The sequence below is a fragment of the Lissotriton helveticus genome, chromosome 2_1, assembly GCF_964261635.1.
Source record: "Lissotriton helveticus chromosome 2_1, aLisHel1.1, whole genome shotgun sequence".
NCBI lineage: Eukaryota > Metazoa > Chordata > Amphibia > Caudata > Salamandridae > Lissotriton > Lissotriton helveticus.
Genome location: NC_136059.1, coordinates 320,472,545 through 320,544,633, shown reverse-complemented (window position 1 = coordinate 320,544,633; position 72,089 = coordinate 320,472,545).

Below are 72,089 nucleotides of genomic sequence, written 5' to 3'. Positions count from 1 at the left end.
ACGAGTCCTGCTCATATTATCATATCAATCCAGTTCAAAACATAAAGGGCCCGATTCACAGAACTAACTTAAGACAAAATCCTAAACTTACTACCATTTTGGTATTCACAGAAGGCACTTACTCATTTTGGTATTCACAGAAGGCACTTACTCATTTCGGTATTCACAGAAGTTAGGACTCCTAACTTTAGGACTCCTAAATGCCTTCTGTGAATACCGAAAGTTTTAAAATTAGGATTTTTCTCAATTTAGTAGTAGTAAAGTTAGGACTCCTAACTTTCAGACTCCTAAATGCCTTCTGTGAATACCCAAAGTCTTAAAATTAGGATTTTTCTCAGTTTAGTAGTAGTAAAGTTGAGAAAAATCCAAATTGTGAGACTTTCGGTATTCACAGAAGGCATTTAGGAGTCTGAAAGTTAGGAGTCCTAACTTTACTACTACTAAATTGAAAAAAATCCTAATTTTAAGACTTCCGGTATTCGTAGAAGGCATTTAGGAGTCCTAAAGTTAGGAGTCCTAACTTTACTACTACTAAACTGAGAAAAATCCAAATTGCAAGACTTTCAGTATTCACAGAAGGCATTTAGGAGTCTGAAAGTTAGGAGTCCTAACTTTACTACTACTAAATTGAGAAAAATCCTAATTTTAAGACTTTCGGTATTCACAGAAGGCATTTAGGAGTCCTAAAGTTAGGAGTCCTAACTTTACTACTACTAAACTGAGAAAAATCCTAATTTTAAGACTTTCGGTATTCACAGAAGGCATTTAGGAGTCTGAAAGTTAGGAGTCCTAACTTTACTACTACTAAATTGAGAAAAATCCTAATTTTAAGACTTTCAGTATTCACAGGAGGCATTTAGGAGACCTAAAGTTAGGAGTCCTAACTTTACTACTACTAAATTGAGAAAAATTCTAACTTTAAGACTTTCGGTATTCACAGAAGGCATTTAGGAGTCCTAAAGTTAGGACTCCTAACTTCTGTGAATACCAAAATGAGTAAGTGCCTTCTGTGAATACCAAAATGAGTAAGTGCCTTCTGTGAATACCAAAATGGTAGTAAGTTTAGGATTTTGTCTTAAGTTAGTTCTGTGAATCGGGCCCAAAGTTTTGGTACAGTATGAAAAACAGACGACAAGATCCAAGTTGGCTCATAGAGAACTAACAAGCAAACTCTCTCTTTGGGGATAATGCCCATTAAAAGTCAGTCAGCGAAGAGATGGAGGAATAACCATCCAGTCCAAAACATAACGTGCTGGTGCATGTTGTATAAGCGGCATCAGAAGTCGTGATCGTCCCACATTTTAGATTTGCTGAAGGATTAAAGTGCTTCAAATTGGACTTACTCAGTCGGTGGGATGCTAGTACAGTGTGATTAGATGGTTGGGGCACATTTGTCCCTAATGGGAGCCGGACCCACCTACTAAGTATCCTAGCTGAGGAACAGCTCTTCCTGCAGTTTACCAAACATTGATCGAATCGATGGTCAGTTCCTGGACATGTTGGTAGCCAAGTCATTACAATATGCATGCGTAGAGAGAAATTTTAAAGCCAGATGATAAAATCCCTCTATCTGAAAAGTAGTGGAGAAATATTAAAGCCAGATGAGTGGAGAAATGTTAAAGCCAGATGAGTGGAGAAATGTTAAAGCCAGATGATAAAATCCCTCTATCTGAAAAGTTAAAGCCAGATGAGTGGAGAAATGTTAAAAGCCAGATGAGTGGAGAAATGTTAAAGCCAGATGATAAAATCCCTCTATCTGAAAAGTAGTGGAGAATAGACAGTTCGAACCAAAGACTAAAGTGCTGGTGCAGCGTCTGAAGTCCTTGGCATTGGCATTGGCTTACTCCTTGGTAAAAAGCCAGGCCTTCCCACTGAACGTCCTGAGTGGGAAGTGGCCCTACTTACATAAACTCCAAGTTGGGTGGATCATTTGACTATCCTAGGATGTGGTAATGGCTGCAACATGTCTCTGGTTGGTTAGCAGGGCAGTTGATGTGAGAGATGTATAAAATCGAGTGATGGAGAAGTTTAGTTTCTGAACCATTTGTTCCATCACTATTCCAGCTGCTTAGATGCATGAGTTAGGAACACAACTGCCTTGTAGGTCGATTGGAATGATTTCCCATTTCGAAGTGCCATCACAGCTGGAAGGCAGGACCTGACTTGATAAGCTCTTAAAACTAGCTATAAGAGTTTTAGGGCCAGATGCATCAAAAAATGTTTTGCAATTCCCTAATTGCAAATCTGTGTGATTTGCAATTAGGAAATCGCAAAACGGCATGCATGAAAGTGTGCAATACACTTTCTGCGATTCCTAAGGGGTCACAAATAGCCTACCTCATGAACATTAATGAGGTAGGTCGCAATTTGCAACCCCCTACGAATCGCAAAAATCACAGGGATGGTGGCCTGCTGAGATCAGCAGACCACCATGTCTGTGATTGATTTTAAATAAAGCAATCATTTTTTTTTTGTAAAGCAGACCGTTTTCCTTAAAGGAAAACAAGATGATTTCACAAAAATAAAAATGAAAAGTTTTCTTTTCATTTTTTAGACAGCAGGCAGTGGGCCGTGAGACCACTACGTGCTCTTAAAAATGCTTTTAGAAACATTCACGAAGGGGAAGGGGTCTATGGCGGCCCGTTCCCATTTGCGAATGTCTGACCACCTACTTGAAGCAGGTGGTAATATGCAAACGTTTTGCCAGTGCATTCACGGTCACAAAACAATCATGCATACTGTTAAGATTCGCTATTTGGAAGGGACATGCTAAACACGCCCCTTCCAAATAGCGAATTGCAAACCCATTTTGCGATTCGGTAACAGGTTTGATGCATCACAAAAACAGTGTTTGCAAGGAGAAAAATGCTTGATGAATCTGGCCCTAAGTGTTGATGGACAGCAAACTCAACAGGTGTTAAAAAGCCAGAACTTTTAGGCCTTGTAGTACCTTGTAATATATAGGTAGCTAGAGAATATAAATCACTTGATTTGTAATTGTGCCATGGCCATAATTAATTGCATGATTATAATACATTTGTTTGGACAAATAGTGTGTGACTACAGGGGAGGTACCCCCTCTGTTCTTGACCAGGAGGCCCAAAAAACGATCCGATTGGGTGAGTATCTCATCCAGCAGGTGTGATACTTAGCACACGCACTTTGTAGCCTTACAATGTCCACCAGTGGTGGTGAGGGTTTTGAGAATAAGATGGAAGTTATGACCCGGTTTTTACAAATCTTCATCTGGCCGAGGTTTCTCCTCCCAGACCTATGGGTTGGAGCGACCACCACCTCATTGAGCTTTTTGTCACAATGGTAACACGTTCTACTGGGAAGCCCGATAAAACATCTTTCAGGCGACCCTAGAAAAAGCTCAAACTGGAGGACTTCCATCGTCTGTTGGCCATTACACCTCTGGTTCTTACGGATGACGTCGCAACGGGGTATAACGCCCTGTGCGACTGGATCGTTCAAGCGCTTGATGCACTAATCCCGGCCAGCTGGAGTAGAAATCGTTCTTCTCAGCCTACTCCCTGGTATTCGGAGGCACTTAGGAGGGCTAAAGCCATCTGTCGTCGAGCCGAAAGAGCATGGAGGAAGAGCTATGACGGTGACCTGAAAGCGCGCTACCTTGCTGAGGTAAAGGTGTATCACAGAGCTGTCTGCCGGGCTCGAGCTGACTATTATGCTATGGAATTCCAAGCGAGTTCCAATCCATCCAAACTGGTTTTTAAAGTCTTGAAGGAGCTCACAGTGAACAGACTTCCAAGTACGGAGATTTGCTCCCTTGCTCACTGTGAGTCGTTAGCCAGCTTCTTTGTGGAAAAAGTAAATGCCATCTATCGCTCTTTTCCCAAAGTCGATCCTGACAGTACGTCTTTTATACTGCGTACCTCACAGTGTCTGGCCTCGTTTCTCTTACCATCAGAACAGGAGTTTAGTCTCCTCGCGGCCAAGGTTAAGTCTGGCTCACCAGATGACCCTCTGAGACCAGCCCAGTTTTTGGACTCTGCGTCTGTTTGCCTTCCTCCTATTCAACATCTCGTGGATCAATCCCTTACCACCGGGTTGTTCCCCCCCAGTTGGAAGGCCGCCTGTGTCATGCCCATTATAAAGAAGCCTGGTTTGGATCCGCTGAAGCCGGAGAGTTATAGACCTATCTCCCTCCTTCCATGGGTGACAAAGATCACAGAGGCTCACGTGAATAACATCCTAACAAAACATCTGACCTCTGCACACCTATTGGATCCTACACAGAATGGTTTTAGATCTGGGCATAGTACAGAGACGGCACTCCTATATATGGTTGAACATCTCCGCTCTGTACTAGATGCAGGTCAAACGGCGGCACTGGTCTTGTTAGACCTTAGTGCCGCCTTCGACACTGTATCCCATGCCATTCTTATTCAAAGGCTTGGTGAGGCAGGCATATCTGGCAAGGTGCTGGATTGGTTCCAATCGTTCCTTTCGGATCGATCCTTTCAGGTAGTGGTGCCACCTTTCAGATCTAAGTCTCATGCCATCACCCAAGGAGTTCCGCAGGGTTCGGCGTTGAGCCCCACTCTCTTCAATTTATATGTACAACCTTTGGCGATGGTTGCGAAGAGTTGGGGTCTCACAATGGTATCATACGCCGATGATACCCAGTTGGCGGTGGTCCTCAATGGGGACCCTGACCCACTGGCTTCAAACTTTGCGGATGGTCTGAGGGCTGTTGCTAGTTGGCTTACAGCCAATTGTTTACAGCTCAACGCCCTCAAAACCGAAGTGATGGTAATGGGGAACCATCCTGATCTGTGGGGTGCGAGTTGGTGGCCCAACGAACTGGGTCCCCCGCCAAAACCTGTTGCCGAACTAAAAAACCTTGGCGTGTGGCTATATTCCAAACTAACCTTCGCATGTCATACTAAGAAGGTAGCATCTATGTGCTTCGGCATCCTGCGGGGTTTGAGGCCTATCCTCAAATTTTTTGATGCCCCCACACGCCAGATGGTGATTCAAGCTAGCGTCTTATCGAGGCTTGATTATGCTAGCTCGCTGTTTTTAGGCGCTAACCAGGCGGAGGTCATGCGACTCCAACGGGTACAGAATGCGGCCGCCAGGGTTCTGGTAGGCCTACCTTGCTTCTGTTCAGCCCGCAGTACAATCTCTAAACTGCACTGGCTACCTGTAATTAGACGCATAGAGTTTAAGACCCTTTGTTTTGCGTTTAAAATTCTTATCACTGAGACCCCCACTATCCTCCAACATCTCCTGACTCTGTACACTCCTTCACGCAGTCTTCGCTCTGCGGGTCAAAAACTAGCACTTGTCCCACGTTTCCAAAAATGTAGATTAGGTGGTCGATCATTCACGGTGCTGGCTTCCAAGCTCTGGAACGCGCTTCCTATCCACATTCGATCTCTAGAGGATCTTTTTTCTTTCAGGAAAGCAGTTAAAACCCATCTTTTCCCCTTGCCTTATTAAAATTCAGTTACTCTTCTGGTTTCTGTCTGTTGTGTTACCTGTCAGATATAGCGCCGGGACGCCCCTTCGCTGGGGCAGCTGTGCGCTCAAAAAATTGATTAACATAACATAACATTACATGTAATTGGTGCAGTTGTATTATTAATATTATGCTTCTTATTTTTCCTCCCAAATGGTGAACTATTTGGTTATGATGTCTGAAGGTATTCAAAACAAATCCAAAATACAGGTATGAGAGCATTACATCTTATTAGTGTGCATGGGTGAGTGGCACATAGGCAGGAAGTCAAGAGTCTAAGGGCCAGATGTAGGTGGCCAATTACCGGTCGGTAACGGCCGAATTCGGCCGTTACCGACCGGTAATTGGAATTTGAGATGTAGGGCACTCTATTTTACAGAATCGGTAAATTTACCGATCGGTAAATTTACCGATTCTGTAAAATACCGATTCGGTATATTTACCGATTCGGTAAATTTGATATGTAGGTGGGACTCTTCTGAGTCCCACAAGCCTTACCGAATCGGTATTTTACCATCAAATCCATTTGATGGTAAAATACCGATTCCGGTGTGCATGCACATGTGTGCATGCACAACTATGGCATATGACAGGCAGACCTGCCCTTAGGGCATGTATGCCTGCCACATGGCACCCGAGCCTCTTTTGGGGGTGCCAGAGGGTGTCAAAGTGACACCCCCTGCACCCTTGTGACAGTCGGTATTTACCGATTCGGTAAATACCGAATCGGTAATGCCCATTCATTCCTATGGGCTTCAAAGCCCATAGGAATGAATGGGCATTACCGGTCGGTATTTACCGAATCGGTAAATACCGAATTTTTCCGATTCGGAAAAAAAACATCTGGATTGTCCTACATGTCCCCCCTTCATATTTACCGACTCTTAAATACCGAATCGGTAAAATTCGGTATTTAAGAGTCGGTAAATATGATTTACCTACATCTGGGCCTAAATGCCCTGAAGTAGACTGTTGACCTGTATAGACTTACTCATTGGTCAAAGCATGGTGACCTGGATTAGTGGAAAAATGAACCATTGTATCTGAGTACTTTTAACTGCATTGAGGATACCAAATAAAGGATATTCCAGGGTACACCCTGCGATTTCTTTAGATTTCATCTGGACCCTTGGACACCTGGACATTTTAATTAAGAACTCCCACAAGTAGCAGCTCCTCCACAATGACAGAGGACTGTCACCTCATTGCCTAGCAGAGAGCCAGCAAGCAAAAAATAAAACAATGCTCTAGCATCATTTTATTTTTCATTTGCCAGCTCTGATCCAGCTTGAACATGGAGGGGTGGGGCATGGGAGGGGGAGGAGAAGTGTGTGTACACTCCCTAAATGCTCATGTGTGTTTGGCCTGCGTCGCAGGCTGACCAAAACACACGTGCACGCTTAGGTTTTCTCCAGCCCAGCTACATTGAGCAGCCAGGCTGGAGAAACCCCATAGACTCCCAGGCCTGAGCGGGCATCAATCATGCCCGCTCAGGCCAATCATGGAGATTGGCTAGGAGTCTGTCCTGAAGGCTGCTGGGACCCAGGAAGGGGCTAGCAGAAGAGATGCGATGCAGGACGCGGACGGCAGCATCAGGTTTTTTTTTCATTATTATTATTAACCCATGTCCCGCCTGCGCTGTCCCTTGCGCTCCCCCCTCCCACCCACCACCCTTTGTTAGATTTTGGCCACTACTGACTCTTACATCACTTGAGTCCGCCAGAGTGTGATTTACTTACCCTGGTGTAAGTAGTTCGCCGATTATAATGCATGCCACAGTAAGATGTGGGTGAGGCAATCTTTCCAATATCTTTGGGATCCCTTCAAGACTAGCACAGGAAGGAAGGAAAAAACAAGAGGATTCTTGTTGTAGGCAGTTGCTGGAAATTGCCTTTTTGCATGGTTATTCCCAAGTTTTTTTGCTTCTTCCTCTTATTTGTACTGACCTTTTTTTGTTGGCTTCAGGACTCTCGGCAATTCACCACTGCTGATCAGTGCTAAAGTGCATATGCTCTCTGTGTAAATTGTGATTCCGATTGGTTATCCATGATTGGCATATTTGATTTGCCCTTGACCCCACCAGGTAGGTCGCTCCCCCTCCACACAGCACCGCCTGTGTGTCCCTGCCCCAGCTGCCGCTGCTGAGGAAGTTTGAGGACCTCCACCACCCACAGGCTATCACCTTCACCTCATCTCTGGTGGCCAGTGGTAGGCCGTAGGTTTGTTCATCTTCCGCTTTATTGCTTTATTGTTTTGCCTGTATTTCATTGTTGTGTCTGTGACTGCTGTTGTTCTGTCTTCCCCCACTGCCAGTTCATGGTCCGTGCCCATTTTCCTCCCTCTGTTCCCCTCCCTGTCCCCATGTCTCGCAGCCCAGTTTTTCCTTCTGTACACCTCGCTGCACCCGTGTCTCTGCCCGGTTTTTCCTTCTGTATCCCTCGCTGCTCCCGTGTCTCTCAACCCGTTTTCCCTTCTGTTCCCCTCGCTGCCCCTGTGCCTCCCTGCCCGTTTTTGTTTCTCAGCTGCCCCTTTATACTCGTTTTTCCTGTATTTCTGTGCCCTTTTTGCCTTCTCTGCCATTCATTTTTCCCTGTATTTCAGTGTCCTCTTGTCTTCTGTGTCACGCGTTTTCCCTTGTTTTTTGTGCATTTTTACTTTCTGTTCCCTTCATCGTCCCTCACCGCCCCGCCGCTGCGTCCCCTGCGCCCCGCCGCCCTGACAGCCCACTTGGTGCCCCCCGCCTCCCGCCTCCCAGCTGATCCTCCCTCCCACCTCCCCATAAAGGTGCGCCTAAGGCAAGCCCACCTGCGCTCGTCCGCGTCCAGTGCCCGAACCCCTAACACCCGCACCCTCCACGACAACCACCGCCCCTACGATGCCAGCACGCTCTCAACTCCGGACGGACCCACATCTGCTTAAAGGCCGCCCGAAACGTACACACGGTCCCTTCACCTGCCAGAACTGCAGCTACACCAGCCTCAGAGCCGACGAACCACCCGCCATGAAAGACCTCAATCACCTCCGATACATACTACTGAACACCTGCTCTGCATGCAAACACGCCGTCGAGCTCTTGGACCTGCTCAACACAACATCCCCGGACGTCGCCTTCCTGACAGAGACATGGTTGAACGACTCCTCCGCACCGACATCACCATAGCCAGTCCAGACGGATACAAGATCACCCACAGAGACCGCATCAGCTGGTTCACCCCAGAACTTCTTGCCTCCAAGCAAGCCTGCCGGAAACTAGAGGAGGAATGGCACAATGAACAAACTCCGGACAGCCACGCAGCACACAAGGACGCCATCCGCAACAACCACCACCTCATCAGGGCGGCTAAGAAGACCTCCTTCAAAGACAACCTCAACAACAACACACACAATAGCAAGGAGCTCTTCAACATCATGAAGGAACTCTCCAACCCCAGCTCCAACACCAACGACATGCCACCGTCGCAAGCCCTGTGTGACTCCCTTGCCACCTTCTTCCACTGCAATATAGCAGACATCCAAAACAGCTTCAACACCCAGACAGCTCCAACAGACAAGTACACAACAGACCCTCCGCACACCATCGACCACGACACCCTGCTAGCCTGGGCCAGCGTGAGCGTCGATGACACCATCAAGACCATGAGCACAATCAACTCCGGCTCTCCGTCAGACCCATTCCCGCACCACGTCTTAAACAAAGCAAGCAGCTCCATCGCACCCCACCTGCACAACATCATCAATCTTTCCCTCGAGACCGCGACCTTCCCAGTGAGCTGGAAACATACCGAGATCAACGCCCTACTCAAAAAACCTAAGGCAGACCCAAGAGACCTCAAGAACTTCCGGCCCATCTCTCTGCTCCTCTTCCCAGCCAAGGTCATCAAGAAAATCGTCAACAGACAGCTAACCCGATACCTCGAAGAAAACAGAATCCTGGACCCTTCCCAGCCAGGGTTCCGCAGCAACCACAGCACCGAGACGGCCCTCATCGCTGCCACCGACAACATCAGGACCCTGCTGGACAACGGTGAGACTGCAGCACTCATCCTCCTAGACCTCTCCGCCGCCTTCGACACCGTCTGTCAGGAAATTCCAGGTTGCGCCTGCAGTGCTGAACACTCAAGGGTGCAAGCGCCAGGGGGAAAGACATTTAAATGGAATGGGAATTAAAGACTACATTACCCAGACTCCCCAGGAAAGGGGAGTATTTGTACAACCCAAACACGCTTCCTGTTGCGTGTAATTCGTTTTGGTTCCGGGTTCCGGGAACCGGTTGGAGACGCCTCGTAGCCGCCGTGTCGGCTACTATGGACTGAGCAAGGTCGGTGTCTCCGTGTCCTTTGATCCAGGTAGGATCGGAACAGCGGGGAACTCCTTGATTGTTTTCCGGGTTAGCCTTCGCTACACCGGAGTCCTGTTTTTCTTCTTTGTGAGCGGAGCGCGGTGGTTAACAGCCACGCGTTACCATTCTATCCTCTGCTGAAGTGAGTTAACTTCTAGGAGTGCTTCGAAGGGTTCTTCCCTTTATTCTGGTTACTGAACTATTGTGTGGCTATCAGTCCGCGGAGTGCTGTGGTGGTCGAATCTACACGCTACCGTGCACTGACTGTTTTCCTGACTTTCACTCCTTCTGTTGTCATTCAAGAGCGGGGAGGATTTCTCGCTATCCGGAGTTACCTTGTATACTTTGCTTTTTCTGATTCTTTCTGGGGAAGGTCGCAGCTCATGTTTGTTTTGCCCTTATGACAAGCAGAGCGGAGTGTGGTGGTTCTTGCATCCCACGCACTGCCGTTTCTGCAAATAAGGAGTTTATACTTACAAGGATTTAATCCTAAAGGATCTTTGTTTCCAGTTCCATCCCAGCAAGGAGCTGCAAGCATCTCAGAACCCAGTTACTCACCTCTGTTGCCTTCTGTCATGGTATGATGGATATAGGGGTATGAATTATGTGGTTTATGTGTGCAAGAGGGTGTGTTTTTTCTCTTACCTGAGTTTGTATTCCACTAGGTTTCACAGAGTGGCAGATGGTGACTGAGGAGTTTCGTCAAGGCTGTTTACTTTCTTACCATAAGGTACTTAGGAGTTGATTAGTGAGACCATTTGAGAGTAGACTGTTTTCACTGGAGTAATTCTAAGGTTCTGTTTTGTCGTTTCAGGTATATCCCTTTCCCAGCTGACCCTTCCCTTCCCTGTTCTTTTTATCCCTCACCTAATGGCTCAAAACCTCTGTGTGATTGTACAAGAGGGTTTGTGACATTTGGAGGTGGACCCTTATAAGCATCAATCGGATTCCGTGGAGCAGACCCGAACAGAATTACACGCCCACGAATATAGCTCCACCCGATCCGGTTGTGTTTATAATGGCTACTTTGGAGGACGTACTCCAAGCCTTAGTGTTGGTTCAGCAAGAGTTAGCCGCTTCCAAGACAGAAGCGGCATCCTTGAGGGATAAGGTAGACAGACTGAGTAGAAACCCTTTTGATGCATCCACTTCGCAAGTGCAGGTCACTGTTCCACCACCCATTCCTTTGGCTAGTCCAGAGCGTTATTCTGGCGATCCAACTAAGACACAGGTGTTTTTGACGCAGATCATGCTTCATTTCTCCTGCAAACCGGCCTCTTTTCCGAACCATCACTCGAGAGTGGCTTTTGCCATTTCCTATTTGATCGGGGATGCTGCCAATTGGGCAGTTCCCCTGGTGAGAAATAACAACGCCATATTATCAGACTGGACCGCCTTCCGTGCTGAATTTGAGAGGGTTTTTGATAGACACGCTACTACGTTTAGCGCAGACAGAGAATTGCTCACCCTTAGACAGGGTAGGAGGGATTTAGTGTCATATTTGACTGACTTCAACAGGCTAGTGGCGGAGACATCATGGCCAGAGGAAAAGAGGATGTCGCTTTTTTACCAAGGGCTGAGAGACGGGCTAAAAGACATTATTGCACAGATAGACCCTCAACCAGTTACCTGCACAGATATGATAAATCTAACCTTGCGATTAGATGGCAGACAAAGCGAGAGAGGAGGAGAAAGAAGAAGATGGGACAGGGTTTCCGGTGGGTCCGAATTTGCTCCTCGGAGGACTTTGCCTTCTTCGGAATCAAGTTCGGACCCCATGGAGATCGGAGTAGTAAGAGCACCCTTGTCTAGGGAAGAAAAGGAAAGCCGTAGAGCCCTGGGGTTGTGTCTATACTGTGGAAAAAAGGGGCATTACGTTAAAGAATGCCCCACCAAACCAAAGACATCTGGGGTATGGAACAAAAGCAAAAGAATAGTGGTCTCGCTTTTTGGGGCATCTGAGACAGTAACCGAGAGCCCTCAGGAAACACATAGGGAGTCCCAGCCTCTGAAGATTCCTTCGTTAACAGTCCTGGCTTTGCAGGATACAGAGACACATATCGTTCTTCCAATGAGCCTAAAGAGTCAGGGGCGAACACATCAGGTCAAGGTCATGATTGACTCAGGGGCCACGGGGAATTTTATAGATAGCAGCTTAGTAACCTCTTTGTCCTTGGACAGAGTAGCCAGAGAGACCCCGAGGAGGTATTGGCCGTGGACGGGAAACCTCTGATATCTGGCCTCATAACTGAGCAGACTGACATGGTGGGGTTGTCGTTCAAGGGACCGGAGGGAAGGCATAGTGAGGAACTAACACTAAACATTATAGAAGCCCCTCAATATGAGGTCATTCTGGGAATGCCGTGGCTAAGCTACCACAACCCGTTGATTGATTGGAAAACAAAAGAGGTCCGGTTCTTGTCGGAGGAATGTAAGGAACATCTGAATGCTTTCAAAACTCAAACAGCGGCTGCCTTCTTTCTTCCTGTGGTATTGGCTACTGCAGCAAAGTGTGGTAAATAAATAAATAATACCTCTATTTTTGACTAGATATACAATAACAGATAGCTCAATAAATAAGAGTCAAGATTCGAGGTAGTAGGAGTTTGCAGGTTTAATACAGCATAAAGGACAGGAACAGGACAACCTGCACGGGAATAGAATGGCAGCGCTGCACGGGGCAGGGACAAAGGAAGGGGTAACTTTTAATAACAGTGCACAAGTATATATACTTAAACAAAATACATGATGTTCAATACAATAGGCGTAGCAGTGGGCAGGGCCTGTAGCAGTCGCGAAAGATAAGGCAGAAAGTAGGTGTAACAAGAGGCGTGAACAGGGCGTATACATAGACATGTGATGTAAACGTAACGGAATATGTCACAAATGGGGCGGAAACATGGAGGGGGCTACCTAAGGAGCCGGGACCTCTAACCTAGTGGTGCGCGCAAGCTGGCAATGACGTGTTACTAGGGAGAAGCTGGGGGCTATGACTTCTGAGCTAGAAGGAGAGACGAAAGTCTGGAGAGTCAGAGCGACATGTACCTAAACACTATCTAGTATCTGATGTTTAGAGAACATGTTGATAGAATCCAAAAGTTATCAGGGAAAAGGCTAACAGACACTAAGACTGGTGCATGCATTATTCTACATGTAGTGTGTGTTGAGGAATATTAAATGACCATAAATACAGTATTTCTCTTACATGGAGACGTAAAGGCTAGACGATGACTGAAACTATTGATGCGATTCAGTAGCTTAGGAATGCAGAGAAGGAGAGCTGGACTGATAACTAGAATCATAACATACTCTTGGCAGACTGGCAGGCAGAGCCAGGCCGAGCCGGGCACTGTGAGGCAGGAAGTAAGTGAAGGGTCAGGGATACAGGTGGGGGCTGTATCGCTCCTCGGAGAGGGTTCAGGAGACTGGAGCTGAATCTGAGTCCGGGCCCTTTTGAGGCCTAGAAACGGGGACTTTCAATGAAATAACGTGCACACTGAGAAACGTGGCAATGTAGCTTTACATAGGCCTAATACTCGTAGCTTTCACGAGAACTGGAAACTGGCATACTAGAGATGGACACAACTGTAATTGCGTCTTTAATCGATCATGGGGAATACATATGCATATTAATCATGCACATATAACATAAGATGGGGAACACGTAGGGACACAGAACATGGCAAAATTTACTTTTCCACATTCCCTCCTTGTCACTACGTTTCCATCAGGAAACCTCAATATTCATGATACCATCTATCATTTCATACAGTATCATTTGCTCGTCTCGAAATTTCTTGGAACGAGATCTAGGACGGGACTTGGGACTAGGAATACAAGAGGTAGCGCAAATGCCGCAAATCGCAGGGCCACATTGTATACAGAGGCAGCAACTGAATATAATCGCTACTGCAATACCTAGAAATGACAATACTTTCCATCCCCAGGCAGAAATTATACTCCAAAACCAACCGGACCATGTCCAGGTGCCTGGATTCTGGTGTAACTGATGGGCAATTTTATGAAGTCTGGTTATAGCTGAATAAACAGACGGCGCGTTATTAGGAATGAAAATGCAGCAACTAGATCCGATGACTCTACATGCTCCTCCTCTATCGGCCAGTATGACGTCAAGAACGAGACGATTTTGGAGCACGACAAATCTCATAGCAGATTGCTCTTCGGTTAAGTTACCTAGAGCAGAGGCAGTCTCATTCACTACTGCCTCAAGGGTTCTGGTTAATCTACGGTTTAACTTACTATTCTGGATAGGTCCTATAAAAAAGAAGAATCCTCTATTGAAATCTGTATACTGTTCTAGAGCAGTTTCAGTTTGATCGACAATCGGGGACTCGATCTCCCTTCTATGTCTAATGTGTACTAGATGTGTGTTTCTGTGATAATCGGACGGGGCTAGGAAAACTGGTGGCAGTAGGAAGGCAATGTAACAGGTTCCATCCCAATCGAGGGGCAGACGAACATATGCGGTCTGACCACAAACAAAATAAGAATGACGTGAAGCTTTGAAAATAGATTTCCCACTGTCACTATACTCGACAATAGTAGTACAATCACTATGTCCTACATGTACGGAACCATTATTTCGGACACATAATTCGCCTTTGACTGGTAATACTGAAATAGCAGGTAAGTCTGGAGTAGGATCAGACTGAACATTCAGAACCATGAAATTCGAAGAATAATTACCCAAATTATAAACTTCATTTTCTAGATCTAACCCTGTTCTGTGGGGAAGACCTTGCTTGTCTGGAAAACATGTACTGTTCAGAAGGGACTTATCAGTTGAGGATGACGTTAACGTGGACCATGCTCCACATGAACCATTATGTGAAAACGGATAAGGAAAGAGTGGCAGAACTCCCTTCGGTGTCTGGAAAGGGGGGAGTCGACCACACACCCAACAATTAGTGGCATTGCTGGTCTGGTGTGAATAATGCAACATACGGATAAATGTATTGTTGCGCATAGCAAGACGATAGGATAGTTCGTGAGGAGGCAGATCACTAAATGTGTGCTCTACTGTAGCATTAGAAAACATATTTACATGAGAAATTGGAAAACATAAATGAAATGCATAACTCGTGCAGGTAACCATTAAGCTTAAAAACAATATAAAACTTAGAAAAACGATACATCGGATAGAGTTTTGACTAACTCTCTCACCATGGGGGTCTATCTCATACATGTCAGATACCTGTCTAACCGTTTCACCTAGGGGAGGACTTAGACAATTAAACTGGCTGACTTATTTTACTAGACCGTAGCTTACTTTTATACTCCTGCTGCGGAGTTTTCTCTAACAGGGAGGGCTTGATATCAATGTCATTTGCGGGACAGTCCTTAAGAATAGTATCTTGGCAGTCTTTAAAATCTTGACATTCCTTGGAAATGTTCTTGGAAACAGTTTTTAGTCCGTGAAATTTCTTGACGTGTGACAGGTGCACCCACCCCTTCCTGCCTTCCAACTTGACGGCAGTACGGGTGGTCAGGAGGACTAACTTCGGTTCCTTCCAGCGAGGCTCCAGCGGACTTGAATGATCAAAATTGCGGACGAGGATCAGGGTGCCGGGAAGGATCTCGTGTGGCTTGACTTCAGTATTGTCGGGAAATGCAGCGGCAACCTGTGAACGACAAGAGTGTAGGGCAGACATCAAGGAAGCTAGGTAATCTGTCAGCATATTACTGGAAACATCGGTAATACTTCGGGGTCTAGGTGTACCCCACATATTCGGGGGGCGGCCGAATACGACCTCATAAGGGGACAGACCTGATCTGGAGTGTGCGACCATGCGCATATAGAATAGGGCAACTGGCAGGGCTACTAGCCAGTCTACACCTTTCTCTTTACATACTTTGGCAATACGGATTTTCAAGGTTTGATTATGTCTCTCTACGAGACCGGCTGCTTCTGGATGGCGTACACAATGGAACTTCCACTGGTACCCTAACAAAAGGGAAACGTGCTTCATTAGTTCAGATGAGAATGGCTGGCCGTTATCAGAATACACGACCCTAGGGAGTCCATAACGGGGGAAGAATTCACGAACCAACTGCTTGGCAGTGGTCGCGGCTGTGTAATCTGGGACTGGATATGCTTCTGTCCACCTGGACAAAGCGCATACAACTACAAGGACATACTTGAAACATCGACATCGCTCCATCTGAATATAATCCATCTGCAGGACTTCAAAAGGGTGGTCAGGAGGTTGGAATCCACCTTGTTCCACCGGGACACTTTTACCTGGATTGAACTGGCAACATATCATACAAGTACGGACTTTCTGCTTGGCTGCAGCTCGTAAATGCTTGTTAAACCAAATGTTCTGGATACTGTCTAACGTGGCTTTTTCTCCTAAATGTGCAGGACTATGTGCGGTATTGATAATGACTTGAACCATTGAGTCGGGGAGAAACCATGTGGCTTTTCCCCTCGTCAACCATCCCTGATCTGTCTGGACCCCTCCTTGTTCGGACCATTTCTTGATTTCCTCGGGAGTAGCATGTAACTGGATATCTATGACATCTTGAGTAGGGTCCTTAACTGTCATACAAGTAGTCTGTTTGAGAGTGGATGTCGGTGTCTTGTTAACTGGTATGTCTGGAGTCTGTGCTGTAAGCTTGGCTGTTCGATCTGCTAGATCATTACCTTGGGAAATAATGTCAGTAACTTTCGTATGTGCCTTGCACTTCATGATAGCGATAGATGTCGGTAAATGTATTGCATCTAACAGAGCTTGAATGAGGAGACCATGCTGAATCTTGGTTCCATGAGAAGTCATGAAACCTCTCTCCTGCCAGAGCACTCCGAAGTCGTGTACAACTCCGAATGCGTAGCGTGAATCTGTGTAAATATTAACTTTCAGGTTCTTGGCGTGTATGCAGGCTTGAGTCAGAGCAACTAGCTCTGCTGCTTGAGCAGACAGGGTGTCAATACGGGGTGTTTCAATAACTTCAGTGTCAGTAGTCACTGCATACGCGGCTACTAGTTCTCCTGTACTCGTTCTCATACATGAACCATCCACATAAAGTGTCAGGTCGGGATCTGGTAACGGAATATCTGTCAGGTCTTGTCTCGGCTTAGTCATAGTGTTAACTACTTCCACACAGTCATGTGTGGCAGGATTTGAAGTAACTGACGGTAACAGTGTAGCAGGATTTAGAACGTTGCAGCGTCTGATTTCTATGTGTGGCTGGAATAGTGTCAATTCATAACCTGTCAAACGTGCAATTGTCAAGTGCTGAGTCTGTGTTCGGTTTAAAAGAACTTCCACGGAGTGTGGAACTTGTACTGTCAGGGAATGTCCTAATACTATGGAATCACTTTGTCTAATAGCTAGTGTTGTGGCTGCAACTGACTTGAGGCACGCAGGCAGCGCCTGGGCTACTGGATCTAATGTGCTCGAAAAATAAGCACACGGCTTGTACTGTCCTGCTTGATCTTGTGTGAGAACAGATAATGCAGTACCATCACGTTCTGTGACAAAAAGTGTAAAAGACTTACTGTAGTTCGGTGTAGCTAGAACAGGTGCTTGGCATAAGGCTTTCTTTAATTCATTAAAACTAAGTGTATGTTCAGATGTCCAAGGGAGGACAGTCGATACGGCTGCCTCCTGTGTCGTTAACTGTATCAGTGGCTTGGCTAGAAATGCATACTGAGGAATCCATTGTCTGCAATAAGAAGTAAGGCCGATAAAAGCTCGTACCTCTTTCTGTGTCTTGGGCTGAGGAAGACTCGCTATTAACTGGATACAGTCGGGTGTCAACTGCCTACCCCACTTGGACAGTAAGTGGCCTAAGTAGATCACTTGCTGGACACAGAATTGAAGCTTTGAAGGGGACACCTTGTGCCCCATCTCGGCTAGGAAATACAGAACTGTGAGTGACGCTCGCTCGCAAGCACGTTCAGAACGGGCAGTGATCAGTAGATCATCGACATATTGGAGCAGGGCAGTGTCAGTTGGCATGTGAATATTGTCTAGTTGTCTCTTAAGTGCTTGACTGTAAATACTAGGACTCTCTGTTAAACCTTGAGGAGCTCGTGTGAATTTATAGCTCCTTCCATTTAAACAGAATCCGAAAAGGTACTGGCTGTCTGGATGAATGGGGACACTGAAAAATGCATTCTTGAGGTCGATTACTGTAAAAAATATTGCCTCAGAATCAATGGCTGTCAATAGAGATGAGATATCTGGAACAACTGGGTACTGAGGAATGATACATTTATTGAGTTCTCGAAGGTCAATCACTAATCGATATACTGGGGGTGCATTTGGATCAGTACGTTTCATGACTGGAATGATAGGAGAATTACATACATTGGAGTCAGTTTCTACAACTACTCCTTGAGCCATAAGCTCGTCAATAATTTTGGATAAGGCTGCTACAGCCTCAGGTGGCAATCTGTACTGTCTGATTCGTGGTAACACTACACCTTGCTTGAGAGTCACACGATGGGGTGTGATTCTCATGAAACCAACATCAGTTGGACCTTGCGCCCATAGATGTTGCGGGACATTTGACAATCTCGGATCAAAATCTCGTAATACATAGTGACCCTTGAAGTCACGTAAAAACAAACGTATCCCCTCTGGGGAACAGCAAATAACTGCACCTAATTCTTTCAGTGTCTTAATACCTAACAAATTTTCTGGACATGACTTCGTAAGCAATAGATCAGTAGTTCGGGACAATGGACCTACTTCTAGAGTAACTGGCTTTGATATCTCGTTTACAATAGGCTTTCCTGAAAATCCAAGGGAAACATTTCTAGAGCCTGAGAGCGGAGCCCCTGGAACCTCGTCGTGACTAATGGTAGTCCTACTTGCCCCTGTATCAATCAGAAACTTTCTGTCTTTCCCTAATACTTGACTGTGAACATAGGGACCTTCTTGATCTACAGGAATCTCGATGAGAGGCAAGCCTACCTCCCTCTCTAGGCTGTTTCATGAATACGCTTGATACTCTGGATACTCGGATTGTGCATACTGGTACATCTGCTGTGTAACATGCTGTGTTGCAGCTATAGGCTGCGGTGCTGGAACTGTCTGTTGTGCATTCTGTGGCTGAGAAGTCTGTGAAACTTGTTCTTGTCTAGGCGGACGTGGTCTTTCTTTAGTTTTACCAGTGGCTATATTGTGTTTCAGAACTGCACACTCGTTTATAAAATGACCTGGTTGTTTACAATAATTGCATGTCCCTTTAACGGGAGCTGCAGGATGACTGGCTTGATTCGGACCCCTCTTCTGACTGTCTTGTGGAACAGATTGTGCAACTAGTACTTTCATTTTCGTGTCTTTCATACGTCTTCTCTCGTGTTCTTGCTCTTCTCTGATTCTATTCTGGTGATACTGGAGCATTTGGAGCATCTGGGACGGGGTACTAGCTTGCCAAGTACTTTCGACTTTCAAAACTCGATTTTTAACTTGTGGACTTGAATTCTCGACTAATTTAGTAACAAAAAGATGAGGGTATGACTCGCTACTCGTCTTCAAACCACTGTTTATTATAAAACATTTCTCAAATCTAGAATAAAAATCACTAGTATCTTCGTCTGGTTTCTGTTTACATGCTGAGATTGCATCCCAGTCTTCCTTTTTCGTGGCTAATAACCTAGGCAAAACTTGTATCAATAATTCTGGTAATTCTTTACATTTGTCTCCAAGACCGGTACCTGGTACACGTATCTTATCTTCAGCTTCTAGAGCTGTCCAATCGATCTTTTTCTCTCCCACCTCCCAATCTTTTTCCTTGAGTTTTTCGTATATGCCCGCAGGCAACAGGACTTTTAACATTTTAATAATATCTGGATACGTGTATTCTCCCATACGGAGCATATCTTTTAATTCTCGGTGGAACCCTGCTGGATCTTTGTCGTGACAGGGAATTAATTTCTTCATCTCTAAGAGTTCCATCTTGGTAACTGGGGTGTAAACAAATACTCGTTGCATTTCACCACCCGCTGTCCTAACTGGGTGTACTTCTCGTAACGGATGCTGTCTATCTATATAAAACGGTTTACTTTCTGGAGGTGAGACATGAACAAAATGCGGATTTAGGAACGTTCTATATTTGTGGCGCTGTTCTAGAATGACACTAATTAAATCGGTGCCTAAACCTTTCCATCTATACTGGAGTAACTCGTTCAGGACATCATGTAATGGACCTGGATCAGAATGTTGACCCTCATACAGAGTAATGAGGTGTTGGATCATATACATACCCACCAGTCGCTGCTCGGCTGGGGGCAGTTTCAGAAACATTTGTGCCACTATTTCGTCTGGAAAAGTGGTAGAATCAGTAATCCATCGGACTGCTGATCGGGCTAGTTCTTGTTCATGCATGGTACTTAACTCACTATAACCGATTCGTGATTTCAGAATGTGATCGGTAGCTTGAAATACTTGTTCTAGAGAACCTTGTTCTGGTGCTGGAAGAGGAACAGTTTTCTTGTGTTCTAGGCGTAAATGTCGGTCTGGAAATCTAGATTTACCTACATACGCTATTCTGGCGGTGTTCTCGTCGTCTACCTCTTCAGTAGGAGAGTCATTTTCTTTCTCGCTTCCTAGAGCTTCTTTGCGTTGTTCGTGTAACCTTATTATTTCTTTACGTATTTTCTTGTACATACTCTCTATACTATTAAGTGTCTTGTGCTTACCCTCGGCTATATTATCACTCCACTTTGTCAGAATTTTCATTTCGGTTGGATCTTTAGTCGGGGAATCTTGTTCCCTAATTAAACAATTGATCAGAAACTTTAACAGCATGAACTGGATCTCAGATTTTCTGTGAGACATGACTTCACCAATACTTTCTGGATCTTGTCCTGTACGAATGAAACAATACATTCTGTCTAGATCTTCTTTCATATTCGGTAGGGTGTCCAAATACTCGGTCACCCGTCTTACACGTAATGAATATATAACCATACTATCATCACCTGGGACCGGATCATAACGGCATTCGGTAAGAGCTCGTCTGATATCTGCAACAGACTGATGTTTGGGCGTGCGCTGTAACGCACGTTCATGTAACTCGACTGACGTTACACGTTTGTGTGGCGGCGGGGTTCCCGGAGGACCTCCTCCCGCGACCCCTAAACTGGAATCGTCGACTGATACTCTTCGTGCTGGCAGAGTGACCAGTGTAGCGGGTACTTGTAATGTAGGCTGGACCGGGGGTACCGTAACAGGTGCTGTAACAGGTGCCCCGGTGACTGGAGGAGCAGGATTTACATTATTTACAGGAGCTGGCGGAACAGGATTTGCATATTCTGGGACTGTGTCGTCCAAATAGGACGAGAGAAAAATATCAGCTGCGGTCGGTTTGTGACGTAGCTTGGTCGGAACTAAAGGTGGCGGAAAATTACTGGATGCTTCCGGGGTTGCTTTTGGCAAGCCCTCGGCAAGAAGAGGATACATACCCTTAATGAGGGCATTCCTCTGTCTGTCTGACTGTTCGGTTTTAACTCGTTCACCTATTTCGATTAATTCCCTTTCTTGGGCTCTTTCTAAGGATTCTCTACTTAATTCTGACTTTCTGATTTCTTTTTCGGTTCTTTTATGAGATTCTTTGCGCCATAACTCGATGGCATCTTTCTGTGACTGTCTGGCTTTCTTTTTCCATAATGCTTCTTCTACTCGCATGATGCACTCGGCATCCCATGTACCCGATACGGGCCATCTGTACTTTTCTTCTAACTGTTTGGTGTACTCCACCCACAAATCTAGATATAATATGGCACTTATGCCATGCTTTTGATACATAAAATGACCTGGACTGTCCCTAGGCGGGACAGGAACTGCTTCTTCTAACAGACCTTTTCTAGTTCTTAACTGACGTAACTTTGAAAACAATGGCATGACTGGGCTGGAGTCTAGACACAATTACAATACACAATGAACACGATAATTACTGAAGGTACACCACTTTCATACCACGACATTGAAATACATGAATGACATTTAAAGTAACAGTTCGGACAAAATACTACCTGGAATACTGGACACAGAATACAGGAATTTCTCGAGAACAGAACGGACTAGAACAGAAACGAGATGCACTGCTAAAACAGTACGAAACTTACCGGTCTCATAAAGAGACACGTCAGGACCCGTATCCACCTAAGTGGACACTTCGTGTTGGATCTGTGTACCCAAACCCACGGACCAGAGACAATGCAATTGACCCTGTCTAGATACTACCCCAGCAACGGTACTCACCGGGCAGCAAGAACGGAAGGCCTCGGACTGGACTGGACTGCTACGACGACGGACGGACGAACTTCGGACTTCAGTTATAGGTGGGCCTCCGGATACCTCGGACCTTGGACTCTCGGCTTGGGCTCTGGTCGGGACTCGCCGCGTTCCTCCACCGCCTCGTCTGGACGCTGGACCGCAACCTCCGTCTCCTCCGTGGGCCTGAGGGATACTTGAAGCAGAAATATCTGCACGTGGCCGGTATGGTTCCGTCACGGCTGCAGAGGATCAGGGGGCTTGCGTGGCTTCACCGGCGCGTGGGGAAAGGGCAAGTCCCTATTCGGGCGCCATTATGTGGTAAATAAATAAATAATACCTCTATTTTTGACTAGATATACAATAACAGATAGCTCAATAAATAAGAGTCAAGATTCGAGGTAGTAGGAGTTTGCAGGTTTAATACAGCATAAAGGACAGGAACAGGACAACCTGCACGGGAATAGAATGGCAGCGCTGCACGGGGCAGGGACAAAGGAAGGGGTAACTTTTAATAACAGTGCACAAGTATATATACTTAAACAAAATACATGATGTTCAATACAATAGGCGTAGCAGTGGGCAGGGCCTGTAGCAGTCGCGAAAGATAAGGCAGAAAGTAGGTGTAACAAGAGGCGTGAACAGGGCGTATACATAGACATGTGATGTAAACGTAACGGAATATGTCACAAATGGGGCGGAAACATGGAGGGGGCTACCTAAGGAGCCGGGACCTCTAACCTAGTGGTGCGCGCAAGCTGGCAATGACGTGTTACTAGGGAGAAGCTGGGGGCTATGACTTCTGAGCTAGAAGGAGAGACGAAAGTCTGGAGAGTCAGAGCGACATGTACCTAAACACTATCTAGTATCTGATGTTTAGAGAACATGTTGATAGAATCCAAAAGTTATCAGGGCAAAGGCTAACAGACACTAAGACTGGTGCATGCATTATTCTACATGTAGTGTGTGTTGAGGAATATTAAATGACCATAAATACAGTATTTCTCTTACATGGAGACGTAAAGGCTAGACGATGACTGAAACTATTGATGCGATTCAGTAGCTTAGGAATGCAGAGAAGGAGAGCTGGACTGATAACTAGAATCATAACATACTCTTGGCAGACTGGCAGGCAGAGCCAGGCCGAGCCGGGCACTGTGAGGCAGGAAGTAAGTGAAGGGTCAGGGATACAGGTGGGGGCTGTATCGCTCCTCGGAGAGGGTTCAGGAGACTGGAGCTGAATCTGAGTCCGGGCCCTTTTGAGGCCTAGAAACGGGGACTTTCAATGAAATAACGTGCACACTGAGAAACGTGGCAATGTAGCTTTACATAGGCCTAATACTCGTAGCTTTCACGAGAACTGGAAACTGGCATACTAGAGATGGACTCAACTGTAATTGCGTCTTTAATCGATCATGGGGAATACATATGCATATTAATCATGCACATATAACATAAGATGGGGAACACGTAGGGACACAGAACATGGCAAAATTTACTTTTCCACAAAAGAAAAAGGTTATCCTACCCTCTGAATACCAGTGTTTCGAGGATGTCTTCAGTGAAAGTCAGGCAGAACAACTACCCCCACACCGGATATATGATTGTCGTATAGATCTAGTGGAGGGAGCCACACTACCGTCATGTCGTGTTTACGCACTGTCGGTGCCTGAGACTGCGCACCTAAAAGAGTATCGTGACCATTACGTGAAGATAGGGTTCATCAGGCCCTCTAGATCCCCAGCCGCAACTCCTTTGTTTTTCATCAAAAAAGCAAACCGTGAATTGAGAGCTTGTGTGGACTACCGGGTACTTAATAAGAACACGGTAAGAAACCGATATCCTTTGCCCCTCATTAAGGTCCTACTCGATCAAGTGAGGGATGCCCATATATACACCCGCTTAGATTTAAGGGGTGCGTACCATCTGGTGCGTGTCAGAGAAGGAGACGAGTGGAAAACTGCCTTCAAGACTCGTTACGGGTTGTATGAATATACCGTTATGCCGTTTGGGCTGTGTAATGCCCCGGCGGCATTTCAGTACTTTCTTAACGATGTCTTGAAGGAGTTTGTGGACTTATGTGCGGTCGTCTACATCGACGACATTCTCATTTAGTCAAACCAAACCGAGGTCCACAGGCACCTTGTCTCCCAAGTCTTACAGAGGTTAGGGGAAAACAAACTCTATTGTAAGCTGAGTAAATGCGAGTTCAGTGTGACTGAGGTAGAATTCCTGGGGGTGATTCTGAGTCCTACTGGGTTGCAAATGTCAGAGAGGAAAGTGAAGGCGGTCCAAGAGTGGCCGATTCCATCCAGTGTAAAAGACGTCCAGAGTTTCCTGGGATTTGCGAACTACTACCGTAGGTTTATCTTGCGGTTTTCCCAGGTAGCGTCGCCTCTGTCTAAACTACTCTGGAAAGGAGTGGTTTTTCTTTGGTCTAAAGAAGCGAACAACGCTTTTGTGACTCTGAAAGAAGCCTTTACCACTGCTTTTATCTTGGCCCATCCCAAACCAGAACTTCCGTTCGTAGTAGAAGCAGATGCTTCTGACACAGCGATAGGGGCTATCCTGTCACAGCGGAATCAGACCACAGGACAACTACATCCCGTAGCCTATATGTCAAAGAAGCTGTGCCCAGCAGAAACGAACTATACAATAGCCGAGAAAGAGCTATTAGCAATAAAGAAAGCCTTACAGGAATGGCGTCAACATCTGTGGGGGGCAGCTTTCCCGGTCACCGTGTTCTCTGATCATAGAAACCTTCAGTACATGAAAACAGCGAGGAATGTCGCTCAGAGTCAGATGAGGTGGATGTTGTTTTTCTCTGAGTATGATTTCATTATTACGTATAGACCTGGGGTGGAGAACAGGAAAGCTGATACCCTGTGCAGGCAGACCCATTCTGGCAACGCTCCTAGTGAAAAACCCTCGGAGGCGATAGTGGATCCGGGAAAGGTGGTTTGCATAGTACAGGCAAACACCTTCTTGGATACGATTCGCCAATCGAGAACTCATGATGCATGGGTGACCTGGGCTACTATGGGGAATGGGCGTACATTGAAGCAAGGGTTACCTTTTCACGGTGGCAAACTGTTTCTACCTGGGGTAGCTTTAAGAAAGAAGGCTTTTGAATGGTGTCATGATACCATGTTGGCAGGACACTCTGGCGTGACCAAAACGGTTCAGTTGTTGAAACGCCATTTTTGGTGGGAGACCATTAAGAGAGACGTAACCACATGGGTAGGGTGTTGTGAGGAGTGTGCCCGAGCCAAGAACGAGACAGGAAAAAGGAAGGGCTGCTGATGCCTCTACCCACGCCAAAAAGGCCTTGGCAGACCATCAGTGTTGACTTTGTTACAGGACTACCCCCAGACCAAGACAAAACGGCTATCTTGGTGGTAATCGATAGTCTCACAAAAATGGGACACTTCATTCCCTGTGTTAACCTCCCCACCGCCAGTCAAACGGCACAGTCACTGTTAAGCAATGTTGTTCGTTTGCACGGGATACCCGAGGTGATTGTCTCGGATAGGGGTCCGCAGTTCATTGCCAGGTTCTGGAAGGCCTGGTGCAAGGCCATGCAGATCCAGTCTTCTCTCTCCACTAGCTTTCACCCTCAGCCTGATGGGCAAACAGAGAGACTGAACCAAACACTGAAAAAGTACCTTAGATGCTATGCTGCTGAAGCTCAGGATTCATGGGTCTCACTGTTGTGGATGGCTAAAGTGGCGTACAACAACGCCTGGCACAGTTCGCTGGGGGTATCTCCCTTTTGCGCCACCTATGGTTTTGACGCCGGAATTCTTCCCATCAGCATCCCGGAAGGGGTAGCGGATCAACCTACTGTTTTGGGGCAAATGCGTAAAATACATACAGTGCACAAAAAGATCAGAGCTCATCTGCAGAAAGCAAAGGCCGAGTACAAAAGAGGAGAGGACAAGCATCGGATGGCAGGTCCATCCTATGATGTAGGGGATAAGGTATGGCTTTCCACCAGGAACATCCGTTTCAAATTGCGCAGTATCTTTCACCCCAGATACATTGGTGCTTATGTCATCATGAAACAGATCAATTCAGTGGCAGACAAGTTGAAGCTACCAGGTACACTCAGAATCCATCCAGTGTTTCATTGAACTTGTTGAAACCAGCATTTGGTGCCAGGAGGCGTGCACCTCCTCCCATGTCATGTGATGATGGCTTTGAGTATGTGGTAAGGAGTATCAAGAACTCCAAGTATCGGAGGGGTGTGTTGTGGTATCTGGTTTCCTGGAAGGGGTACTCGGCTGAGGATGATTCTTGGGAACCGGTGCAGAACATCCATGCTCCTGATGCTGTCCGTTTTTATCATCATAGATTTCCTCTGCGACCTGGCCCTAGAAGGCGCTAGGAGGGAGGACATACTGCCAGGAAATTCCAGGTTGCGCCTGCAGTGCTGAATACTCAAGGGTGCAAGCGCCAGGGGGAAAGACATTTAAACGGAACGGGAGTTAAAGACTACATTACCCAGACTCCCCAGGAAAGGGGAGTATTTGTACAACCCAAACACGCTTCCTGTTGCGTGTAATTCGTTTTGGTTCCGGGTTCCGGGAACCGGTTGGAGACGCCTCGTAGCCGCCGTGTCGGCTACTATGGACTGAGCAAGGTCGGTGTCTCCGTGTCCTTTGATCCAGGTAGGATAGGAACAGCGGGGAACTCCTTGATTGTTTTCCGGGTTAGCCTTCGCTACGCCAGAGTCCTGTTTTTCTTCTTTGTGAGCGGAGCGCGGTGGTTAACAGCCACGCGTTGCCGTTCTATCCTCTGCTGAAGTGAGTTAACTTCTAGGAGTGCTTCGAAGGGTTCTTCCCTTTATTCTGGTTACTGAACTATTGTGTGGCTATCAGTCCGCGGAGCGCTGTGGTGGTCGAATCTACACGCTACCGTGCACTGACTGTTTTCCTGACTTTCACTCCTTCTGTTGTCAATCAGGAGCGGGGAGGATTTCTCGCTATCCGGAGTTACCTTGTATACTTTGCTTTTTCTGATTCCTTCTGGGGAAGGTCGCAGCTCATGTTTGTTTTGCCCTTATGACAAGCAGAGCGGAGTGTGGTGGTTCTTGCATCCCACGTACTGCCGTTTCTGCAAATAAGGAGTTCGTACTTACAAGGATTTAATCCTAAAGGATCTTTGTTTCCAGTTCCATCCCAGCAAGGAGCTGCAAGCATCTCAGAACCCAGTTACTCACCTATGTTTCCTTCTGTCATGGTATGATATAGGGGTATGAATTATGTGGTTTATGTGTGCAAGAGGGTGTGTTTTTTCTCTTACCTGAGTTTGTATTCCACTAGGTTTCACAGAGTGGCAGATGGTGATTGAGGAGTTTCGTCAAGGCTGTTTACTTTCTTACCATATGGTACATAGGAGTTGATTAGTGAGACCATTTGAGAGTAGACTGTTTTCACTGGAGTAATTCTAAGGTTCTGTTTTATCGTTTCAGGTATATCCCTTTTCCAGCTGACCCTTCCCTTCCCTTCCCTGTTCTTTTTATCCCTCACCTAATGGCTCAAAACCTCTGTGTGATTGTACAAGAGGGTTTGTGACATTTGGAGGTGGACCCTTATAAGCATCAATCGGATTCCGTGGAGCAGACCTGAACACCGTCTGCCACCGCACTCTACACACATGCCTCCACGCCGCAGGTATCCAAGACAAGGCTCTGGATTGGACCACCTCCTTCCTCTCTGGCAGAACAAAGAGCGTCCACCTCCCCCCATTCCGTTCCAAAGCCTCCGAGATCATCTGCGGCGTACCCCAGGGATCCTCCCTCAGCCTGACACTGTTCAACATTTGCATGGCCCCGCACGCACACGTCACCCGACAGCACAACCTCAACATAATCTCCTACGCCGACGACACTCAACTGATCCTCTCCCTCACCAAGGACCCCATCACGGCCAAAGCCAACCTCCACAAAGGAATGAAGGCCCGTCGCCGACTTGATGTAGATCAGCCGTCTGAAGCTGAACTCGGACAAGATGGAGGTCCTCATCCTCGGCTCCAACCCTTCAGCCTGGGACGACTCCTGGTGGCTGACGGCACTAGGGGCAGCCCCGACACCCACCGACCACGCATGCAACCTGGGAATCATCTTTGACTCAACACTCTCAATGACCAAGCAAGTCAACGCCGTCTCCTCCTCCTGCTTCAACACCCTCCGCATGCTCCGCAAGATCTACAGATGGATCCCGACAGATACAAGAAAGACAGTCACCCAGGCCCTCGTCAGCAGCAGACTCGACTGCAGATTCGCCCTCTACGCGGGAGCCCCGACCAAGCTCATCAAACAACTACAACGCATCCATAACGCCTCAGCACGACTGATCCTCGACGTATCACGACACGGCCACATCACCCCCCACTTGAGAAACTGCACTGGCTCCCCGTCAACAAGAGGATATCCTTCAAGCTCCTCATCCACGCACACAAAGCACTCCACAAGACCGGCACAATCATTTCATTTCATTACCTCAACATACGGCTCTCCTTCTACATCCCCAACCGCCAGCTACACTCGGCCGACCTCTAACTTGCCACCATCCCGCGCATCCGAAGAACAACCACCAGCGGGAGATCCTTCTCCCACCTCGCCACCAAGACATGGAACACCCTCCCACTGAGCCTATGACAGACCCAAGACCTGCTGACCTTCTCGAGGATACTCAAGACCTGGCTGTTTCATCAGTAGCGCCCCCCCCTCACTAGCGCCTTGAGACCCTCGCGAGTATGTAGTGTGCTTTACAAATGATTGATTGATTTATTGGTAAGTCCCAAGTACAATGCACTTTGCGTGCCCAGGGCCTGTAAATCAAAGACTTCTAGTGGGCCTGCAGCACTGATTAAGCCACCCACATGAGTAGCTCTATAAATGTAGCTCAGACCTGCTACAGTAGTGTCTGCATGAACAGCATTTAACTACCATGTCGACCTGGCAAGGGCACCCACTTGCCAGGCCCCAACCTTCCCTTTTCTTACATGTATGGCACCCCTTAGGTAGGCCCAAGGTAACCTCATGGACAGGGTGCAGTGTATGTCAAAGGTAGAACATGTGCTTCTGTGCTTTACATGTCCTGATAGTCAAATACAGCCGATTTCGTTTTTCATTATTGACAGGCTATCGCTTCCGTAGCTTTACATGGAAGTTGCTTTGTAACATACTACAAGTATATTATTCCATTGGGTCAAGATCGAGAAATGGAGTTCAGGCTCTCTGAATCCAGAATTTAATAACACATCGTTTGATAAAGATGGTTTTTAAATTGTGTTTTTGAAAAATGCCACGAAAGTAAGCATTTTCTTTTTTAATCATTCTGTGTGCCTCTGCTGGTTTGAGTATTGACTGCCTGGTTTTGGAGTGACAGGAGCGGGTGATGTGTATCAACTCTAGACAGTCACAAGGAGGTTTGGGGTGCCCTGCCTTTCCTGGGTGACTCATAACCAGGTTGATTAGACTTTGTCTGCATTTAGAATGGTGGGAGGAGTTTCACTAGCACCTCAATGGGCTGTGTCTCCTTTGCACAATATTGTCTCCACTTTCTGTAGTGAAGCTGGGACGGAGAGGACAGAATTAGTTTGTACTGGGCTCAGAGACCCTTGCCACAAAGAAAACAAACAGAAAGTGGGGTATAAGTATCAGGCCTGAAACCCCAAAACTTTAGATCACTTCTGAACTCAAGAGCTCTGCCAAGGAGAACAGCTGGAGAGCTGTAAGAAGGAGTACTGCCCCTTTGCTGTGTGTGCTTTGCTGAATTTGGCCGCAGTTGCTGCTTCGGCCAAGAAGAGGATAAAGACTGGAACTTTGCTGTGAACCTGCTTGAAGAAGAATTTCCAAAGCACTATGTGTGCGGGCCTCTTGTTCTGAAGTCTCAGGAACACAAAGACTTCACTTGCAACCCCCTGAGCAGCACCTGGACTCATCTATGGACTCCTGTGTTCAAACGAGTGCCACTTCCAGTTCTTGATCAGAAAACAACCAAGGGCCCTGACTCACCTCAGTAAGGCAGAGTCTATATACTTCAAAAACCGAAACAAGAGCCAGTACTGAGACCTAATAAACTAGACAACTTTGTCAGAGACTAAAAAATGAATTTGTAGTCCTGAATTGGATTAAATCCGTCAAAATCTGTTTTTATTTTCAAATTTTTCAAGGAAGACAAAATACAAAATTATGTTTTAAATATGTGTGACAGCAACACTAATTGTGAAAAACAGATGTAAACAAACAAATGACAGTGCAGTACATTTCATTTGGACACCCTCCTTCAAACTCGTTACCTGACTCGAAACCTGACTCAGCTCACACTCGCATTAGCACACACACAAACAGACTCATAGATCAAAGGTGCAACAACAGAAAATGGATCCTACGTCACACAGTGAAAAAGTTTTTACAAAAATAGACAAAACAGGGTTTTGTGCAGGACTAAATCTAATTTACAATGTCATCCTGCCTACATGGCATTAAATCTAATTTATTGATTAAAACATTGACAATACAACTGAATTTTGACAGAGGAAACAACAAAAAGGTCGACGCGTTTCAAACCGGAACCTTTGTCCGGTTCTCATCAGGACCAAAAGAAAACCTGAAAGAGGATACAAGAGAAAGATCCTTATATTCTTGAACTTATTCGATAAACCAAAGAGAATGATAAACGCCAGGCAAACTGAAAGCCTCCTACCTTAATCCACAATTTAACTTCAGTAAGTTCGAAAAAACGTGTGTTTCTGTGAAAGACAACAACATGAAGTTTGTAAGTACACATAAGTCTGTTCTAGTCAGTACCTGCTTAGAACTTCGTGAAGGGCCTGACCCTAAGTAAGGGATTACCTCAAAAGAGTCCGTATTCTATAGAAAATTAAGGGAGTCGCTTGTCCAACAGAGGATTGGAGGCTTCGGCTGTCGAAGACCAAAGAGCAGACGGTGCGCAGGCTGTCTGGGACTCGTAGTTTCAATTGCGGCTGAAATGCAAAATAGAGGTTTGCTACAGGCTTGTGGCAGATAGTGAACGAACTGGATTGACCGTGCGAAGGGAAAAGGCTGGTATGTCTTACCTTCAACTGTGAAAATATGTCCTGGGTAAATTTTCGGTTCAGCTGGAAGGGCGCGGCGTTAGCCTCTTCTCCTATCGGAGGTATACAACCTCAGGCGGGGGGCGCGGGGATGATTTTCGTTTCCTCTAAAATCAACGAATGATGACAGTTAGTGCCCTCTGCCAAAACCAGAAAGGTTTTGCCGATGCTAAAGGTAGGGTTTTGTCAGCATACCTTTACACGGGGGAAAAATCTCCTAAAACTCTGTCAACGAGCCGCAGCTCAATCTGACGGGACGCGAGCGCCACCCGGAAGCCCTGGTGTGAATGCTGGGAATGTGAGACCAGCAGTTGAATGGACTACGGCGAACACGTGGGTTGTCACGTGATCGCATGGCTCACTGGGGATTTAGGGCCGCCCACCAAGCTAATCCGGCCAAAGTGCCTTAAAGTGACCGCGAAAAATCAGAGAGTTCATTAAGTCTAATATGACTACTGGAATTCTGGGACATGTAGTTAACGGGTGTGGGGGAACCCATAGTGGACACCTGATTGCGCGACTTACTGAAGATTAATGGGCTGACTCCCAAGAGAAACGGGCCCGGTGCCTTAAAGAGCCCGCGAAACCTCAGAGAGTTCATTCAGCCCATTTATTGCTGTATTGAATCTCATGATCAAATGTGCCTCACGCTGGCTCAGTCTCGCTTCAATATCGCCCCCTCTGGCATCCGTTTCTACTTTGGACAAGACAGTCCATTTAAAATCAACTTCTGTGTGCACTTTACTCATCCAATGATTCACTAATGGTGCATTGGCAACAGCCCTCCGTACTCTGGATTTATGTTGAGTTATCCGTTGTCGGATCTCCTGAGAGGTTTAACCTTCATATAGTTTGCGGCAAGAGCATAGAACTCCATAAATGACGTTCTTTGTTTTGCAGTTGGTAAACGCTGAGTGCTTCCAAAAGATGCCAGCGTGTGAAAAAACGTCTCCTTCCATTGTCTGGTCACAGCAGGAGCAGGTCCCACATTTGTGGTGGCCTTGGACTCGTTGTAAACCAAGCAGGCTCCGTAGGGTTCCCCCTTCTTTTTTGGATAGTGCTGTGCGGGTCACGAAATTGTCAATACTCTTTTCTTTTTTAAAAGCAAAGAGGGGTGGTTTTTGTAGGCTGGTGTCAAGATTCTTTACCAAGTACCAATTTTGATGGATAATTCTTTTGAGTTGATTTGCATTTGGGCAAAATGTCTTCACACAGACGATTCTCTGTAGTGGTAGTTTAGATCTCTTTTCCAGCAGGGCTTCTCGAGGCGTCTACCATGCTCGGCGAAGTGCGTGTTTCAACAATTTCCTCGGATACCCTCGATCTATCAGGCGTTCTAGAAGATTTTGTGCATGTTGAAAATATTCATCTTTGAATGTGCAGTTTCGCCTGATCCTTAAGAATTGGCCAAAGGGTCAATTCTGGCAGAGGTTCCGGGGATGATTGCTTTTGTAATGCAATGCTTTGTTACGGTCCGTTTCTTTTCTGAAAAGTGTTGTCACCAATGACCCTTCTGATGCGTAGACTTTAACATCCAAGAAGGTGATTTGGTGGGTTGAAAACTCAATTGTGAATTGAATGTCTTTTGTACGTCTATTGAGCCAATTAAAGAACTCCATCAGTTCTTCCTCCGAGCCACTCCACACTAGAAACGCATCATCAATGTATCGCATCCAATGGGTGATGCATGCCGCAAAAGGATTATTGTTGAAATTTGTCTTCAAAAAGTCCCATAAATAGGACCGCCAATTCCGGCGCGAAGGGGCAGCCCATGGCTACCCCTTTGATTTAGTAAAATAATTCAGTCCCGAATGAGAAATAGTTTTTTTGAAGCGCAAATTTCGCTAGCTCGATGATGAAGTTAGTGGGGACTCTCACTGGTTGTTCTCTAGTGTCTAAAAATATGACAGGGTGCCCAAAGATTCTTCCTGCGGAATCTGGGTATACAGAGCAACCACACATCCATTGTTACCAACAGCTGCTTTGATGGATCAAATTCAATATTTGCCAGTCTGTTGATAAAAGCAGTGGTGTCTTGCAAGTGTGCTGGGACATGTGCGATTAATGGCTTTAAGAAAAAGTCAATATATTTTGACACTGGTTCAAGGAGGGAATCACACCCGGAGACTATGGGTCTTCCGGGGGGGTTTGTCTCACTTTTGTGGACTTTGGGAAAGGCATAGAAAACTGGGATTCAAGGGTTTTTATTTTGGAGAAAAGATAGCTCTTTGGGTCCCAGGAAGCCTTGCTCAAAACATTTTTGTAACAAGTTAAACAGTTGCCCCTGAAGTTCTGCTGTAGGGTCTTTTAAGATCTTTCTGTAACACTCTGTGTCTCCTACTTGTCTCATCACTTCAGTTTTGTACTTTTCAATATCCCAAAGTACTATTGCACCTCCCTTGTCCGCTTGTTTGATAACTAGCAATGGATCATTTTTTAGGGATAAGATGGCATCTTTCTGTTCTTTGGGCAAGTTGAACCGGGTGTATTGCTGACAACAACGTTTTTTCGAAGGTTATGACTTCCTTTGGAATTTTGTTCCCCGGGGGGCAAAAATTCGATTTTTTCTTAAGGCTTGTCACTTCCATGTTGGCAACAATTTCTTGATCTTTAAAGAATGTTTTGAGTCTAATTTTCCGGCAAAATTCCAATGCTTCCAGCTTAATTTTGACAAAGTCAGTCCTCCTTGATGGGACAAAGGAAAGCCCCTTTTCTAGCACCAGTTTTTCTGTGTCTGTGAGGATTCGCTTAGATAAGTTGAACAATGGAGATGCTTTCAATTTTTGTAAAATTGGCACCTGTTGTCATCTCCCAAGGTTGGGAGTTGTATCGGGGTCTGCCCCTGGCCCTCCGTTGGCCTCTGCCTAAAAAAGGCTGTGGGTTGTTCCTTTGTAGTTGCTGATTATGTTGGCCTCCTCGTCTATTAGTGCCACTAGGACCTGCCTCATTTTCATCCGTTTCAGAGCCTGATGAAGACGAGGTGTCAGAGAAAGTAAGGAATTTGTTTCTCGATCTTCCTTGAGAGTTCTGAAGGTATCTCCTGGAGTCTGACCGTGTATAGAAATCCTTATGGAGATAAGGATAAGTGTTTTCAAGTGAAAAGTTGTTTTTATCCGTTTCGAATTTATTAGTTTTTTGTGCTACTGTATAGTCCTTGAAGTCCAGAATTTCTTTTTCGACTTTGTCTAACAGTGTTTAGGCATCAGGAATTAGTTGATTATTTTTAATTTCTGTCTCCAAGGCTTCTATTTCCTCTAGTTGTTTCCGGGATAGACGTAATGCAGTTTCAACGGTCAATACCATGAGATCACGGCTGCATTTAGTTTCAATGAAGCTGAAACCTTTTTTATACTCAGGGTCCTCAATGAATACCATGGGAATGTTCCGGATTTGGAGTCCTGCAGGTATCGTTCCTGCCCGTAAATGCTGAACCAAAAAATGCCTGTGTAAGTCGGTCCTTATCTGTTTTTTCTTAAGTCTTGTTAGTTTATCAGACTCATTTTGAGTCTTTCGCTGATGCACTCAAGGTAGCTGAGGCAAAAGTTGGCGGGGCGCTAATAAGTCTTTGGATATGTTCTTCGCTATAAGCGAACGTGTCACTTTCAGTCATAGTCCTACTACTATTATAAAATACGTTGTGTTAGTGATTAAAACATGAAACAAATAACACACATACAAGAAATGGCGAATAACAGTCCTTTTAGTGAAGGCAGATCCCCCATCTGCCAGAGGAAAACAGAACACTACTATTTTTAATAGTGAAGCCTCGCGAGTGGATTACCCGCATCAATGATCAGAAAACAACCAAGGGCCTTGACTCACCTCAGTAAGGCAGAGTCTATATACTTCAAAAACCGAAACAAGAGCCAGTACTGAGACCTAATAAACTAGACAACTTTGTCAGAGACTAAAAAATGAATTTGTAGTCCTGAATTGGATTAAATCCGTCAAAATTTGTTTTTATTTTCAAATTTTTCAAGGAAGATAAAATACAAAATTATGTTTTAAATATGTGTGACAGCAACACTAATTGTGAAAAACAGACGTAAACAATCAAATGACAGTGCAGTACATTTCATTTGGACACCCTCCTTCAAACTCGTTACCTGACTCGAAACCTGACTCAGCTCACACTCGCATTAGCACACACACCAACAGACTCATAGATCAAAGGTGCAACAACAGAAAATGGATCCTACGTCACAAAGTGAAAAAGTTTTTACAAAAATAGACAAAACAGGGTTTTGTGCAGGACTAAATCTAATTTACAATGTCATCCTGCCTACCCGGCATTAAATCTAATGCATTGATTAAAACATTGACAATACAACTGAATTTTGACACAGGAAACAACTAAAAGGTCGACGCGTTTCAAACCGGACCCTTTGTCCGGTTCTCATCAGGACCAAAAGAAAACCTGAAAGAGGATATAAGAGAAAGATCCTTATATTCTTGAACTTATTCGATAAACCAAAGAGAATGATTAACGCCAGGCAAACTGAAAGCCTCCTACCTTAATCCACAATTTAACATCAGTAAGTTCGAAAAAACGTGTGTTTCTGTGAAAGACAACAACATGAAGTGTGTAAGTACACATAAGTCCGTTCTGGTCAGTTCCTGCTTAGAACTTCGTGAAGGGCATGACCCTAAGTAAGGGATTACCTCAAAAGAGTCAGTATTGTATAGAAAATGAAGGGAGTCGCTTGTCCAATAGAGGATTGGAGGCTTCGGCTGTCGAAGACCAAAGAGCAGCAGTTTCTCTGTGTCTGTGAGGATTCGCTCAGATAAGTTGGACAATGGAGATGCTTTCAATTTTTGTAAAATTGGTGCCTCGTTGTCATCTCCCAAGGTTGGGAGTTGTATTGGAGTCTGCCCCTGGCCCTCCGTTGGCTTCTGCCTAAAAAAGGGTGCGGGTTGTTCCTTTGTAGTTGCTGATTATGTTGGCCTCCTCGTCTATTAGTGCCACTAGGACCTGCGTCATTTGCATCCGTTTCAGAGCCTGATGAAGACGAGGTGTCAGAGAAAGTAAGGAATCAGCGGTAATATTTATGGGACTTTTTGAAGACAAATTTATTCTCAACAATAATCCTTTTGTGGCATGCATCACCCATTGGATGCGATACATTGATGATGCGTTTCTAGTGTGGAGTGGCTCGGAGGAAGAACTGATGGAGTTCTTTAATTGGCTCAATAGACGTACAAAAGACATTCAATTCACAATTGAGTTTTCAACCCACCAAATCACCTTCTTGGATGTTAAAGTCTATGCATCAGAAGGGTCATTGGCGACAACACTTTTCAGAAAAGAAACGGACCGTAACAAAGCATTGCATTACACAAGCAATCATCCCCGGAACCTCCGCCAGAATTTACCCTTTGGCCAATTCTTAAGGATCAGGCGAAACTGCACATTCAAAGATGAATATTTTCAACATGCACAAAATCTTCTAGAACGTCTGATGGATCGAGGGTATCCGAGGAAATTGTTGAAACACGCACTTCGCCGAGCATGGTGGACGCCTCGAGAAGCCCTGCTGGAAAAGAGATCTAAACTACCACTACTGAGAATCGTCTGTGTGACGACATTTTGCCCAAATGCAAATCAACTCAAAAGAATTATCCATCAAAATTGGCACTTGGTAAAGAATCTTGAAACCAGCCTACAAAAACCACCCCTCTTTGCTTTAAAAAAAGAAAAGAGTATTGCCAATTTCGTGACCCGAACAGCACTACCCAAAAAAGAAGGGGGAACCCTACGGAGCCTGCTTGGTTTACAACCAGTCCAAGGCCACCACAAATGTGGGACCTGCTCCTGCTGTGACCAGACAATGGAAGGAGACGTTTTTTCACACGCTGGCATCTTTTGGAAGCACTCAGCGTTTACCAACTGCAAAACAAAGAACGTCATTTATGGAGTTCTAAGCTCTTGCCCCAAACTAGATGTAGGCAAAACCTCTCAGGAGATCCAACAATGGATAACTCAACATAAATCCAGAGTACGGAGGGCTGTTGCCAATGCACCATTGGTGAATCATTGGATGAGTAAAGGGCACACAGAAGCTAATTTTAAATGGACTGTCTTTTCCAAAGTAGAAACGGATGCCAGAGGGGGCGATATTGAAGCGAGACTGAGCCAGCGTGAGGCACATTTGATCATGAGATTCAATACAGCAATAAATGGGCTGAATGAACTCTCTGAGATTTCGCGGTCACTTTAAGGCACCGGGGCCCGTTTCTCTTGGGAGTCAGCCCATTAATCTCCAGTAAGCCACGCGATCAGGTGTCCCCTATGGGTTCCCCCACACCAGTTAACTACATGTCCCAGAATTCCAGTAGTCATATTAGACTTAATGAACTCTCTGATTTTTCGCGGACACTTTAAGGCACTTTGGCCGGATTAGCTTGGTGGGCGGCCCTAAATCTCCAGTGAGCCACGCGATCACGTGACAACCCACGTGTTCGCCGTAGTCCATTCAACTGCTGGTCTCACACTCCCAGCATTAACACCAGGGCTTCCGGGTGGCGCTCGCGTCCCGTCAGATTGAGCTGCGGTTCGTGGAGAGAGTTTTAGGAGATTTTTCCCCCGTGTAAAGGTATGCTGACAAAACCCCTACCTTTAGCATCGACAAAACGTTTCTGGTTTTGGCAGAGGGCACTAACTGTCATCATTCGTTGATTTTAGAGAAAATGAAAATCATCCCCACGCCCCCGCCTGAGGTTGTATACCTCCGCTAGGAGAAGAGGCTAACGCCGCACCCTTCCAGCTGAACCGAAAATTTACCCAGGACATATTTTCGCAGTTGAAGGTAAGACATACCAGCCTTTTCCCTTCGCACGGTCAATCCAGTTCGTTCACTATCTGCCACAAGCCTGTAGCAAACCGCTATTTTGCATTTCAGCCGCAATTGAAACTACGAGTCCCAGACAGCCTGCGCACCGTCCGCTCTTTGGTCTTCGACAGCCGAAGCCTCCAATCTTCTGTAGGAAAAGCGACTCCCTTCATTTTCTATACAATACCGACTCTTTTGATGTAATCCCTTACTTAGGGTCATGCCCTTCACGAAGTTCTAAGCAGGTACTGACTAGAAAAGACTTATGTGTACTTATAAACTTCATGTTGTTGTCTTTCACAGAAACACACGTTTTTTCGAACTTACTGAAGTTAAATTGTGGATTAAGGTAGGAGGCTTTCAGTTTGCCTGGCGTTTATCATTCTCTTTGGTTTATCGAATAAGTTCAAGAATATAAGGATCTTTCTCTTGTATCCTCTTTCAGGTTTTCTTTTGGTCCTGATGAGAACCGAACAAAGGGTCCGGTTTGAAACGCGTCGACCATTTTGTTGTTTGCTGTGTCAAAATTCAGTTGTATTGTCAATGTTTCAATCAATACATTAGATTTATTGCCGGGTAGGCAGGATGACATTGTAAATTAGATTTAGTCCTGCACAAAACCCTGTTTTGTCTATTTTTGTAAAATCTTTTTCACTTTGTGACGTAGGATCCATTTTCTGTTGTTGCACCTTTGATCTATGACTCTGTTTGTGTGTGCTAACGCGAGTGTGAGCTGAGTCAGGTTTCGAGTCAGGTAACAAGTTTGAAGGAGGGTGTCCAAATGAAATGTACTGGACTGTCATTTGTTTGTTTACGTCTGTTTTTCACAATTAGTGTTGCTGTCACACATATTTAAAACATAATTTTGTATTTTGTCTTCCTTGAAAAATTGAAAATAAAAACAAATTTTGACGGATTTAATCCAATTCAGGACTACAAATTCATTTTTTAGTCTCTGACAAAGTTGTCTAGTTTATTAGGTCTCAGTACTGGCTCTTGTTTCGGTTTTTGAAACTTCCAGTTCTTGGGCCCTGAGAATTGTGTGGTTGGTGGTGTAAAGAAAGAAAAATAATGCTGACACTGTCAGTAAAGCCGGGACTTGCACCAAGACCGTGGGCACAGCTTGTGAAGTGTACAACGCACCACCCTGCCTGCACCGCAGCTCTGACGCCCTTCGATTCCTGCTGACACCTGCAGTTATCGGCCCTCCTGACACCAGTGCTCACACTAACGCCATCACTGCCAGCGCCACCATCCCGTCATCATGAAGTCGATAACCAACGAGGATGACTTCACAAACTCTTCAACTTCACATCACCTCACCGGAACCAATGCCTTACCGACCAATGCCGCCTAGCTTCTCCAGTCCTGGACTCGATGCCTCGCCTTCTAACGGGCACTATGCCTAGCCTTCCCTGTGGCAACCAGGGAACTGGCCTCGACCTCAGCACCGACGCCTCACCTCTACGATGCCATGCATTGCCGATAGACTTCGATTCCAAGGTACTCTTGCATGGGGGTCCTTGTGATTCCGTGCCCGTGGTCGGCACCGTACTTCAGATTTATGCCTTTCAAGACGTTTCAATAGCCCCAGGTGGAGCTATTTGTTTCTAAAGGCGCTATTTTTTTAATAACTATTCTAAAGTGATACCTTGATAAATGTATGTTAGACTTTTGTTGTTTTGGTTTTGTTTGGTTTAGATAATGATACTTTATTTTTAGGTCTCGCCTGGCGAATGCAGCGCAAGTGCGCTGCTCGCCTTGGCGAGACCTAGTGTTGTGGCTTTACTGTGCGAAGGGAGAGAAACCATGTGCGCGCATCGACAGCCAATGTGCACGTGCATGGCATCTCCTTTCTGCCGTCTACTCTGAAGGAGGGCAGGAGATATGCACTCCTTACGCATGCACATCTCCTGTCCCCGTGTAGGGCTTACATAGCGTGCGCATCACACGCTTTCAATTTCCCTTTCCACGGCGACAACTTGCTTCATTTCCATTGGACTGAGAAGCTTGCAACTGTAATCAGAAGGAGCTGTGCCTAAGTGAGTTGACAATACGTGATACGCATGCTTTTATAATGCACAAACATGTGTGTGTGCCTTTTATTCAACTGCAGCAGCAGCGTAACCTCAATTCATGTCTCCTTGTAAACAGTCCATAGGGATATTTGGACTGTTTTTCCCCAGCAATTGTTTTTTTTACTTTTCGCCTAAACGAGACTATAAGAAAGGGTGGGTTGTTTTGAGCATGCATTTAGAGGACAGAGACAAGAACTTTACATTCGCCCCTACTGGAAAGCATCACGAGAACAAACACACAGAAGGGTGTCAGTCTGGACCCACGAAGGGTCAGAGAGAGGCCAGAGGGGGTCACAGAAAGGTCAGAGGGTGGTTACAGACAGGTCAGAGCAGGGTCAATGGTCTACTGTAAAAACTGCTGAGGAATTTTCGGTGTAACTTATCTGACGCTTATGGACAAGCGTTTCACACTTACCGATACATTTTTCAAAGAAAAGCTCTCTTTTGAGGAGTTTGACAGCTGCATTTGTGGGTGAAATTAAGCCGGGCTGCATCAATGCTTCAAACCTCTATGGAAGACATTAAAATGACAATTCATACTTGGTCTAACCTCGGGAAAGGCAGAGCACCTTAGGGACAGGAGCTAGCCTACCCCGGGAAAAGCAGGACTCCCCTGAGACTAGAGTTAGCCGCTCGAGGAAAGACAAAGCTCCTCTGGAACGGGGTGCTCCTCCCTCGAGAGAGGCAGGGTCCCCCAGACAGAGGGAGTTGCCTCCCTCCCTGGGAGGAAAAGGTCAGGACTCATACAAAACAACACAGCCTCTCTGCACGACGGTGTCTTCTTTCAATATGAGGGTGGGGGTGAGTGTGTGTATATAAGTTGAAGGACATGCCCACTCCCAAACATCTTCAGACATACCCTAAGAGCATCACCTATTTCAGAGGGGAGCCTTCGAGTGGACACAGCTGCTAGTGAACATCACTGCTGAATTCCAGCATCGTTTACAGCACATCCTGCATGTCCAAGGCCATTTAAAAAGTAAAACCACACACACTCCCAAGCCTGCTGGATTTTTGTGCAGTGGTTTTAGTACAGCACCCAGTACTCCTTCAGTCTCTAAGCATTAGAGATTATGTACCAGTACCTCCCCAACCAAGAGTTAGGAGTTAGTATGCAAAAGTAGAATGTATTTCCAAAAGTAGCTACACCCACAAAAGAGGAGTAGTTTACACGAGGAACAACGCACCTGATTCACAAAATAAAATAGGATGGAAACCTCAAGGAAATGGGGATCTATACTACAGTCCTAAATGGAGGCAAAGCGGGGTTGGTCCTGGCAGGCAATGCATATGACAGGCACAGCTACAAAGGGGGAACTTTTCAATCAAAAAGACCACTGCAAGAGAAACAGTAGAAAAGTTTGTTTATTCTACTCTTGAAAAGTGGACTTTTGAAATAGGTTAGGAAATTATCTTTTAGAACAGAAACAAAATAATCCAAAGTAGTTTCTTTAGACATGTGGAGCTTTGGACTTCCAGAGGTACCTCTTGGAAACAAGCCAAACAAGCATTTGCAATGCAACAGGTCTCGCATTTACGCGAATTTGAGCTATTGGCATTGTAAATGATAATGCCTTTTATTTATGTTTTCGTTTTTGAAATATAAATAAAAGGCATTGTCATTTACAATGCTAATAGCTTAAACATGCGTAAATGTGAGACCTATTGCATTGCAAATGTTTGTTCACAGTTGGTGAGGTGTCTATTTGTGGTGTTTTCACTGGGTTACTGTGTGTTTTGAGTACAAATACTTTACCCATTGCCTTTGGGATAAGCCTATCTGCTCATGCCAAACTACCAAGGGGGTGAGCAGGGGTTATCTTTAGTGTGTAACTCCCTTACCCTGACTAGAATGATGGGTCCATACTTGGACAAAGGTGCATACCTCTGCCTTCTAGATACATTTCTAACAGCAGTAGTTCTGCTTGAGCACAAGTATTGAAATTATTGTTTAGGAAGAAGGATGCACTTAAATGGTTCCCCTCTTTTTCTCTTTTGGTGAACATATGGCTAGAGGCAAGACTTGATGAAGGAGCACTTCTATCAATGGGGGATGTTATGTATTTTAGATATTAGTTGACGCTCAAGAATTGTGAAACCACCGAGGGTTGCACTGGCGACGCTACAATGAAATCAATATAATGGAGGAATCTCTCTGCCGGATCTTCAGGCATGTTACTGGGCGGCCCATTTAGTGGTGATAAATGAATGGCAGTACATGGATAAAGATCATCCCACATACGCACTTGAACACTCACAATTCATTCAGCGTCCGCCCACACATTACATATATGGAGGGAAGGGCACGGCACAGTTCCTGACTGCGACGAGGATTGTTGTAACAGCATGGAAACAGGCTGAACGACAAATGAAAAGGGATGGCAGGGTCACCAGAGAAACACCACTATGAGTTGGGAATCGGCCTCAGGAAATCATGAAGTTGCGAGGTTTCCGACAATGGGTCCTGCTAGGCATTACACAACTTAAAGACGTACTGCATCGTAAAGAGCTGGTCACTTTCTCACACCTTCAGGCTGAATATGATATGAACACAACCCAACACTACAATTACCTGCAGCTGGCCCATGCATGGCGGGCGCAACACATAGACACCACTGACATTCCTGAATATGCGCCCTTAGAGGGACGACTCTTGATGGGGGAGCTCGAGGAAAAAGCGATCTCATGGCTGATGCATCCTCGAGAGGTGGCCATTAAATCACGCCTTAGTTTGTTTCAATTCAGATACCTGCACAGAGTGTACTTTGACACAGCACGACTGCATCGTATAGGGAGGGCGGAGACACCTGATTGTGTTTGCGCTGTAGATCGTCAGAAGATTCTTCCATACAGTATGGGACTGCTCAAAGATCCAGCTCTACTGGGCTACACTGTTGGAGGAACTAGGTAATATTCTGGGAGGGACGGTTCCGCTTAATCCCCAGTTTGTAGTGCTAAGAATATCCACTGAAATTGACCTCTCCAAGCCACAGTTATTCTTACTCCAATTGGGATTGGTGGTGGCGAAATGTGACTTGGCTAAGGCGGGGCGGAGACGATTTCATCCCTGGTTGAATGGAAAAGGAGTATGGACATGTAAATGCTGGGAGAAAAGAGGACTTAAAAAAGCACGGACTGCCCCAAAAAGTTTTGGAAAATATGGAAGCCATGGCTGGAATACTATGGACTCACACTCTCTGTCTCACAATAATCTCCTAGGGTGGGTAGGCAGGTGGAGGGGCCTCCTGAGGATGTACTGGTGTATAATGCGACCAACTTAATGTTCACCACTGTTATTTGAATATGATACAGATGTCGAACTGAATATGTCAATATGTTTTGCTACTGAGGAACGTTTTCATATTGCAATTAAGAAAATGCCAATAAAAATATAAAAAAATGTTTAAAAAAAGAATTGTAGACAAGGCAGAGCTCGTCCACAAGTGTCATGCATGGGCAGTTTTGCCATCATATGCTGCCTGGGGCCCACAGTCATTTCTGACTTCCCATATCTCTGCAGCAAGGAAACATGCTTTGCTGCGCATCCACCTTTGCATTTTTCCATCAAAGAACTTGGAGCCAGATGTACGACCAACAAAATTGCGCCTCGTAAATTGCGACTTTTTTGCAAGTTGCAATTTGCCATTTTCAACAGTGTGTTTAACACTGTTTGCGATTCCCAATGGGGTCGCAAATTGCGAGGCTCACTGATGACCCTCTGATTTGCTGGTACTACCAGACAAGAAACAAAGCTATAATACGATAATGTAAGGCAAAAAGTTTTCAAACCCCTCCCAGGCGGCACTTTGCCTCCTCCCCAATAGTCCTTTTCCAACTGCGCCCTTTTGACCTTTGAACACATCATGGACAACTTTCTCGGTGCCAAAAAAGGTAGCAGTTTATTAAACACTTAAACATTTTATACATTTGTTACTCGTGGTTATACATAACATTTTGTTGCCTCGCTTAACGATTTGCCATTGTGGCTCATTTAGTCCATTTTTGGTTGTTATCTGCTTTCAGACAGATCGCCTTTTGGAGGGAGGGCCCCAATACCTAGGCCACTGTTGCCCAGGGGTTAGGCTTCAATTTTCTTCCGACTCGGTGGGTGTTTGTACGGGCCGCAATTGCTGTCACACTTGCTTTCAGTGCCACCTTGGCCTCTCCCTGCTCTTCGGGGTCCCTGTCGTGTGGCATCCCAAGGACCCCATGTGAGCACCTCCTCTATCCAGCCTGCGGCTGAGTTTTACCTTTCGCTCCTTTGGAACCCCTGCCGTGAGGCATCCCAAGGGCACTGCAGGAGCCTTCCATTTACTCTCTCCGTGGCTACTGGCCACGGTTTGCTCCCTGCGTGTCCCTACCGTGAGGCATCCCAAGAACTATCTACTTCTAGCAAGTTCTCTCCTTTTTCTATCCTTCTAGGTTCTTTACCACCTCATCTCAAACCCTTGCAGCTGCCAAGCCCGCCTTTCTGCCTTCCTCTGGAGTGGGTGGGTGGGTGAGATTCCTTCTTCTCTTGCCGTCGAAGGGGATTGAATGCTCGAGGGGGCTGCTTGCCCCCATCTTAATCCCCTACGCGGCTTGTGGCCTGCTCCCCCTGATTGGGGGCGGCTGAGTTAAACCTGGGGCGACCAATCGCGGTCGCCCCTTTTTAACGGGCTTGCGCCCCGGGGGGGGGAGGGGACTTCCCGCCGCCAGGCCGCTTTTGTCCCAGGCCTCCATTAGGTTTGGCTTTGCTTTCTCAGGCTCCAACTAACTGGTTTGGAATGTGTGATGAACAATGTTTGGGGACCTATATTTTATTCACCCTAAGGATATTTGCTATCCCTTTGAAATTAATTATGACAATTACTCGTTTGTACATGAATGAAAATAGTTGCACATAATAAGAAATATTATTATAAAATACCAAAGATGTGTGTGTACCTATTCTGGGTGCTCTCTTCCCTACACCCTGAAAGAGTCAGACGTTCTCTGACAGGTTTGTCATTTTCTAAACACCCTCTCATTTCCGCATGTATTAATCACAGCAGAGGCAGAAGATGCCTTTGGAAACCTGCTGATTGTGACCCCTGATGGAGCGAGATAGAAAACAAAATTTTGTTTAAACTCGCAAAGTCACATTTCCATAACATGAATAAATTTATTAATGATTTGTGATATGTCGTACTAATACAACTTAGATTAAACTTTACACGTGGGGGGATTAACATGTGTGCTCATAAACGTGCATATTTGTTGCATCTTTTTGTTCGTGCAAAATAATAAAATAATTTATTGTTTTCGTTTTTGTCATTACTAACTGCTGCAAACTTAAAATAAGCATGTGCTTGTTTTGCTTTTCCTTGTCTGTGTGATGTCATTTCTACTATTCTAGGTGCATTTGGGTCTCATAGAAAAACGGAGACTGGTAAATATAAACGCTGCTTTATTTGTTTGCATTGGCTAGGTAACATTTTGATTAATCGGGTGGGTTAATTAATTAGTAAACCATGGGGTGGATACAGAATATACATTATTTCTTACATTAATACTTTTCTTGTGTTTGTTTTATACTAGAAAACATAAGTTGCCTGCTTTTTGGGCCTAGTTATTTGAGCCTCAGAAAAAGAGCTGATCCATAATTCTGCAGAAAGTCACGAGACGCCCATTCTGAATTAAAACGTTTATTGAGGCTGTATTCACAAAGCAAAAACTGATGAGCTGACATCATTCTATCGGACATGGCCAAGGTCGAAAGTGAACTTTTTGTCAGCCCTTAACTTGGCATCCGCGGAAGTTGTACTGAAAGGCTATGGAAGCTGCGAGGATGACTAAAATACAAAGTTGCAATCGCAGGAAGCTTCTGGCTTCACGTGGAAGAGACAATGGTCTTTGTAAGACATGATTTTGTGGAACTTTTTAAGAATCGGGTGACATGTCACTTGTCACTCTCAGCCAATGGGACGTCGAAGATTTCTGAAAACTTTCCTTTGCCAGTTTAGTTAGCGTAGAAAGGTATAAAAAGTCATGCCCTTAGGGTTGGGCTGGCTGCTGCTTTCTGACTTTCCGATGAGGGTGATGTGCTGCTGGACTTTGCGTGGAGCACGTAAGAATCCTCAAAGATCTTTACTTTAATTTCTGTCTATTTAGCTCAGTTAGGGAAATAGGTTTTAGAAATGCTAAACTTTATATAATTTCTTTAAAATTGATTCAATTGCTTAAATTGTATTTTTCTCATATATCTTACCATCATGCTTGCTATATTGCAAATAAATTTCATTTATAAAACTTTCAACTTATATACCATAATTTAGAAAATAAAATCTTACTTTTGACAAACAAGCTGGTCTTGGTTATTCAGAAGTATAGGTTACCTTTAGCTAGATCACGTCGCCTATGGTGGTCGTCTAAATGGTTGGGTTTTATTCTAATGACAAAATTCTTTCTGCAAATGTATAAATATGTATATAGTGTGTAGATAATGTGTATATAGATTTATTCTGACCACCTGATTCAGTAGGCCCAAAATATATCAGGTTCATAAATGGGTCCATATTTAGTATAGAATTTTGTTTATAGGTTATGAAGTTGGGTAGCGTAGTTTATGATATATTTTCTATAGCCCGCTGGATCAATTCTCTGGTAGCAGAAATTGATGGTTGCTAAGGGGTAACCAAGGTAACATGTTGGTTGCTAAGGGTTGCGTCATGGTATGCAAATAGGATCGATGTTTTAACACTTGTTAAGTTCGTTTTTCGTGCCTATCTGTAAGCTATACCGGTATAGATTGTGTGGCGAGAAAATAGTCACGCAAGTCATCTGTTCAGTTTGTAGTGATATCGCCGAGTATCACAAGAGGTATCGCCGTGTACCATAGTGTTGTCGCCGAGCAGCACAGTTTTAGGGCTAGGTCTGAATCTTGTATAGTGAGGATTTTCTAAGAAATCAAAGCAGCATGAGAATAGGGACAAAGCGCCTTCCATAAAACTCACTGTGATGAGAGTATTAGTTATTTCCGAGCTTGAGTGAAGGGTAAAATTAGCGTCGGTGCATGATTATCTATAAACAGGTTAGAGTCCTGTACGGGTACATGTTTCATATCTATAAACAGGTGAGAGCCCTGTACGGATAACGTCGTTATTTTGCTAACGGTGCATGAATTCTATAAACAGGTGAGAGTCCTGTACGGATTTCATGTGTGTTTGAATTTAGGGAATTTTCCGTGTAAAAGTGCGAGTTTGAATTGTATTTTATGTTCAAGTGGAACTCTTAGAACTTTCACTTCGCGGTGGGTTCAGAGCAAAACGAGTTCATAATTATACGTGTTAGAAGGGTGGGGTAAGGTTACTCTACTGACAATTGAATATTATCCTTAGTGTGAATAGCACCGTCTATTCCGAAGTGTGGATACTTGAATGTATGTAAACTATCCTAATTAGTGAAACGAACAGATGTTGTCTTTATAAGTCATTGTTAAGAATTAATTTACACTGAAAAGTGTTCTTAAAATGGCGCTGTGAAAAGATTTTGTGAAGGAGGGGTAAGCGCCAGGAGTGAGAAGCGAGAAACCGCAGCTGCTGTGTACGTCACAGAGCCGCGCTGGGATTGGGTGACCTACGTCACAAACTGTATTCTGATTGGCTCTTGAGTCTCTGACGGCCTGTGAGCTGATTAGTCGTTGGGAAAAACTCCAATTTTATTGGTTGAGCAGGAAACTGACGTAGCTCAACTGCCATTGGCTTGTTGGTGTGTTTCGCGCACGGATTAGTTGTTTTGCGGAACATCCCGGAAATATTTTACGAACGATTTTGTGAATTAAATTTAACTTTTGAAAATGAGTTATCATTTTAAACATGTTGAGAAAAAGACAACATTATTTCAGAAATTTAAGAATTTATTTTCACCTGACAAGAAAATCGAAACGCGAGGTGGTAAACTACTTCATAAGTATAAAACACCTGCAGCATACATGGAAGGTGAATACGGATATCATACTGTCTTATGGTTCGACAGTTGGAAACGCTATACTAAAAACGACGGTGTTTTAGCTTGGCCTGATGATGGTTCATTTAATGTAAGGGTTTTAAGAAATTTACGAGAGAAAATGAATGCTCTTGTTCCAAAACCGAGACCAACTCAATTTGAAGCTTTAGTTGAGTGGGAAGATGAGATGTATCAGTTACAAAGAGAAGCTAGTGGAATTAAAAGACCTTCTAAAAACCCATCATGGAAAAGAGAAACTCATGAAGATAGATTGCGAATGTGGAGACAGGGAAACATGAGTGAAGGATTGTATTTAATTCATGAAATGGTAATGGGTTCTCCTACAGGGAAATCTATGGAAAGTGAATCTGAGGATGCAGTTATGGAAGAAATATATACAACTGCTAGAAATAAACAGCCTAATCAGCCTTTGAGACCTCCTAGATCATGGTCTACTCCGGTGGTTTCTACTGAAACTTCACCGAGTGCACCTCCAATTAGTGAAGCTCCTAAACTTTATCCAAATTCTATAGCCCGCTGGATCACCCCCAAAAGTGTTTTAAGGATGTCTTGATGAAACACCCATGACTCCTTAATTTCCCATCCCCAGTCATTTCACATTATACCCAGCCCCTAGAAGAAACTTGCTTTAATTTTTAACACGCTGTTCCCAATAAACAAATAAGACTGCATTTTATGTGTCAAAAACTCTTGGACTGTTAGCTCGAAAACATCTCAGTGAGAAGGACCTCAGACTTTTGTATGTGCTGTACACACTCTCTACTATCCACATTTTGTGAATAGTGTGTCCAAGATCACACCGAATTTTCCTCAAACGCATTCCAATGGGATCTCCTCAATGTCTCATGATTAACTGTGTTATGTTATGTTAAATATTACTTGTAAAGCGCACGTACACCGGGTTGGTTTCCTGGCGCTGTGTACACTATTATTGTGTTAATTGCTTTGTTCACCTTTATATCTTGGGCTGCCTCCTGAACAGTGCACTGTGTCGTGTCCTGACTCAAATAACGACAGACACTCAGTTATCTTTTAAGGAGCTTTATTCAATCGCCTCCTACTGCGTCCGTGTCCCTACTCTAACTGCCCACTAGCCGGTCCCCGCTCCTCCTGTTCCTGTTTCTAGCTCCGCCCCCCCAAGCACTAGACTGCATTGAACAATGCTACATCTCTCCCTTAATTATCAAAATGAAATTGACTTCTACCAAGTTCGTAATTTTCCACTCAGCCCCATGAGTCGGCAGACAGTCTGTTTGGGCCACAGGAATGTGTCTCCATGCATGAGCTCAGATTCAGTCCGGTCTTCAAGCATCAGTAAGGTCGAATCAGTGATGGGCTTGTCTTTGGTCGATCTTTCTGTTTTCTCAACACAAATATCTTTGACCACAGGAGCGCATTGTTGAAAATGTGAGACATTGTGCGTGAACTGCTTGTTCTCAGATTCCACAGTTGTCATGGTTTCTTTTTGCTGTGTGACTACTGATATCTCAGCGTGGTAGTGGCAGTCTGTTCTCCATTGTGACACTTGTTTTTCTAGGCATCCGCTTGTGGTTTCACTTCTTTTACCCATTCGGTCAGGGGCATCAATGCTCTTGTGTTCACGGCCCTGCGTATTGGACGATAGAGCATTGCCTGATAAGACATTATCTGAACTGAGTGTCCTGGTTCGGTTTTGGGACTCATTTGCGGGCTCTATTTGTCCTATCTGTTCCCACTTGTGTTTGTAAATGTTGAACTCTTTGAGCATTGGGGCATGAGCACGTTCCGTTCTCATCCCCTCTTGCCTTCGTGATGCGGATCCATCTTTGCCAACACACCTTGTCTTCTTGACGGAGTGATGAGACTGTCTTTTCCCACGCCAGTGTATAGTGTCCCATATGGTTGTCTTGCTTCTGAAAACCCTTGGAGTCAACCTTGCAAACCCCGTCAGGGGTGACGGTACCCTCCTCAGGTCCAGTTATGACTGCAACGGACAGGACAAGTAGCTTGACGGGGTGATCGAATGTTCCGAGCCATCGGCGTGAGATGTGTTGCTTTGGACGGGTAGAACATTCTCTGAGTCCAATGTCCGTTCAGGTGATCGATGCCATGGGGGTTGTCATGAACTTGATTCCGTTGATCCGAGTGATCTTACTGACATGTCTTCTGAATCAGGGAAGTCTCTTGCTGATTTCCTTCGGGACCCTTCTTTCAAGTGTGTTTTGACTGATACACTTCTTGAACTGGTAGACTGTGACGAACTGCTTTTAGAGTCAGAACTGTCTTTGGGACATTTCTTGGGGTATGTCTCTCGACATGTCTTCCACGCTGTTTCAGTGGAGAGATTGTCTGACAACCAAGCATTTATTTCTTTTGTTCGATCCTAAGGCCTTTTTTCGCTGCCCCTCTAGTATGATGTTACTTGTCTCTTCTCAGTTCCCTCATTGTCACGGTTGTCCTGAGTGTGCTTGCCTATCATTTTCGGGTGTTTGAGTGAATCACCCAGTCTTATGAGGTTTCTTTCTTTTTATCGCTTGTTGGGGGCTCTGTTGTCTGTGTCCTGGGAGTGGTGTTTTCCTCGGCTATATGCTTCTTCTGACTCGTCTATAAAAATTGGTGAACCGCAGGTTGCTCGGGTGTGTTTGTGTATCGGCTCCCAGAGTTGACGTGACTGGTCTGGTGTTCTGTAGCTTGTCTTTCCTTCATACTTGTTGAGCAGGCTGTCATCGGTTCCATCCGTGTGATCTGTCCCACTTGACTCTTCTTCAGAATAGTTTGTACTATTTGTTGAGTGACTCCTTGAGGTTGAATGACCCCCTGAGGTTATGTCGGTGGGGCTGCCATGATCCTGGATCATCCCAGTCTTTTGTCTTCGCTTTGTTGACTCAAAGTATTTCATGTCACTTTGTCTCTCCTGCTGTCTTGTCTCTAGTCTGTCTTCGCCCTCCCTCTTTCTGGTTTCGGTTGCCTCTTGGATTTTATGCCCTGCCATGAGGGATGTCTCCTTTCGCTTATCTTCCTCTCTTGCATTGACATGCAATTCTCTTGACAATTCTCTCGCTTTGGTTCGCTCTCCAGCTTCAGCCCTCCTGATGATTTCCTCTAGCGAGAAATGCCTTTGAAGTATCTTGCTCTGTGCGTCTGGTTTTGAACAGCTCTCAATTGCCCGGAGACGAATCGCTTCCTCATTTGTGAGTGTATTGAATTGACAGTATCGTACCAACTTTTGTAGCCTCGTTATGAAGTTTGGTAATGATTCCCCTGGTTCCCGCCGTGCTGCATTGAAGACGATGCGTTCATGATCTACATCTTCCTTTGTGGTGAAATGAGCACGTATCGTCTTTTTGAGTTTTCTATATGTCCCTGTATCCTTTGCTGAAAAGGTTCTGATTAGGCGTCGGCCTTCGTGACCCACCAGTTGAAGTAGTAGTAGTAGACGTTTGCCATCTCTTCGCTCTCCGGTTATGTCAAGAAATGCATCCAGTGATTCTAACCACCGGTTCCATTTGGGACCCAAACTCTGGTTGCCGGTCCGTGTCACTGGGGGTGGCACTCCAATGCAGGGGTTAGATGTATGTGTTTCTTCTTTCACCAACATGATGGTGGAATGTGGTGGCATGACAATGTCACAGGACTGTTCCCTTTGCTTCCTGTCTTCTTCACAGGACTGTTCCCTTTGCTTCCTGTCTTTTTCTGCCGACCCTCCTCGGCCAATAGTCTTTGTTTGGTCATTTCCTTTGATTTTGGTAAGATTCACCGCTCCCGGGTGACTATTGTATGTTGTCCGCCCCTGGCACGACTGTCTCGGTATGCTTCAGTGAGTTAAGCTTGGATATCCTGAGTTCAACTGGCCACCATTCAGCTGCACCATGCACGACTCGTGTCTCTGCAAATTCCCGCTTTCTTTGGTGTTGCGTGCTAACTGCAGATAGTCGGTGGGGCTGTTGCAACGATAAGTGGCACCGTTGACATCTTCTTCTTGCGTTTTGTTTAAGACTAGTGCAGGTTGTCCAGCCACTTGGTTGATGAGAGAAGGCTTCTTTGATGTTTGTTTACTCCTGCTTCTGGATCATTTGTTTTCTTCGCTTCTGTTACTTTTACTTGTCTGTCTTCATGTAGTGCTGAACGCTTAGTCTGGCACTTGTTTTGCTCGTGCTCATTACATTTGGGATCTGCATGTGCTTGTTGCACTCAGGATGTGCACTTGCTTGTGCTTGCTGACTTCAGAACCTGTGTTCATCCGGGCTTGTTTATATTCTTTTCTGGGCCTTCCGTAATTCCGCCCTCTTTTGGGGTCTCCTGCAGGACTGCCCTCTTCGGGGTCTTCTGCACTTCTGCCCTCTTCAGGGTCTTCTGCAGGACTGCCCTCTTCGGGGTCTTCTGCACTTCTGCCCTTTTCGGGGTCTTGTGCAGGACTGCCCTCTTCGGGGTCTTCAGCAATTCTGCCCTCTTCAGGGTCTTCTGCAGGACTGCCCTCTTCTGGGTCTTCTGCACCTCTTCCCTCTTCAGTTTGTGCCCAATGTTGTCTTTACTTGTCGCTTGCATTTGCTTTTGCGTAGTCTCTTATACCTCTTGCACTTGCCAGTGCTTGTTTTCATTTACCAGTGCTTGTTTTTGCACTTACCAGTGCTTGTTTCCATTTATCAATTTTTGTTTTATTTCATTTGCCAATGCTTGTTTTTGCATTTGCCAGTGCTTGTTTGCTGGAGTCATGAGCCGCCAGACTTCAAAATGGCCGCTCATGGACTTCACAGGGAATGTCTCTTAGGCTGCCTGACTCCCGCCACCACTCTCATTCACCACGAGGTTTGCTTCATTCAGCCGCCAGACTTGAACTTCACGTGGCACTCACCGGCAGCCACTCATTAGGCAGCGGGATGACTTCAGCAGCATTTCCCAGGCTTCTGGTCACTACACCTTTCCCGGTAGGCTCGGGGTAAGCTCCCGACTTCACTTCGTAGTGCACCTGCGATGTCTCACGCATCGGGGGTGAGCTTTTCCTCCTTTTGGCGCGAACAGCGCTCTTGCTTCTGGGCACATCCACGGGGCTTCCGCAGGGCCCTAGGCACTTTCTGGTCACTAGAGTATCAGGCAGAATCGGAGTGGGCTCCCGATTTCTCCTCTTTACTGACGGGCCAACTTGCACGCATCAGGGTTGAGTGTCATTTTGGCGCTAGCGAGTGCTCCGCTTCAAACACCCTCAGCGCTCACCAGTGCTCCTCAGCTGGGCTCTACATGTCTGAAAGATCACATGGCAGGTGCGATCACTACTGGCCTCTCGATCTGGGCGCTGGGTTCATTTCCGACACTCAAGTCTCAGCAGCGGTATCTTCTTGCACGCTGCAGGGGACGGGACGCTTTCCTTAAGGTTCTGTGGGTTGCAGGCTCCACCATCCCACCCTCGTCGCCAGTTGTCGTGTCCTGACTCAAATAACGACAGACACTCAGTTATCTTTTAAGGAGCTTTATTCAATCGCCTCCTACTGCGTCCGTGTCCCTACTCTAACTGCCCACTAGCCGGTCCCCACTCCTCCTGTTCCTGTTTCTAGCTCCGCCCCCCCAAGCACTAGACTGCATTGAACAATGTTACACACTGATACTTCCTGAGACCTGGTCTCTGCTATGTAAAGCCCCACCCCTCTCGAAACAGCAAAATTGTGGATTTTTACAGGCATTACAGGTAGAATTTCACTACATTTATCATGCTAGTTTAGCAACTAACTGCAGATTGCTTACTTTTTTTCCTTCTGCACATGCATAGAAGCTTTTTGGAAGACATGCACAGTCACAACAGCCTGGCACTTCAGCTGAAGGGGACGATGGAAAAACAAATTATGTGAAACAGAAAGCCCTCGATTGAAATCATCTGTCTTCTCTTTAATCACCGCTATTTTTGGGGGTAATGGAGTCAATGGTTGTCCATTGTCCTAGCAAAGCCTACAGTAGAATCCCCAGTTAATCTCCTTAAAGCACAGGAGCAAGCACAAACCTTATTTCAAACAAATATTATCTCGTGACTTTCCATGCAATAAGCATACTGACTCAATTGAAGACACAATTCAATAAATGCCCGCATTTTTATTTTTTGACTTATTTTCATTTTTTTATTGATCTCATGTTTTATTTGCACTCCAAGATACATAGCATAAATAGTACACCTGAAAAGGATCATAAAGCAGCCCAGCCTATGTGACAATGAACATCTCGCATCCCACTTCTGTTCCTACTTTCAAGAAAGAACATGATGCTGACTTTTTACAACAAAAGAACAGTACACAACCTACTCTCCCTGTAATCCCTTCCGGGAGCACCCCTGGCAATGTTTGCAAGTTCAATTGTATTATCAGCTCTCAACAAAGGGAGACCTCGCATGAGTTTACAAATACACCATCCCATCTGTAGCCGGCATTCTTGTCAATAAGGACAAGTAGTAGTGCTGGAGGCAGTGCTTGATTTGAGCCGGTGGTTTCTGGTGGTCAACACCAACACTGAATTATGGGAATCTGCACTTATGACAGCTGCCATATGGTGGCGCTATTTAAAGAGAAGCCGAAAAACTGTTGTTTGTTAATTCAATATGCATTAAAAACAACTAAAACTTGCCACCCAAGCTACTCTTAAAGCTTTGGGAGCCTCGAACAGTCTGATTTCTCATACTTGTAGCAGTGTGTTGTTTAGTAGTTGTGCTAGTACAGTGGCAATTTGTGGTGCAAACTGCCGTGGTTTCCTAACGAGGGCCAGCATTTATGTTTTTTTACAAATTATGCACTGGCTAGAGGGACACATCCTGCCCCTATCTCCAGAAAAGCACAGAGTGGTAGGTGAACTACCATCAGGTGGACTCCAAGTAGAAGCAAGAATCTACGTAGATGCTGCGGCGGGGTGGGAAGAATGTCTCAGGAGGCGTTTATTTCATCCCTTAACATCACGTCACAGGTCCACCCAGGGGTGCAACTAGGTCTTACATGACAAAGGAAGGGTCGTGGTTAACATGTTAATCAATGGGGGTGGGGCTAAAATGGCAGACAATCGTGATCGGGTAATGCTCAGGCCAAACTAATAAAAAGAAGTTGCTAATTCTGCATTCGAAACTGGACAACAATTAGTTTATGAGAAATGAATTGGAAAATAGAGGGTCATGTCAACCATTTGTATAACAGACATAAGGGATTTGTTCATATTGCAATATAGTGTCACTCAAATGCATTATATTGCCACACAACAATATTAGGTACATGGTTAAAATTACACCCTTTTTTCTAATGAAATGCTCATGAAACTGGTTCAATAGAGACCAGAACAACATGCTACTCTTTGGAAAACCTAGATTGGTCAAATATATAATTCACACAAAAAAGGGGACTCTGGTGGACACATATGTCATGTACTTGTCCAACTCCCAAAGACACAGAAGGAATTTCAGATTTTGCAATCTGCCCATTTGCAGTGTTGTTACTAACTATAGCACTTCCAGACATTCATTTATTGCCAGTAAAGCATTAAAGCATGGTGCTTTAATGTATTGGCAATTGAAGTAGGGGTGGGCGGGGTGCTGTGCAGCAGCACCCCCTTAATGACAATGCTGGAATTCATAGCGTGAATGAGAAATAATAAATCCTTTACATTTTGATAATCTCATGTTAAATTTGCTGTTCTGCAAAAGACAGGTCTAATGCCAGGCAATGCATACTGCGAAAAATACAGAACTTGGTAATTATATCAATGTCCCAAAGTTCCAATCTTCACCTCGTTAGCTGGTGAAGCTCCCATTGGAGGATTAATGATGAATTAGTAAAGTGAAATATGAAATTAATTTGATCAGTGTATTTGTTAGTCTGTTATTTGGATTGAAAAAGATAGTGGAGGGATGTAAAAGGGAAGGTTTTGCATTTATATAGCACTTGCTACTCCGGATGAGGTATTGGAGTGCTTTTTGGCGGCAGCACGCTACTCTGGAACCCAAACAGGATTAGTCGGGAATTAGTATAGGGAAATATGAAATTATTTGTGTGGTGGAGATGTTAGTCTGTTATTTGTATTGAAAAGGAATAGTGGAGGGAGAAGAAGGAAGGGTCTAGAATTTGTGGCGGGGTTCATACCATTAGGAGGGGGTTTGGGTTTAGTAAATGGGAGGTGGAGAAGGAAGAGTCAGAGGGAAGGGTTTAGAAATGCTTGTTTGGGAGATCTGAATAGTAAAGTATGAGATGATACAAAGAGGGGTAGAGGAAGGAAGAGTATGGAGTTTAGCATGATTGATAGAGTGGAGGTAGAGGATATATTGATAGAGGTATATGGTGAGAAATAGGGTAGTGCATTGGAGAGAGTAGTGGAGTGAGGTTTGAGATGGGTCCGAGATTTGAGGTAGAGGATATATTGAGAGCGCTAGAGGGTTAGAAATAGGGTAGTCCATTAGAGAAAGTAGTAGAGTGAGGTTTGAGATAAAGCAGAGGGATGAGGTAGAGGATATATTGAGAGTGGTATATGGTGAGAAACAGGGTAATGCAACAATAAAAACGAGTGCAGCAAATGTGCCACACCATGCAGATGGAGAATGGTAAGGGCATTGTATGCAGCTGGTCTTGCATTTTGGAGCACTGGTGAGGTAGAGTACTGTCATTTACAGAAACGCACATTTTCTCCTGAAAAGGCCATTACTTTTACACAGAATGGAAAGATTAGTAGAGTGAGGTTTGAGATGAGTCAAAGAGGAGGTAGAGGATATATTGCGAGATATATAGTGGGAAATCTAGGGTAATGCATTGGATAAGCTGAAATAGAAGCAACATAATATAAAGGTACAGAAGTGCATGGAAGGTGTATAAATGCCTAGAGAAGGTAATATATGTAGAATAAAGTTGCATTTAATAAACTTAGACTTTCTAGTGTTTTCGTACGTGTGTGTTTGTGTTATTTGTTAGATCATTCCACACCACTAACTGGTTTTGAATGTGTGATGAACAATGTTTGGGGACCTATATTTTATTCACCCTAAGGATGTTTGCCATCCCTTTGAAATAAGTTATTATGACAATTACTCGTTTGTACATGAATTAAAATAGTTGCACATAATAAAAAATATTATTATAAAATACCAAAGGAGTGTGTGTACCTATTCTGGGTGCTCCCTTCCCTACACCCTGAAAGAATCAGACGTTCTCTGACAGGTTTGTCATTGCAGGAGAGGCTCTGGCGGGCCCATCTCGATCCCTGGGACAAGGAACAACATAAACTCCGTCTAAAGGAATATAAGCCAGCCATTGTGGAGGAAAAGAGGGCTTATTTCTCTAAGGTTACAGCTTCCCTTAACTCTCCCAGAGATCTTTTTAAAATCATAGACTCCCTATCCTCTCCCCAGTTAGTAGATCCTATAGTGGAATCTCAAGAGCTGTGCGATAATATTTCAGTCTTTTTCCATACTAAGATCGTGGATATTTATGGCACACTTGAATCTTTAAACCTTGGTATGGGACCTTCTATTATCCCTGCCTTTTCTAAAGCTGAGAGTCTAACTGGTGTACAACCCTCGAGTCTTCTGTCCTTCCCTCTCCTAACACCTGAGGTGATGACTCAGCTTCTGGACAACACCAAATCGGGCTCCCCTTTTGACTCTTGTCCGCTTAAAGTTTTGAAAGCCTGCCGGGAAGTGGTTATTCCCCTCTCATGAATGTCATGAATCGTGTGATCTCGGAGGGAGTTTTTCCCTCCTCATGGAAGATGGCGGTTGTAAAACCTCTTCTGAAGAAATCTACTTTGGACCCAGGGGTTCTGAAAAATTTCCGCCCTATTTTGATTCTTCCTGCCCCTGCAAAGATGTTGGAATCCCATCTTAATCTCCATCTTAGTTCTTTCCTTAGGGACTCTGCCCTCTTGGATGACTCTCAGCATGGTTTCAGGAGATCTCACAGCACTGAAACTGCCCTCACTGCTGTTGTTAACAACATTCGCTCTCAGGTCGACAAGGGCCATACCACTCTTTTGGTCCTGCTAGACCTTACGGTGGCCTTTGACACCCTGTCTCCATCTATACTGGTCTCCCGTCTCAGGGAGATAGGGGTCGGAGGCCTTGCACTGAACCTCTTGCCTCCTTATTCAACGAAAGGGAATAGAGAGTGAAATTGGGCCAGTTTCTATCTGCCCCTAAGCCTGTGCATTGTGGGGTCCCCCAGGGCTCTTCATTGAGCCCTACATTGTTTAACATCTATGTGGCCCCACTTGCCAGGGTGGTTAGATCATTTGGGCTGGAGGTGCTGTCTTATCCTGACGACACCCAAATAATGGTCTCTCTCACTCAGTCCGTGAAAGACTCTGCCCTGAATTTCAGGAACTGCATGGAGGCTGTCTCCCAGTGGATGGTACAGAACTTCCTGAAACTGAATGGGGAGAAAACTGAGGTTTTGATATTTTGGGGCAGTCAGGATATCTGGTCAAGAAATTGGTGGCCGCTCACTTGGGGACTGCCCCCTTCCTCACCAGTATGCTAAGAACTTAGGGGTGCTAATGGACACTGCGCTTTCTTTTTACCGTCAGGTCAGCAGGACTGTTTCCACCTGCTGTGGCATCATCAGGGTCCTCAGAAAGATTGCCCATTATCTTTCCCCCGATGCCCGGAAACAGGCCACAGTGGCATTAGTCTCTTCTAGATTGGACTACTGTAACACCCTCTATTTGGGCGTTAACAAGAGCCTTATCCATCGTTTCCAAATGGTCCAGAACGCGGCGGCGAAGATGGTTCTAAACCTCCCAAGACTTGCCTCTGCCTCGGAAGCCCAGAAAAACCTACATTGGCTCCCTATACATTCCAGGATCTCTTTTAAAATTCTTTGTCTCGCTCATGGAACTCTTTATGGTACTGGCCCAGAGGGGATTAGGTCACTTGTTCATCCCTACTCCCCTACTCGATCCCTTCGTTCCTCCAACAAATATCTTCTTGAGGTCCCCAAGTTTGTAAGAGCGAAATGGGGAGGCAGAGCGTTTTCCTCTGTTGTACCCAGATTGTGGAACTCTCTCCCTCCTGAACTCTTAGGGCAACCCTTGCTTGCTCTGTTCCGCAAGGCCCTAAAAACTTGGCTCTTTTCCAAAGCGTACCAGTAAAGCCGACGCTGGCGGATTATGTGTTAGATGACCTGCTTTGGCGCCTTGATGCCCTTGGGCTAAGTTGCACGATAAAAGATTCCTTTCATTTCATTTCATTTCAGACCACTATCCCACCTGAAATAATGGAAAAAATGAAAAACCTGTATTTTCACACTAACTTCTTCCACCAAGCTGAATCTGTCATCTGTTTCATTTCTATAGCGCCAAGAGGCTCTCAGCGAATGAACATCAATGTTTAACAAATGGGCAAATAATACTAAAGACTGAAGAAAATAACAAAATGAGACAACACAAAAGCCAATTGCATAGTAAACGAATAATGAAATGAAACTAAGAAAAAGTAGTTATCTTAGACTAGCCCCATGGCCTGGGAACAGGCCTGGTGTTATGAATCAGCTTAACACATTGGGGCCTGGCTTCAGATGGAAGAAATTCTTACAAAGAATTGCCAATTACTTGCAAGAGACATCTTAAAATATGTATTATGATGGTGTAACAAATGAATTACAGCACAGTGACTGTTTAAGATTGGCAGGTTTTATCGGTCTTTATTGCGATAGATGATGAATCTAAGAAAAACTTGAAAATAAACTAAAAATCCACAAATAAACTTAGGAACCTGTCTGCAATACACATACTACCAATCCAAACTTAGGATGTGGTAGACATATTCGGCGATCTACTACTTTAGAAAGACCAACCTACCCTTTGGCTTTATGTGTTAGAAATGGACCCCATATGCTTCAATCAACATATATCACAGGCAGGAAGCCCACCCACCCTTGGCTCTATAGGCTGTGGCCACTCAGGAGATATGGAGAGCTTGTTCTGCTTCACATGAGCATCTCTTGCAAGGACATGCTAGGGGCGCCACTGCCTCAAGGCCACTTGCTGGAAGTGAGGCCACGATCTAGTTCGCAACAGCATTACTTGCAAGTACCACCCTTCTATTGCACCAATGTCCGGCCCACTAAGCAGACACTGGGGCAAGTACCCGTAGCATCACTGCCCCAAGCCCACTCAGCTGAACTGGGACCTAGCATGTGCCTCTGACAATCAGCTCCATCACACTCATGGTGTAAGGTCATGACACATCAGGTGTCGCAGAACTTCACAGCCATTGTTGTGTTTCTATCTGGGACCCTAATTCGATATTCCCGATTTATGCCCTTATATGGCTATAATAAATAATATTCTTATAGAGGCATAAGAATCATATCCATATTTAGTAATAGCCCATGCAGTCCAACTACGGCAAGGCTACTCCCCTAGACTCCTAGAAAGTACAACGCGTTCTTAAAACAAACCAAGCCTCCAGCAGCCCGGGAAATCCCCTTGCTCATGTTTTGATTTGCACAAGTACTCCTAGAGTCAGAAAGAACTGTTAGTTCTTGGTGACGTCTTATGTCCAACCTTACGTCAAACCCGGCACCTTTCAGGTATAAATATACCAACGCTGCCTTAAGCAAACACACGGTGGTTTGGAGCAGAGCGGCTATCTACTTGCCCGGATGCCCAGCTGATGCGAGGAGCCGAAGGAAGCCGCCCCTCCCTTTTGACGCACTGAGGAAGACGCTGTCTTTTTCTCCAGCCGAGAAAATCAAGCTCCGGTGTTTCCAGCCACCCTTGCGGGTTGCTGGGATATCGAGTCCTGAGAGAGAGATACAAGACCTCCTTCATTCTAAGAACCAAGGTACGGAGCTGACTAAACCCTTAAGAGAATTCTTGATTCAGATCCTTGGCAAAAACCTAACTTAACTTAAACTGCAACTTACTTACTCCTTCCCACGTATTAGGCTTAGGTCAGGTACACCGGGGTAGGAGTAGATTAGAAGCACCAGTTGTGTACGTTAGTCAATGTTTTTATGTATGTATATATATTTTATCCATTTTAAAGTATCATATGGCTAAGAAACCATATCAATGCTTTTACAGTATTATGTCATAATACTCCTTTTACTGTACGCACTTTACTTTATAATAAGTATTGCAATTGTGGCAATTCATTTCTCTTGCATGAGAAAGAAGACTGCTCAATAAATAACACCTTTTATTGAAAACGTCCGTCTCTCTATTTCTCTGCACTCTGGTGAAACTAAGTATGCACGATTACTGAGTGAAATAATTGTCTATTGTTTTCACACGACTCTAGAGATACACTCTTTATTCTGAGGGAGCAAAGTTGTCATGTTATATGGTTGTCAGAAGCTAATCCCTTCTTGTCTAAAACAGGAGAGTTAACTCTTTCCTGAACATTCGAGAAAGTTTCTAGTGACCTCTGAGCTAGCTGGTAAAACTAATTAAGTCTAATATAGTCAGTAGAGACCTAGTCGACCTCAGTCCTACGTCTACACTGCTGTTTATATTATTCCAATGCGTAGAGCCTATTGGGAATATAGGAACTACACTACATGGCGCCCAACATTTGGTAAGGCGATAATCTAATGCAAGACATTAGAGTAACTCAGTGGTGCTTTTTCACACAGACCCCTTTTTCCCGTAAAAACTCCAAAGACGTCTGGAGTGGGTAAATGGTTAAAATCCGCCGGAACTTAGTAGGAAGAGATTCCTATGTATAGTTTTTGGTTTAGTCAACGTTGCAGGATACAGTGTTCCAAAATATTGTGCACCTAATCTTTGTTTCCTTGAAACTTGATCTGCAACAAAAAACTTTCTGTTAGTAAAAATGACGGAAAGTGACGAAGAAAGGGATAGAGCTAGAACAGCAGCTCAACTCCTAGCAGAAGACACAAATCTCCAAGATGAAGACCCGAATGCTATAATCATTCCGGTAAATGTAAGAAGAACTATAACTAAAAAACTTATAGCAAATGGAGTATCACCACGAGGTGGTACAGTCATATTCGTGGTAGAGGGCCATGAATATCGGCAGACAGAGGTATTCTATTCATGGATGAATTTTCCATCAGCATACGCTGTGACACACGAATTCCACTATTACAAAATAGGGGAACCTCCGGATGAATACGCTCCTTTCGAGGACGTTGAAATCCAACTAACTTACCAAGAGCACCTGCTCTGGTTTAATGGCGCCCTAAAACATCAAAATCACATCAGCAGGCTCGGTCCACTAGGTAGACCAGGAGCCACGTGGCCGGTTCTAGCCAGCTACACACCACATCCCGACATTGAAGAAATATCAAGTGAAGAACTCTTAGTTAAACTAAAAGAATTAACAAAGGCATATAGAGAATTAGTTCAATTGGCTATGGACGATGTAACATACCTCCAGAAATTGAAAGAAACAGATATAGCAGAACAACCTTTTGAACTTGCCATAATCATAGAAAAATCCTAGGAAGAACTAGGTAGAGATAGTTTGGGTGGGAAACCAGTAAAACCCCAACTACTTGAAAATCCTGAAAAGACTTTTATTAAAAATAATCTAAACACTCCTAAAAAGAGTTGGGATGGTAATAAACAATCCACTCCCAGAGAAAAACGATTCCAGTCCAGAGGAAGGTCTCCTCAACGGAGAGATAGATCTCCAGAATGAGGTGGCAAGTCTCTACCAGAGGGAGCCCTCTGAGAAAAGATACAACCTTAGAGATAGGGATAAATTGAGAAAACCTGATAGATATCAAGATATTGATACACGCCCCTCTCGATCTTTTCAGACTTCATCACAGAAATCGGAAAGAAGAGGACGGTCAGAACACAAGGAAGAGCACGTCAAGTCCAAAGACAAGGAACCTGCTTAGCAAAGTAAAAAATTACAATATCCAAAGAAAAAGGTAGCTAGTATTAAAATAATAAAACATGCCGAGGATACTGAGGATACAACTGAAAAACGGAGAATGGGCCCAGACAATGCTAGACAGCGCAGCAGAAGTCACCATAGCTCGCAAGATCCTGATGAATCTTCTGGAGACAGTGGACACGAATGAATACATTCAAGTGGAAACTGCAGACACCAGAGTTAGCAAACCCCATAATTTATACGAAATAACATTACCTATAGAGGGGGACAAGACTAGGAAAGTAAGGGGTCTCTTTTGGGATAACCTTTCAAAAGGCTATGACATCCTGTTAGCTGAGAAAGACTGGCCACCAGAGTTTGTCAGGGAGTGCCCTCATGGCGAAGAAATGATTATGCCTGCCTTCTCAAATCATATTCCAATTCATAAAAAATATACATTAGCAAGAAAATGGGCAGCTCCTGCATTATATAAAAATCATGTAGGATGGGATGAGGATTCTCCTCACCATAAAATCCAGTTAAAAAATCAACCCACTGCACAAAGGCAGTATCCTGTTAAGCAAGAAGCTAAAAAGCAAGTCAGGGAGATCTTAGATCAACTTGAATATCAGGGGGTGATTGAAACATGCCCCTCACAAATGAACAATCCTTTGTTTCCTGTCTCCAAGCCAGACGAGTCATATCGTCTAGTTTTGGACTACTGACACCTAAACTCCTGCTGCAAAACATTTGCAGTACAAAACTCACACAGTGCAGCACTAATGAATAACATCATGTGCAAACAACATTAGCCATCTCTAATGGATTCTTTTGTCAAAACATTGCACCTGAAAGCAGGTATTTGACCGCTTTCTCAATAATGGGGTCGCAAAAACACTTCTGTCGACTCCCACAGGGATTCAAGAATAGCCCAGGATTATTCTCAGCAAGAGTAACAGAGTTACTACAAATATATGATGATGAGGCATTATCTTATGTCGATGACATCTATCTCACAGATGATGACCTGGAGACACACTTGAAAAGAGTGAACACCATAATACTTGGGTTTGCAGCTGAGGGTTACAAATTCAACTTTAAAAAGTCACAAATTGCCCATCTAACTGTCCTATTTTTAGGATATGAGTTATCAAGTGAAGGCAAAAGCCTAGCTGACAACTTCTTAGAAAAGTGTGCTGTACTCCAAGCACCTAAAACGTTGAAGAACTTACAAGGTTACCTGAATTTCGTAAGAACATACATTCTAAATTATGCAGAGAGGGTTAAACCTCTCTATGAATTAATAAAACCTGATTTCAAACCCAAAAACAATAAATTGGACTCAGAAACACACAAAATGTTTAAGATCATTGCAAACAGACATGTTAGCTAAAACTAAATTGCAAACTTGCGAAAACGAACTCAACCTTGTAATCCGAGTCATCCCAGGAAGATGCGGATTCACGTACCTAACCTCTAATGAGGGAGAAACGGTACCAATAGCTTACAAATCACACTTGTACACACAAGCTGAAATGAAATTCAGTTCTACTGAAAAGATTCTAATAGCGGTTCAAACTGCTGTAGCAAAAGAAAGAGCCCAAGCCCAAGGCAGAAGAATAACTGTTTTAGCAGCAGAATCAGCCCTTGAGGCATTAACAAGCCCACGCAATTTGAATGCTGTGGCATTAGATCCAAAATGGATACAATGGGAAAATTCTCTTGCTGCAGAAGACGTGAAATACTATTTTGACCCGAAAATGAAAAAACTAGAAAATCTAGAATATGAAGAAGAATATCCTCTGCCAATCGAAATTCTGCCTCTCGAACAGTACACATGTGTAATCTACATGGACAGATTTGCACAACACTACGATGTAGAGGAAAAATCCTACAACGCAGTGTGCGCGATTGTTAAAGGTCGCTGGCGCTTAGGTAAATTCAGACCATTAATTACCAAAACCGAATCACTCAGAAACTGTTCAACTCAGCGAGCTGAAATAAGTTCTTTAAAGATGGCGCTTAAAAATGCTGATCGCGAATTCCCCACACTAATAGTGTGCGATTCGCATTACTGCTTCAAATCTTACAATAATGACATGCAGACATGGATCAAAAATGGGTACAAAGATGACACAGGTGCCACAATAAAGCATAATAAGCTTTGGGAACAGGTAGTTCTTTTGCAGAAAGAACTACAAAAGACTCACGTGATCCATACACTGAGTCATCAACGTGATGGCGTTTAAGTTGCAGGGAATTCATTTGCTAACAGAGCCACAGCGGAAGCGGTTAAACCGGCTTCTGTAGCCACAAACAAGCGTTCTAAAAATTACATAGACGGAGAAACTATGCTAGCGGCAAAAGCCTCATTAAAAGGCAACTATGCAGCATTACCTCTCGGCTATCTACTCAATTATACATACATAATAGATGCAAACTCCGTTCCTTTTGCTAAAATCCCTGGAGCTGGGGATAGAGTAATTCCAAACATGAACGTGAGAGTCTTTTTAATAGCACATGCACACATGGGATTGGGTCTAAGGCACCAAGAGATCATGAAATCTCTAAAAGAATTACAATCAGAATACTGGTGGCCGGGGATGAGCTTGCAACATTACAAATTTGCAAAGGATTGTCCAGACTGCAACCAAGATCGCAGTCGTGAACCGGACCAGACTAGTGCCAGGACACCTCTATTAGAAAGCATAAGGCTATCTATACGCAAAAATCCAGCAGGAGAAATGCGATCCCATAAGTATTAAGCCTAGATTCACTTAAAATGCAGACACCAGCACTCGGCTGACGCCAGAACTGTTATACAAAGATTTGCGAGTCTTTATCGGCATATACGCAATTGGCGTGCTACATTTTGACCAGGGTCCTGCGTTTAGCTCTAGGGCTTACAAGGAGGCCATGGCCAGCATGGGCATTGCATTGCGGTACTCTTCTCCATTCCATCCCAAGGGAAATGCGGTAGTGGAAAGAAAAAAACGGGACATAAAGCAATCTATAACGGCGAGGGTATTAGGTTCGGGTGATGGGTGGGTCAAACATTTAACAAGTGTCCAACGTAGTCTTAACAATCTGCCAAGAAATTCTCTAAAAGGTCTCACTCCCTAAGAACTATTGTTCAGTACTAGAATGCATATCCAGGACTTAGATAGTCACACTTCATTGGTAGAAGAAAAAGCCTTTGATATCAAAGACCGTTTGGCAGTTTTACAGGACTTAAATGAAACAAGAAGAAGTCTGAGTAATCTAAAGCTAAAGCCAACGGACACTGAGGAAAAACCACCTGTCCCAGCAAGACCTGTCTGGATTCCAAAGATTGGGGATCTGGTCAGAGAAAAGATCGCGGTGAAGAAGGAATTTGGGCCTTCTTACAGAATAGCAGTACCTGTCTTAGCTGTCAGCGGAACAAGATCAGTAGTACTACCGCCCCTTGCTGGTGAAAAGGAGAACCAAGTTGTATCCATCGACGTGGTAAAACCACAATCATGTGGCCAATAATAAGTAGTAGGCCCAGTGGACTCCCAAGAAATAGCAGAAGAGCAAATCTTGCTACAATCCAAGAGGTTCAAACTGAAAGACTAATCACTTTTGATAAACCTGCAGTGAATAAAAAAGGACTATGCAATAAAGCCATGGAACTTGTGCCTCTTGAAACCCAAATTGCAACAATTCGTCAAGAAACTCCAGTCTACAACGACGTAGCCTCAGACTATGCTAGTGAAACAAAGAAAAATCCAAAAGCAAATGAAAATCCGGAAGCAATTCCAACAATTGACAGAACTGTGTCTGGCTACTTCATCAATTTCGATGACTTTTCTGATGATCCAAGTGAACATGAAGAAACGCTAGCAACAAAAACTTTCAAAGACAAAGTAACTGAACCCTTTCATCAACTCAAAGAAACCTATCTGATTTCTCCATGGATTGAATTTTGGATTGTGTTAGGTGTACTTTTCCTCCTGCTTAGGCTCATCATGGTTCTTTGTTTGGGAAAATTCATTGAAGGAAAATACAGTACAATGGACACAGCAAGTCAGAACATCAACTTGGTCCTAAAGCCTCACAAGTCATCTCACATCAAAAAAAGAGACTGTCATCAGTGAACATCACAGCCAATCCAATACCCGGTGGGGTAGCATGGGACAAAATGGATTATGAAATTTATGGCCCGATTGAGCTCTTGAAATATCCACACCAGTTCAAGGTTTCATTAAGTGACTTTGTAAAACCAAGTACTTTTTCTGATGATTGGGACTTCGAAAAATATTAATTAATATGATGTCTGATTTAGTAATGTCAGCTAAATTCACAGAACATGATTATTTGCAGTGTTCATCAAATTATGAAGAGTTATATTGCTATAATCATTTTGGTCATCACTAGTTGCATAAATATGCTCAACCTAGAAATGTTTTAAATTATAACCAATGGGAACATTGTCCAACTCCGCCAAAAGGCAGCTCAAAAACATATTATGAGAAATTCCAATACTTCTCAGGGTTTAACACAAGTGATGCAGAAACGTTTTATTTTAAATTGTTAAATAAGACAGGAATGAAAACAATGTTGACAAATACTAAATTGATTTATCCTGAAACATTTTATGAAAAAATAACTACATTTGGTTTTGAATTCTGGAAAAATAACATTGAAACAAAAACCATCTGGGGTACAAAAGAATGGCAGGTCCGAGGTTTAGAAGCATTATTTAGAGCCTGCATGATCCCAGAACAAATAATATTTCTGAATGACACAATTCAGCAAACAACTTGTCTTGGTTTAGCCAAGATGAAAGACTTAAATAAACCGTCTATTCCAAAGCCCATACCTGATAGTGATAGCACTACAGATGTGGAGATAGACGTATCCCATATTTTACACCAAAATAGAACAAATCCTGATTGGAAAAAATGGTTGATCTGGCCCACAGACACAAATAACTGTCAAGATAGATTCCTGAACAAAATACAGGGGTTTAAACAGACAAGGCCAGACCCTAGATACTCCCAGAGACAACATCCAGGGATAGTTACAACATACAGTGTAGGGAAACTATGCCTCGAATGGCTACAGAAATCCACACTGGCTGAAATTAAGCAACACCTGACTTTACTTAAAGACGGTGCTGACTTGCGTGATTTCATACTGGGACCACGCAAACAGCGTCAAAAACGTTTCATATACGCCGGTATATACGCTGCTTACAACGAGGCTTGGAAAGTAACACAAATTGAAACAGCTGAAAAAGTAAGAGAAATTGATCGTATTCATTTGGAAAAATCACTTTCTGTAGTGGACAATGGGTTAACGACTCTGTCCTCCAGAATATATTTTTACTGGACAGCATTGTATCATCTGCTATTGATATAATAGAACTGGACTTGCTAATGTTACAACATGGTCAGTCCCAATTACGTTCTATTGTACAGCTTGGCTGGACGTTGCAAAATCTGCGTTCAGGCTACGTGCCATGGCGTTTAATCAACACAACGTCATTATTCTCTATCTTTAACATTACTGATAAACAAATCAGTTTGGCACAAAAAGGAGCAGACTATACGATTCTGAGCATTGAAAAACTTGAGAGATTACCATTGACAATGTCAGAAAGACCTGTCATTGAATGGATAATACATGGAACGATTACAATCCCAATAACAACTTTCAGTTTAAGTATTGCCAAAAATATATACCAGCAGGCCTGTATGAAAGGTTGGGTAAAGGATACATCAGTCAACATGGAATTTACCTTATACACACAAATGTTATAGTGAAGGAAAAAAAAAGGTATTTCTTAGTGGTAACAATTGTAAAAAATCACTAAGCGGTACACTCCTGTGTCAAGGTATTAACTTGCATGGAGCCTGCGAAGGGTCTTCAAATAACCTTTCATGTCACCTGCACGGCACTCCTTCAGCACAGATAGAGCCATTCTTTAGACAGCTTTCCAACGGCAGCTACGTTCTAATAAGTGACCACAGCTGTTGTGGCATGGTGCCAGGAAAAGCCTATCTCGTGAGCGTTCCTTGGTCACTTGCTGTATGCAAGTATTGTATCCAAACAGCAATCCAGACATGGAGGCGGCAATATGGCCTTCTTTGAACATCTCTTCTATTGGAATTGATACTTTAAGCAGAATGAAATCCATTCTTTTACAGACAACTGTGCCTTTAACCTCGTCCAAAGAGACGTATGATCTGCAAGTTGCAAGGACAGCGGCAGAGATACATTCCCTATTATCAACAAATTGCCCCGTGCATTTCGTAGAAATGTTAGGTAAAATTTTAAACATGTCTGATACCAGTGGCATCGCACATGTATTTAAGACAATTTTTTCGGGACTGTTAGCACCCTTTGAAACAGTTCTGGGCATTATCCCGAATTTTGTGCATTCGTTATTTGGCGGTCTGCCTCTTCTTTTGGGACTCGTAGCAGGAATTTTATTTTTGATCCTTCTGCTCCGATATGGCAAGCCAAGCCACAGACAAGACTCCAGCAACGATGGGAGAAATCATCCTAGCTATACGCTACCGGGACCGCATCACTAAAATCCTCAGATTTGCCTGGCTAAGAGATCTGAATACAACAAGGTTTCTTTCATTCAGACCAATCTGGCAAAATTGCATCTTACCTGTGCTTCGATGTATGCTATGCGGAGAAGAATGCGTGTTGGACGTCTGTCTTACACTACCATTAGCAGTACCAATGGATACAGATACCTTGCTAGGTCCGGTAACGACTCATGCATCGTGTTGTCCCCAGCGGCTACCTATTCTGATGACGGCATTCGTTGAGACTTCACCACTACAAGTAGGTGGCGGTGAAGTACGAGAGGAAAGCAGCACCAAACAGGTACAACCTTCTGTGAGCATTGCTGATCCTGACATCGATGATAGCAATCATTCTCACATATGCACAATTTCAGCATTTTCGAACTTGGTCGAACTTTCACCTGATGTTGTAGACCAATTTTTTGCAAGTCTGTCTGAAATGATGTTCTCCCCTGAACAAAAAGAATAACTTTTTAAACAACAAGCACACAGCGCTCCCTGAACTCTGAATTCGGCCTTCAGTTTTGATAAACACAGCTACTGAAAACAATTGGAACTATTTTTTCCCTTGGGAGCGAAATTATTTTTTTTCACTTCCAAAATATTTACCCTTTTTCTGGCACAAAGTACTCTGCTTAAAGTAGAACTATTCTTAGAGAACAGAGCTTCTATTTTAGGAACTCTAGAGACAATATTTTACCTCAGCCTCTAGCACATGTACAGCATTTGTATAAATATGTGATGGAATGGTCTCGACCTTCTTTTCTGTATTCAGAGCCATTTCATGTGTAATTTTCGCAATTCATTCAGCTGATATATATATATATGCATTTAACGGAATGATAACACTGCTTAAAAAGCGTACAGTATCATTACTCATTTTCGTGTATTTACCATATACCATTTCAAATACGAATTATGTATTTTGGGGTGGGTTGGAAAACACACATGCATCGATTGTGTTAATATTGCTTAGTTTTTAGTAATGATGGACATTAATTCGTGGAGTAGGTGTTGTGTTTCTATCTAGGACCCTAATTCGATATTCCTGATTTAGGCCCTTATATGGCTATAATAAATATTATCCTTATAGAGGCATAAGAATCATATCCATATTTAGTAATAGCCCATGCAGTCCAAATATGGTAAGGCTACTCCCCTAGACTCCTAGAAAGTACAACGCATTCTTTAAACAAACCAAGCCTCCAGCAGCCCGGGAAATCCCCCTGCTCTTGTTTTGATTTGCACAAGAACTCCTAGAGTCAGAAAGAACTGTTAGTTCTTGGTGACGTCTTATGTCCAACCTTACGTCAAACCCGGCACCTTTCAGGTATAAATATACCAACGTTGCCTTAAGCAAACACACGGTGGTTTGGAGCAGAGCGGCTATTTACTTGCCCGGAAGCCCAGCTGATGCGAGGAGCCGAAGGAAGCCGCCCCTCCCTTTTGACGCACTGAGGAAAACGCTGTCTTTTTCTCCAGCCGAGAAAATCCAGCTCCGGTGTTTCCAGCCACCCTTGCGGGAAGCTGACACCAGTTGAGTACGTTAGTCAATGTTTTTATGTATGTATATATATATTTTATCCATTTTAAAGTATCATATGGCTAAGAAACCATATCAATGCTTTTACAGTATTATTTCATAATACTCCTTTTACTGTACGCACTTTACTTTATAATAAGTATTGCAATTGTGGCAATTCATTTCTCTTGCATGAGAAAGAAGGCTGCTCAATAAATAACACCTTTTATTGAAAACGCCCGTCTCTCTATTTCTCTGCACTCTGGTGAAACTAAGTATGCACGATTGACTGAGTGAAATAATTGTCTATTGTTTTCACAGGACTCTTTATTCTGAGGGAGCAAAGTTGTCATGTTCTATGGTTGTCAGAAGCTAATCCCTTCTTGTCTAAATCAGGAGAGTTAACTCTTTCCTGAACATTCGAGAAAGTTTCTAGTGACCTCTGAGCTAGCTGGCAAAACTAATTAAGTCTAATATAGTCAGTAGAGACCTAGTCGACCTCAGTCCTACGTCTACACTGCTGTTTATATTATTCCAATGCGCAGAGCCTATTGGGAATATAGGAACTACACTACACCATCATCCTCAATGCAGGATCTCTGCTCTCACTTCACTGTGTGACCCTACAGCCCACCCAGGAGTGCAGAAAGCGAATCTAAACACCTACATCCATTGATGCGCAAGTATTGTGGCGTATCAGGGCCTAACATATTATTTCCAACCAAGTAAGGCCCTTCAGTGGCAAGAAATGTTAAAAATTATAAAAAAGGATTAATCAAAGAAAGGACAAGTCGGGCAATAAATTTAAGAGTTGCTTTACACATGGTGTCTATAGCCCTCCTATTAGAAGTTGGGCCACTGTTGCCTGCTTCTGGCGACAGCGCCACTCCAGGCACCAACTGTAGGTGACTCCATGCTCTCTACCTCAATGTGCCACTTTCATTGCCAGCACGAACAGTCACCAGTACCAAAACCTACTAGGTGTTATAGCCGTGCTTACGCCCATTCATAAGCCCCTCTCCACCCCAACAACCACTTCCAACCAATGAAGGAGCCATAGGAGGCAATGGGCAACACTCATTCGTGGGCCCCCATTCACAGTGTTAAGTCAGGAAACTGATCATGCGTATAAACCTGAGACTTACTGTGCG